The sequence below is a fragment of the Alligator mississippiensis genome, chromosome 2 (genome assembly GCF_030867095.1).
Source record: "Alligator mississippiensis isolate rAllMis1 chromosome 2, rAllMis1, whole genome shotgun sequence".
Taxonomy (NCBI): domain Eukaryota; kingdom Metazoa; phylum Chordata; order Crocodylia; family Alligatoridae; genus Alligator; species Alligator mississippiensis.
The window spans coordinates 75,085,057-75,157,145 of record NC_081825.1 but is presented as its reverse complement, the minus strand read 5'-3'; positions in this window follow the sequence as shown (position 1 = coordinate 75,157,145).

Sequence of the window (72,089 nt, the reverse complement as noted above, 5' to 3'; positions counted from 1 at the left end):
TTATTGTGTAAATGTTAGTAACTTTTCCTTGCTAAAAGGGACAGGACTTTTTTTTCCTTTTATAAATCACAGAATATTAACTTCTGACTCCAAATGTTATAAATATGTGGATAATGCCTCTGTGCAGTAGATGCTAATAAATACTGTTCCACATTTTCAAGTGTAAAACAGGGTCACCTTATGAAATGACCCATTAAAAACTCCCCATGTTTTACCTGCCCAGTTTGTTATTCTTTGTTAATTGTCCCTTTGCAGCTGCCCTGAGTTGTGGGGGATTTTTTCTGCTCCATTTTTTAAAGTGAAAAATCTATCTTACTTTTCCTTTTTTGTGTCCACTTTGCATTTTAAATTGCTTTGTTGGCTAAAACACCAGCAGTTCCTATTTCTTTTATGTCCTAATAGAAATATGACATTGCCAAATTTTTCATACCACATTAAATAACATTGTTTAGCTGTACTTAGATGCAACACCTTCAGTTTACATAGAAAAGGCCCATGAAATCTTTATTTTTCTTGGATAATTCCAAGTTACTATGGTATGGTGTCAAATTTTTTTGGAAACTCAATATTACATCTTTAAAGTTAGATCAAACATATGTGGAACACAATTTTTCTTCAAACCATGAAAATGCAGCTAGGTTATTCACACAGTACTCTACCTTCAAAGGCAGACGTAGCAAAAGAATTTTTAGTGAATAATTTATAAATCCAAAGTAAAGTCAGGGTTGCAATCCAATATATATAAATGTTATCTCAGTGTACACAGGACACAAACAACACATCAAAGCAGAAAACAAACCAACAAAGTCAATAGCTGCAGAGTAGCACAGGAAGTTGGTAAGTTCCTCATTAAGGATGCCTCCATGACATTGTTTCCAAGGGGGAAATCAACAAAAAGGTACTGATACTACATTAGTCTGTTCATTCTGTGGATGGTGAGGTTGATATGATGCCAGATCTTGGCCTGCACACCTTAACTAACTCTCTTCATAGGGTTCTGATGCTTGCTAGGTCCCAAAATAGTTACTTCTTGGACCCAATAAGCTTCCGCATCCTATGAAGAGGGTAAAAAGATCCTTTGTATTGTACTCTACTCTGAAAAAAAAATTGTAATATTGCAACAGCACATAGGATGTCTGAATTTAGTGGCATTCTTTCATAAATAGTTTGTTGTTATGTGATTTCATGCAAATATATTCAAATACAGAATTGTATCAGCGGGTAGATTGGTTTAATCTCTGTTTTCATAAGAAGTCATAAATGCTCAAATTTATTATGGGAAATTATACAATATTACGATACAAAATGAATGCTCATTTGAAGTGTAAAATTTAAAAAAAGCAATGGGTTTATACTGATCCCTTTAAAATATGGGTCTTGCTGAAGCATACCTATACAAAGAGATGGGGGAACTGCATTGACAGAAGAGTCAAGAGTCATAAAGTTAAACAGCACCTGGATTTTGAGAAAGCATAAGGGACCTATACACATAACACTTTTCTTTTATACTCCTCATATTACCCAGGGGTAAATAGTTTTCCTCCATCATGCTCACCTACAATTCTGCGGTACTCTGTGTACTCATCCACTACTGCTGTGCCCCCCAGCTACAGCCACAGCTGCTCCATGAGCAACTGGCAGCAATGGCCAGAGGGCACCTATGCACATGCACAATTCTTGCCCAATGCCCCGATTGGCTCTAGATTTAGGACCCAGAGGCCTTGATGTGGGGCGGGGGGAGGGAGCTACCTTCAGACCAACTACTACCTTTCCGTTCAATAATAGGCAAATTTATTGATACAGCGTGATAACAGAAAAGAAGCAATACAAACAATCAAAAAAACAAATCTTAGGGTTGTCATCAAAGTCAGAGTACATCTGGTCAGGACGCAGGCTCCAGTCTGAGGTGCTCTCTCTTAGGTGTCAGCAGTCTGGTGGTGGGACGCCAAGGCCCACAGTCCTCCTCCAGTGGGGTGCGTGAGATGGGCTGGCCATGTGTCTTCTGTTCACGGTGGCCTCAGGGACCCTTCCCAGGGTCAGGATAAAAGGTGGGACTGACGAGGAGAAACAGGACAAAGGGAAGGACAGAACAGAAGAGAAGGTGGGACACTTTGTTACTCTCAAATCTCTACTTTTGTATTGTTCTTCCCCCTTGATGACTCCTGATGACTCTTCATCCATGGCTATCTCTGACTGGTTGTCTCTCTGTGGTCACACTGTCCACGTAGCTTTCTTGGGCTTATCCTAATTTTTGTTCCCCCAAAACTGTAATTCAGGCCCCTCTTCTGTTCTCAGGCCTTGTCACTGGTATCACTTTATCTCATGTTATGGACAGTATGGTATATACTCCCTTGGTTCCCAGCCTTGTTGGCCTTGTTGTGTTAGACAGTATGGTATATGCCCCCTCAGTTCTCAGGCTATGTGTATATCCATTAACATTGCTGTGTTAGACAGCCTGTCTGCTTCCAGGGCTCTGAGAAACTGTGTGTGTGTGTGTGAGACCCAGGCAAGCATGGTCTGTTGTAAGGGGGCCCTGTTGGAGCAGGGCCAGGACAAGACAGACACCATGACACCCAGTGTGAAGTTGAGGTGTTAACTCCATAATGCCCCCACTGTGGTGGAGAAGAAAGGATCTTCACCAGAATGTAGGGAGACAGAGGTGTGACTACTAAGATCTATGCCCTAGGCAAAGCTGATGGGCACTCTTGCTCCTTGCCTAATGGTTTGATCTGCCTGCTCCAGTAGCTGGTGAGTCCTCCTGGTCACCCCCTCCGCAGAGTACCAGCTGTTTAGTGAGAGCTATTCTTGCTTTCCTAATCCCTGAAATGTATGCTACAAGACAACTTACAGAGCTAAATTCAGCAGTAAGAGTAAGTGAGTGACAGAGCGTTTGGGACATTGCAGGAGGGTTATGCAGATAAAGAATTAAGGGTAGTGCAGGGTTGCAGGGCAACCTGCCAAGATATAAAAGCAGGTGGAGTGAATTATTCAGGGGATGTGAAAGTGGCCACCAGGTTTTACTTATGATGAGCAGAGGGGAGGGGATGAGTGGCAGGGACCTTGAAGATGTCCCTTCTAAATCAACAGCTGAGACTCATGCTCTGTTCCCTTAACTCCTGTTATTCTGTAGGTAGATTTAAGGGATGGAGGATCTCAGTGCCTTGATGGGCTGGCTGGACCTCTCTGGTCTGCACCAGAGCCTTCTTCCTTATTCTTAAACCTCCATATAGTAGCCACCACCATGACCACCCCTTATTGTCACCATCAATTGTCATTGCTACCAACTGCCACAAGTGGCAAATTGGCAGGCAAAAGAATTAGTGGATGCAGTAAAGACACAAACCAGGGAGGGCTGGGCTAGTAGCAGGCAGCTTGGTGTAAAGGAATGCATGGAGCAGGCTGGACAAGGGGAACTCTCTGGTATAGCATCTGGGGACAGGGTGGAAGAAGTGGAGCTCAAGTCAATGTGTGTTCTCCTGCTGCTCTACCTCATCTCTCCCTGACTGCCCTAATCCCAGAACAAGAAGAATCCCAACCCCCAGCTGGAACTGTAGATGTACAGGTATTGGTGGCTGGGGAACTGGAATCCCAGGTCCAGTGGCAGCATGGGGGATATAGAGGTCTTATGGGAAAAGCATGAAGGGGTCTGGTGATGGCTGTGGGGTCAGTCACATACCAGAATTCTCTCTAGTCCCCACTGCTCCCAACTTCTTTTCTCCCCCTCTCACTGGAGTGGAGAGGTATGAGGTGACTGGGGGTTAAAGAGCCAGAATCCTGGTTCTGGGTTTGGAGCACAGGGATCTTGTGAGGGATTGAGGGCCTTGGTCAAGGAGTCAAGGTCTCCTAGCCACAGTGGGGCCCCAGAAGTGTCCCAAGTGCCAGAAACAGCCAAGGTCTCAGAAGTGCTCCTGTACTCTGGGCTCTGCCAAGACAGACACTGTGTGTGTGTGTGTGTGTGTGTGTGTGTGTGGAAGTGGGGTGGTATTAGAAGCATGGATGCAGATACCTGGTAGTTGAACAGTCTGGCAGGCTGCTACTCACCTTCTTAGACTGTCTACCCAACTCTCCCTCCATTCCCTATTACAGGGGATGGTGGAGAGAAGAATATTGTAGGATTCTGGAAGACTTATGATTCCCATGCATGGGAGTACAAAAGTTACAGAAAGTGAAACACTTCTCAATTGTACCTCATTTCAAAAGATGCTATTTTGGAGCATTTAGCTTGGTTCTGGAATGTTTTAAATGGCACATACCTATTTATGGCTGACCCTTTAAAGTGTTTAAAAGGCATTTGAAACTCTTCAAATATTACGTCTGTCCATAGCCGAAGAGAAACCATTTCAGGAGCTGTACCCTGTGAGCAACAGTAGCTGGCTAGCTTATTCCTCACTCTTCCCATTCTTTTCCCTGCACATACAGCTAAATGATGGCCATCTCCTTCACTGGTGTGTAGGAGATTCAAGTATTTAAAAAAAAAAAGCCATGTAGCACATTTATGCAACCCCAGAAATAAGTTGCTCTATAATAAAAGACTATAAATGCTTTTGCTCCTCACCTTTTAAAAATGTTTATCTTAATTAAAGAACTGAGGGGCTGAATAACTTGTCAAACAGCAACTGAAATAGAGCTGAGAATGAGGGTCCCAGTTTAAGAAAGCACTTAAATGTGTACTTATGTCCCATTGATACAGATACAAAAAAACCTAAATGTTACATGTTAAATTATTTCAATTTCTCTTCAGTACATGCTTAATATTAAATGTGTGGGAAGTGCTTTGTTGAAGTCTAAACACTGAGATCAAAAATTCAGACCCTGTTACCCTGTCCATCAGCTGTTTTTATAACCAGATAAAATAGATTGCAACAAGGCCCTTGCCTGGAAAAAATGCCCACTAAATCTATAGAACAAAATTAATAGAAATTTTGCTTGGGAGGAAAGCAGCAGGATTGAACCCCAAAGTAATAAAATGTGTTGAACTTGTGTGTAACTTTTAAAGGGATTTGTCCTGTTATAAATTTTAACTGCAGCTTATCATCAAACTGAAAGCAACTCTCTAGGTTTTCAAATACATAGTGGGAGTCTGATATTTTCCTCAGTCAAAACTTATTTTTGGATTTGTAAAAGATCTCCGTTAAATAATAACAAGGTGTCAACACTACAGGAGGAGGGAAAATGAATGATGAAATCTGAAGTGTTCTGAATGTCTGAAAATTGATCCTCCTTTGAGTTTTTCAAAAGTGATTACTTATTTTTGTATTGAGTATATGATTATAGCTCGACTCTTTTAGCAATACATTCTTCATAATACAAAAATGTACTATATGAAATTAACAATATATATTGGCATGGATAAATGGGTACCATTATATAAAAATCAATGGAATGAGTTGCTAAAATGTGAAGCCTATGTAGGCAAGCACAACTGAATAGAAGGGGAAGAATTGTTACAAGAATAAATAAACAAAATATTAAATTTGCATTTTTAAAACTATGCACATTAAATTCAGAAAATGTATACATTATTGCCAGTAAATTGTATTGATGATCTCCACTGCTTATTTATATGATAAATCTCTGAACATTCAATTATAATATGCGAAAGATACTCCACTGTACGTTCTTATTTGCTAGTGGACATTTCTTCCTCTTTATAAAATGCCACCATGGCTAATATATTACAAGGTAGGTATTCCTAAGGAACAGATCTATGAAAATATTTTTGTTCATTAATGTAATGCTTACTCACTTAATAAATAGGACTAGCCATGTATGTGCAGACTGCTTTTCTCAATAAGATATGAACTACCGGGCTCCTATACAGCATACTGCTTTGAGGACCTACCTATTTCTCTTCTGCCTTTCAAACAAATATTTGCACATAACAGAGTACCCCTGATATTACATATGATGGAGTCCTTATTCGAATAACATTTTACAAACTATATTCTGATGTTAACAGAATATTATAGGGCATGCTCAAAGATAGAGTTATGAGGTTGTAAAGGTCATAAGTTCAAAGAACAGACTAGATAAACACTTGCCAGGAATTGTTTAGACAGAAATGATCTTGCTTTGAGCAGGAAGTTGCACTAGATGACATTTTGAGGTCCCTTCCAGTCCCTATTTTTTGTGACACAAGCAAATATATTAAAGAATCATCAAGATAAAAATTAATTGCCTAATTGCCTAATTACTTTCTTCAGAAGAATATGTACGATAACACTTAAAATTAAAACAGGATGCAAACCAGCAAAAGAAAAAAAAAAAAAAGATTGGTTTGACAAGGAGTTAGTAGAGCTTGACTTATGGCACTAGCAATAAAATTTGATTATTAAGGAAAACATGCATGTGTGATAAAAATCATCTAATGTGAAAAGCAACTTAAGTCTTTCAAGATACCTACAGCAATGTTAATCATAAATGGCTCAAAATGATTTTCACAAAGCCTATAATTTTTCATTAACTGTGCAGCCGTCGTTTTTTCCCCAAGGTCAGTCCTTCTCACATTAATAATCCATTGACAACCTCTAACCATGGAAACCAGAATTAGTGCTACTTAATTATTATTTCACAAAGGCGAAAAATTTAATGGTCACTTGATTTCAGTATGAACCCAGAGTAAAAGATTATTTTTGTCCAAAAAGAAAATGAATATGCAATAGGCAATATCATGCATATAAACTATTTTTAAAAAGGAATTTAACCCTAGAAACAAGAGAAAATGGACTAAGAAGTGATAACTTTACTCTGATGAGGAATGTCATGTACTGCAGTAGGATTTTTGAGTAAGGTACTGCAAATTGACTGACATGCTTTCTTAAAAACATCCTTAACAACTATAAAGCATTATATTTATGCCTTAGGAGTTCTGGTCTTTTCTGTAGACCACTTTCAATTGTAAAGGTCTTATAGATAGAAGCAAATAAACTATAGATAGAAACAAGCATGCTAGTCTTTGCCTGCCTTCTACTACTACTTGGGCTGCTGACTGGGTTGAAGGCAATGTAGCATTGCTTAGGGAATTGAACTATATGGCTGTTTTTCAATATTTGCTAGCGAGGTCATTAATTATATTTCTGAGTATTGAACATAAGCCTTCATATGGTTGTCTGTTTTCTCACATTAAACTTGTGTAGGGCAGCAAAATGGAAGCTGTATTAACAGAAGTTACCCAACTGTAGTACACTTTTTGTGTAATTCCTAAATACCAATTTTTTTGTCTCCGGCCAAAAGCCAAGAACAACATTTTGTTTGTTTTTTGTGCTATCAATACACTTTCATCACACATTTTAAAAGGCATTTAATTATTTAATATCATAGTCATATATGCTAAACTATTTTACACAATGAAATCTTAGATTCTATTCTTGTGACCTCACAATTTGACTCTGGCACATAAGGACTATCTAAGTTCTTGTCCCTGTTAGCAAACAACTACAGAAAAAAGCAAAATCTGTTAGTTCTCTCTTTTTGAGCTGCCTATGTTATATTTTTTGTTGCTGAGTTTCATATTTTTAATCTCATAAAAGTAATTTGCCTAACGGTTCTGCATGCAATACACACTTGTAATACCTATAGAAGAGAACTGGCATGATAGGTAATTGCAACTTTGGGTGCTAAGAAGACAAACTGCTGTAATTTGTATAAGATGGAAGCCTTTTCAGTATGTGCTAATCGGGTCTGAATACCATCAATATATGGAAAATTGTAGCAGAGTGACTGAGTCAAGGATACTACCTACTAGTCACTTGCAAATGGAAAGGCTTTTCTTTCCCTTCCATTCCTTTTCCTTCCCCCTTTTTTTGTTTTGTTTTTTTGTTTTGTTTTTTTTTTCCATCGTGGCTGTCTCATGTATGCATCCAGTAGTGGTCAGGAGTCCTGAAAAAAGCCATAGCTGTACATTGACTGAACAATCTGGGAGCCAATACCTTGATTAGAGACAATTGTCCATTCCACATTCTGTTTTCATTTTCATACATCAAATGTATTCCTTTTCTTCCTCACCCTTAATCTTCCTCTTATTGCCTAAGTAGGTCTTTCCAAACCATTGTCTCAAAAACTAAATACAGTAACTCAGACTAATCAATCGATCTCAATGCATCTACTGAGCCTACTTACCTGCTACTGAGGGAACCTGCGAAGCAGATATGGCTCTGATTAAACTGGATCATGAGTTTTGGAAGTGTAAGGAAGATCTGGTAGGAACCAGAAATCGTTTTGCAGGTTTGAGGTTTCCAAGGGTGGCAGAGAGCTGTACCACCTTAATACCAGACTAACCCTGCAGATTCAGTTGAGTCCTAATGGTATAGAACTGCTTATGCAAATACAATGGATCATTACCAAATATCATTACCTTATGCTTTCATGTAATGTATAATACAGAAGATGAGAAAATTGGAGAATTTCTAAAACTGTGCTGAATCTGACTTGCCTGAGTACCAGAAGGTTATGAAAACACTTCAGAGCTAAATTTCCCACTACCTGATCTTGAGGTTCGAATACCTTTGATCAATTATAAAATAGGAGACTCTATGATCAAAGAATTCCAAACTGCAGTGAGCTAAAGGACTGTCAGCATGATAATGCTGTAGCAGAATCACTTGAAATTTGGTGTTGAAAAGGAACTGAGACTTAAAGTTTGGATGGGACAAGAAGAGATTTGAGAAAATAAGAGATATTTAGATTTAAGCAGTTTTCTTCCTGAGAATTTGTATTCAAAGAGATGGAAAAGGTTAAAAGTTTTACCTAAAAACAACCTGGCTTATCTTGGCTTAAAATAAAAAAGACCACAGGTTTTAGAAGTGGAGTCATCTTTATCTTTACTTTGTTGTAGGCTTCTAAAGGAGGAAGTATTAAAAATATCACTGAGTTTGCTCAATTACTTACTCCTTGCCTGTTCCTTGTCTTCTTGTTCTTACCTTAGGCATTGCCGCATGTTGGAAGGACTAAAAATGTCATTCCAATACCACAATTTCCTGAAAAATAAAACTTCCCAAAATGTTGATTCCTGTTAAGGGACTAAAATCTATTACCTATAAAACAAAACAACACTCATAAGAATACCTGAAAAAAAGGAACTAAAAAGAGTGAGGTATTTGTTTGTATGCCCTCTTCAGCAAATATGAATTACAAAATTTGAAATATGAGTTTTATTTTTCACATACATTATTCTCACTCAGCTCTAGTAAAGAGTCACTTATTAAGTATATAAAATCAGCTGGACCACAGTTACTCAGAAGTAATCACAAGTGCATCATGAATTAAGTGTGGTATGAAATCCAAACTGTCATTATGCAATTTATAATCCTATTTTCTACATTTGTTAATGTGACTTGCCACTGAGGTGCTGGAGTTGGTTACTCTATGGAAATCCATCTAAATTAAGAGCCAGACTTTATGTTTTTCTCTCTCTTGAATGAATTTAACTTAGTTGGATTTTTTCTTTTCTCCTATCCTTTATCTTATTAGGCATCCATCACCACAGTATCCAGGCACCTGAGAAAGAAGAATTGCATACTAACATAAAAATGAAAGATGGATATCAAATGACCCGGTTATTTTACCTACTTAGGAGACTTTTGATTTTGTTGTTTTTGGGGATGCAAGACAGAAAGGAATATTTTGGTGGGGGGGAGGGAAAGGCTGTAGTCATATCTTCCCCTGTTTTACTGCTGTTTATCATTATTGAGAAAAAAATTAAAAGGTTTTGTTTTGTTTTTGTTCTGATTTTGAACAAAAATTTTGAAACCTCATTTTTTTGTAAAACAGAATTGTCAGGTTCTGGCCCTGTAAAAATACAGTACATTTAAAATGCCTTTGGCATTTCTTTTTTTAAGATGCTGGTAAGTCTCATTCTGTCCTTGCAAATGACTAATGAAAACTGCTACATCTAATTGTCTTGCCTTTTTCAAGGCAGAAGTTCTGAATATACTACAAGGAGAAAAATATTTGTTTTACATTGTACCTGGTTCTGGCATGGCCACAATAGCAACTTATATCATGCTAGGAATTTGAAGCATTTTCTTGACTATCAAATGGATATCAAATATTCCCTGTTATTTAACCTATTTAGGAGGCTTTGGATTTTGTTCTTTTTGGGGATGGAAGGTAGGGTAGGATTTGTTTTTAGTGGGGGGGAAGGGAAAAGTTTAGGAAGCACCATATTTGGAAAAGGTTTGTAGTGAGAACAATGAAAGGGGTGTTCAACTTTGATTTCAAGAACTGCAAAATCCATTATATTTTTTTGTAAGACCTTCAGAAAGAAATCGCTAAATGGTCACAAAAGTCATCTAGTGTTGTGTGATTGTTATTAATACAAAACTTATTTTCAAAGTGTTTACAAATATGAAAATTCACGTTTGACAAATGTACTCAAATCACCCTGCTTAGCAGTTAGAGACTTGCATGAGGAGCTGATCACAAACCAACTGAATTAATACTCCAAAGCATTTTACTGTCACTAGCTGCCAGTGTAACTTGGCTAACAGCTCCGTGTTTGCTCTATTTGGTACAAGTCAGCAGTCATGACTGGGGTGCCTCAACTGAATGCTACATTATTGATTTGCCTCACCTCCTGCATTTCAGCACTGCTGCTCAGTTCATGATCTATGACAAAAAGAAAATTTCAGGCTGTATTCTGTCTCAAGTAAGTACAAGGACAGACACGGGATTCTCTGGTTAGTCATTCCCGCTGGTTTTATGAGGATAAGGATTTTGGTCTGCAAGGTAAAACAAGCAAAATCCTTTTGTGTAGTTCTACATACATCCATTCCACACTAAGGAAAAAAAGCAGCAGCCAATATTTAAACCATTGTAAAAGTTCAATAAGGAGCAGATGAGTCTTCTATAGAAAACAGTAACAGCAAGAGAGACTTTTTTCAGTTACAATTAAAGAAAAGTCAGAATAAAAAATAGGGAGAAAGTCACAGCAGAAATAGAAAGTGAAGATCCAAATTAAAATGGGAAAAGTAATATTAACATCCTCAAAGATATTTTGGCATCTATTGAAATCATGACTGGAGTTCTTTTCTAATATAGTCATTCCCATAGCTCACCCTGGGACCAACGTGGCTTATTGGTCCAGGGCAATGTTTCTTAACATTTTCAGACTCAAGGAACCCCTCAGAATATGCCTGCTCTTAGCTATCACTCATTTTTTATTATAGAAAAATAATAGAGCAATTCTTCTGTTGTAGAGACTTCAGAAAGACCACAACAGATCAGAATGTTTTTAAAGCTATGGATTCTTATTTGAAATCTCTGGGTTTATTTTGTGCAACATGTTTGCACACTTAACAGTGCTAAGAAGGTGTGGCACCCCGAGGCAGCCTTGGAAAGATTTCAAGGCACTTTTGCTGAAAATCTCTGGTCTAGGGCTATGATTCTACTTTGAGTACTAGAGGTTCTGGCTTCGGGTCTGGAATAAGAGCTGGTATGCTTAAAGGATGATTCTGCCTTGAATAGAGGGTTGGACTACATGATTTCTTGAGGCTCTTTCCAATCCTGTTTTTCTGTGAATGTATAAACTGTTTGGGGACTAGATTTGTTTAAATTATTAAAAATACACAACTTATTTAAATCAATGAGAATTAAATGACAAGAGACTTTTCAAAATCTGTTATTTTGACTATTCTTCATAGACACCCCAGTAATCACTCCAATATAGAAATGTAACAGGGAATATAACAGAATAAAGATGAGCACCAGGTTTACATCAGTGTTATTCAGAGCCCCTAACTAATCTTAAAGCTCTAGGTTTCCGGTTCATTTTGTGCTCCCTGAAAATAACTTAGTCTTCTTTTGCCCAGGTCAATCCCAGTACCCACACTCCTCTTTTCATCTCTAGATTTTCTTTTTATTCATCTCTGCTTCTCTCCTACCTTCTAGCTCCTAAAAGATCTTTCCATTATCCACTCTGTTTTTTATCCCTCTGCTTTTCAGCACAGTCCAGAGGGTTTATCAGCTGTGGTGTGCAGGAAGTGGGAGTACTGCCAGCACAGGAAGGTGAACCCTACTTTGCCCCAGCATCACAGTGAGGAGGAGCAGCTGAAGGCAAAATATTGTGTAGGCCTACGTGGATTAGACACAACACAGATAGACTTTCCAGGGAAGTCAGCAGACAAATCTCTACTTAGCCTGTAAAGACTGATTTTTTTTTCCAGAGGTTTATCGCTTGCCTAAATTTAGTGAATATTTAGAGAAACAGAAAATGGCACCTCTTTGACATCAGAGCAAATCCCCACCAAATTCGAAGTCATCACTCCAAAGTATGGAGGGGCTAGAGCTTTTCAAGGAGACTATGTTAAGATTTTTTTTAATGGGCAACATAGTTTTCCCTTTCTACCTGTACGTAGCTTGAGGTGTATAAAAACTGACTGATCTGTACTGTCTATCCTTATACTCAGAAAAAGACAGAAATTGCTCTACGGGCTTGAAGGTCAATTAAATGCAGCACCTGCATCCTGCATTTCAGGACAAGATGGTAACCCCTGCAGTAATGGGATGGGGAGCAAACCTTCCTAATACAATGTATTCCTCATCTCCTGATGTCTACTATTTAGAGAGATACACTAAACACATCTTTCATAAATGCTAATATGAATTCTGGATATTCTTTATTTCCATAGAAATGGTTGATTGCTGTTTGACTCTTTTTAAATACTTGGCCTGAAAGACCTCCTGTGGCAACTAGTTTAACAAGTTTTGTTACTTCACTTGTTATCCCATCTTTATATTTGAATTCACTGAATATTTTTTTGATTTTGTCTATGTTAAAAGATTGTACGTTATGCTATTCATTAGTTTATATGTTTTTGTCATGTAGTGTACTGTACAGGCATACAGTAATCTAGTTGAGGCTATGCCACTAATTGATATAAAAGGTATCCTCCATATATTTGCCATTCAATTTGTAAGACCTGTTCTCACTGGAAAATGGTTCCTTGTTGCCCTTTTGAAAAAGTATCCAAGTAAGTACTCAGTTCTCTGTTTTCACTCAGCTATTTCTGGGTCAGTCTTCCTATTTCCTTTTACAGGAACCAGTGATTTTCATCATTGCAAGCACCAGTCTTAATTATCTTAAATCAAGGTTTATTGGAGAAAGGAAATACAGAGAAAATCAATGTAAATAAAAGTTAAGCCGATTAAAACATGTGCCTGCTGGATACCATGCAAAGCTTTGCTAAATGGGATAAACGGTGTGGTTATTCTATGTTGACTTAAGCAGGATTTAAAATCCTGAATTCATAATATTCTGTCTTGCACTTATGCAGACAGGAACCTCCACAGACTAACAAGTCACAGGGAAAAAATGGGCATATAGAGGAACTCCACAGACTTCAGTAGCCTTTATTCATTCATTTGACATAGCATCATTGAGATAGCATCATTTCTCTTTTTTCCTAGAAATGATTCTTTTATAATAATTCTGCTTCTTTTGGTGGGGTTTTGTCCATGCTACCCATCTACTTTTCTTCTAAGAACACATAGCTCTGCATTGCACCAGATGCAAGCAGAATCATCCCTTAATTATACAAGGTTCTGGCAAAGATGAGTGACTAGATTAAGTGCAGCTGGCTAAAGCTGAATCAACAAATGACTGAGAGGAGGGTGGTGAGAAGACAGTACACCAAGGAAGTTGCCATGGATTTAACATTACCCTTCTCTGAAGGCACCAGCCCACAAATTAAGAGCTTTAGAATTCTTAGTGGTTCGTAAGTGTTTCTGGATATCCAAATGACCACAGCTGCATTTTTAAAAAATCCCCAACTTATTTGACTAAAAGGTAACAGTCAACAGTCTTCTGACAAATACTCTAAATCATTACTTTCATCTGAAAGTTCCAAAGCTATAGGGCCATGATAGAAAAGTTGAAATATCTACAAGTACTCAGTCATCTAAATTCAAGCCTCTTGAATCTAAAAACAAAATTGGTCCTTATGCTTGAGACAATGAGTGAATACTTGAAAAGCAGGAACTGAGGGGGCTCCCCACTCTCACTTCAGATCATTTAAGACTTGTGTACCAAAGAGGAAAAAGATCTACTAATTTCCTTCTAATTGCCCTCAATTGTCCAGAATTAATTTACTGATTTCTTTCCACAAACATGTACCATTAAAAAATGGTATTGAGACATCTATAACCTTATGCCATTGCCCAATTTTATTTTGATTCATATAAGCCTTCTCTTACCTAATCTCTGTATGACTTATCAAGTTTTCATCAGCATTTACCTCATTGTTGGAGTGACTATATAAAATGGTTGTGGTACCAATCCAGTGACATAGTACCAATATAAACTTGAAGCTGTTTAAAGGAAAAATATAATTTCCTGTTGTTCAGTCCTGTGTGTGTGGGGGGAGGTGAGGTAAGGAGGGGTGCTTTTTTTATTAGACTATAGAATTGGGACGCATCATTATTGAAAGATAGTTCAGGAGTTTGGTCAAGCAAAATATAGGAAGACCCTGAAAACATTAAAGTTGCATCATATTATTTTATTAACTAGTGGAAAAGAAATACACAAATCTGTAATGCAAAATTTTATGGTTTTACTAATAAACCAAGTAAGCTTTTAGCAAAATTACTTTCTGGCTTTCCTGAGCCAAAAGCCATTTCCTCTCTAATAGAAAAGGGAACTTCTTATTTACTCTAGAAAAAATTCTGGACACTTCTGGATGCTTTTATCAGAAGTTTTGTAAGTCTGAAAGGTATCTTCAGGCAGGATGCTTCCTGTTAGTTCCTCTTACTGAGGAGTGTTCTAACACTACAAATCAAGTATATAATAATAAAGTTCTCCAAGATGCACCAAAACATGAGGTTTGGTGAAATCTATGTGGAATATATCCATTATATATTCAATTCAGCTTTTAATCTGAATTTCTACTAGAATATACATGATCATGTGAACCAGAAAGCCCTCTAACAAGTTTGCTTTGGAGGTCAATTTCATTGATCAATGCCGATTTAAATATCCTAATTGAGGATATACTTATGGTTCACATATGGTGTTTCATCTTGCTCGAGGAGGGTTTATCAGCATAAACCCTCTCCGAGCAAGATGAAACACCATATGGTAACCAGTATTGGAGTCAGGAAACTTTTCCCAGATGCAATCACCTTATGCCTTCTTTTATTTTTTATCCCCCTAAAATTTGTTTTCTGAAGGTCTGAAGTGAAGCAATGAATGGAAACAACATTACAATTTATGAACATGACTTCTCTGACCAAATAAATATTTATAGAAAGAGGAACAGTTCCAACATGAGAGAGTGACTCTAATTCAGAGCAGGGACCAAAGTCTTTTCAGTACATCAACTTCAACACATCAGCTTACAACCTTAGACATTAAGTCACTTGGCTATTGGTGGTGGTAGTGATAGAAGAGGTGGAAAAACAAATGGGTAAGAGAAATATTTCTTTTTTGCCAGCAGGTACATGTTTCCATAGTACTCATGCTTGGATGAGTATACAAGCTGGGGCATATAGGTGGATAACTCTGGAAATTTGGGTGGCAAGTGGGGCATGGACAACTACCTCAGGATTGCCAGGTAGGTTCCTGAAAAGTTTGAGGTTAGGGGCAGCATGACTGATATCTTGGGTGCATCAGGTGGAATCCCCTGGAAAGATCAAAGTTGGGACAGTGACCTGGGCAGTGGAGCCACGGTCACTCCAGATAAGAGGCCATACCTAGTTGGAGTGAGAGGGAGATCCATGCACAAGGACCCTAACCCACATGCACCCATCTACATCCTTATAGCCAGAGCCTTACCCATCCAGACACCAAGACCCCACAGGTACTTCCACACACCCATTCCATTCTCCTTTGGTGTCAAACAGCGGGCGCAGAACTGGGTTGTCATGGAGATGAGGGATCTTATTGCCCTCTGTGGTGAGCAGAAGATGCAGAAGTAGCTCTATAGTGGGCATTGCAACAGGGAAGTGTTCAAACAGATTGCCAAAAAGATGTCAGCACAGGACCATGACAGGGACCAGGTGCAGTACCAGGCCAAGACAAAGGGCAGTGAACTGTAGGGCAGCAGTAGGCTTCTACAAAGATATCCACATTTTCCTCAGTGTGTGCAAGGATGGAGCAGTTCTCAGCGTATTGAAGATCAAAGATAATTGTTTTGAATACTTGAGATTTTTAGCGGAAATGTCCCATATTGAAAAGCCTGTCATCCCTTTAGTATTTAATGTCAATTTTGGAAGGAAGGTGGGATTGAGGACAGGGACAGTGGGGAGGGGAGAACCAAGGGTAGAAAGACACTTGTGCTGGTGGTGCTGTGAGGTGGATAGCATGGTTTTAAGATCCAGGTCCTTGGTCTTGATGACTGTGCTGTTAGCAGTTTTGTCTGGGTCCTCCAAAAGCGGGGTGGGGATGGACTTGGGACCCAGGAAGTGGCTGAGGGAGCTGATTGGATGGAAAGGTGAAGGGTTGAGAGCTCCATCAGCATACCACAAGTAAGCAGTCCCTGCCTAGTCCTGGAATAACTGAAATCCTGGCAAGATCCTGGACTCTCAGAGTGAGTAGAGCAAGTACCCTCTGTAGTTGCTGGGGAGAAGCCAGCTCCAGTGGGTGAAGGTGGGCAAAGGGAGTGGTACTATGGCACTTTGAGCCTAAGGGAAGAGCCATCCCAGATGTACTTTCTGGCCAGGATATACTCTGGCCAGCCTCCAAGCACTGTGCATGCTCTGTGTGCCATGCCTAATCAGCACACTGCACCTCCTCCACCTAGGTCTCATGAAATACCTCCCCCCAGTGTCATAGATGTTGCAAATAGTGGCAATGAGGCATGGCAGGTACTCCTGGAACATGCTCAGAGCTTTCCAGTGAACTTTGAGGTGTCTGAAGTGTCACTCAACAATCATATGATACTTGCTGAAGCAGTAGTTGAAGTGTCCTTTCCCATGGTCCAATTACCCTTGTAGGCCTTCATGTGCCACAGCTGGAGAAGGTAGGCTAGGCCACCAGTGATAAGCAGTGACATGAGAATGCCATCAATTCCAATGCTGGGGATTTTGGGGGGCATAGAATCTATTCTCCATCATCTGAGGGAGAGTGGAGTTTTGGAAGACCCTGGCAATATGGGCACTGCCCACCCATCCAGTGAAGACATGACTGAAGTGACCCTGGTAATCAATGATGCCCTGCAGGATGACAGAGAAGATACCCTTGCAGTTGATGAACTCCTGAGTTCCTTGGGGCAGACAGAGGATGGGGAAATGTGTGCTATCCATGGCCCCAATGTAACTAGGTAATCCCATCTGGTGGAAGCTAGTAAAAACTTACAGCACAGTTGATGAAGCAGATGAAGCTGTTGTACAGGACCCAGCACACTTCCTAGATGACCTCACCAGTCATGAACTTGCCCATGCTGAAGTGGTTGATGACAGAGCGGAACTTGTTGGGGGTGGGGAATTTCCAGATGATGATAGCCATCTGCTTCTCCAGACTAAGGGTTGGATGATTCCAATGGCCTGTTGCTTGATATGGGAAGCCAGTTGGCGTACCCAGATGCTGGCTTGTGGGCATGAAGGTGCATGCCGTTGTGATCATCTGGCAGGCCATCACCACATGCCACAGCTCCTGGGTCCTTGGGCTTGGGAGTGCATAGCAGGGCACCATGGTAGGATGCAGGCTGGAAAACTGATGGATGTTCAATTAACAAGCATGGCCATTCACTCTAGAAGTCTTCTGGAAGCTTCTGGGTGGGGCAGGATAGAGGGGATATTGTGAGGGGTAGGGGCATGGTTCCTTGTAGTGACCAACAAGCAGAGGTGGACATTTGGCAAAGCTTAGCAATCTCCAGCAACCCAGGGAGCCCACAGGACAAGGTGGGATGCATGCACAAGGTTCCCCTCCCCATTTTTGAGCATCTCCACCAGCACAAGCTTCCTGTGTGTCTCCTCTTTCCAAGGATAAATAGGTGCACACTGCTGTCCTGATTTAATGTAGGTTGCTCAAAGTGAACACCTTAACATACACCAGTTTTTCTCCATGCTTTGTAAATATTTGTACACATCCTAACCGATGCTGAAGAGTACATTATTTCATAAATGTTTCTATTCTTAATCCATCAGTCTGATTCTCCTTTATATAAATGGCTGCCCTTTCAAACCACACTGGCTAAGGAAAGGTATGTTAAAGACTTGTAAATGACATCTTCTTTCAGGTATGTTTATATTGCCAGTGGTACAAATTGGCCTCAGTTTAAATCAAAATCAGACTCAGTTGAATTGCTCATGGATTGCAGTGCTATCCAAGCTGTTTAAAAGCATCTGAATCAGTCCCTACCTTGGCAGATCAATAAGATGCAAGCCACATCTACACAAATTCTGAAGATCTGGTTCTCATATGGTACATCTGTATTGCTATTTAAGTTCATCTGTATTGCTATATAAGGATTGCTAAATAAATGACCTATCCCTCTCTATATTGCCTTCATAGCTGTGTATAAAACCCAGGAGATAAGTAGTGAGTAGACTAGTCTATAAAAGGTCTCTGCTCAATCAGTTTGTCAGCTACTTGCATCTTCTTCTATACTTGTTTCTATGGGCTTCTGTGAGGAGTAGACTAGGGGTAAAAGGCAGGTGTAAGAAGCTGCTGACAGATGTCTTACATTTATGGACTACAGCTCTTCACTGGGGTCTGAACATATTACAGGAAGGGGGAGGTTCATTGGTCCATGACATTTAGGAAAGCTTCTAGGACTGGGCAGCACTTGTTATACAGGATCCTGGCATTTAGAAAACAGCTTTAGAGTTGACCCTAACTACCAGTGTGGACACATTCAGTTTCCTCATAGTTTGGCATCAATGACTGGTTTTAACTTCTATTTCAAGGAAATTTTATACTCACAAGAATGTTGGAACAAAAGTTTGAAGATTTCAATCAAGTATCAGCCTTCAGCATAACAGAAGAATAGCCTTATTCTTCATAAAGACCACTGTCTGTATTGTATTGTCATGCTGTAGAAATATTTATTATGGGTACAGTGCTGGCAGATTCTTCCCAGCAATTTCCTAGCCCCCACCAGGAGTCTCTAGCCATCTTCTGGCCCCATGCCAGTCCTTGGGCTAGCATCTGGGGGAAGCCTATAGGTCCCCACCTGGCTGCTTCGGAGTCCCAAAGCATGGCCACATAGAGTGGGAGCAGTCTGTTGCTAGGAGAAGCAATGCATCCCTGCACATGTTGACACATGCCCGGGAGAGTTTACTCTAGAGTACTTTACTAAAGTAAACTACTCTGGGATTATTTGCATATGTAGACATGCCCATTATCTCTTTACATTTCTTGATTTGTTTAATTCTTTACAATATACCTATGAAATAGTTGAATATTATTGTAACTATGAAATCCAAGGAAATTGTATAAACAACAATATGTTTGGTTTTGTTCTAAAAAAAAAAAGTTGAAGTAAAAGCATACAAAAATATATTTCCCCCCTTTACAAAGATTAATAAGACTGTCAACAACTGGATATTATGCAAATTTTTCTGTAGCAAAAATATCTGCTATACTTTGTTACATTACCAAAACAGAAAGAAACCATGTTGTGAAAAAAAACATAGAAGCTCCCATGTATCATCTGGCTGGTGGATAAAAGTGAGAATAAACAAAAATCCATCTAATGTAAATGGAATTTATAATACTTAAAATTAAAAAATATATATTTATTCAATTGCAATCTCCTCCAAGGATTACAAAATCTAAAGGGATTTATGAAACTCTTCAAAAGGTCTGATTTTTTTTTTTTTTTTAATGGTGCTTATCTGTACAGGAGCAAACTTGTAAAATAATGGATACCAGAAACAATTTGTACTGATTCATAGAGTAAGTAGACTATCAGGAATGAGGTCTTAGAGCAATGCTATATAATAAAGCTGAATGGCTCATAAATGTCTCTTCACGTTGTTGATCTATCATTCTATTTATGCTTCATGCTTATTAGTTTTGTTCTAGTCAATTATATGCATCCATGTATTAATAATAACTTTTATCATTGTATAACTATGTTAAGCTGTAAACAAACTCCTAACATGCTTTTATATATATTAAGTTGGCATTGAGACCCTGTCTATACATTATACTTAAGGTGTGATTAACCAGTTAATCATGCCTTAAATGTCACCCAGCCACATGTTCAATCGTTTAATAGAGTGATTAAAAGAGGAATATGCTACAAAGTTATTCCACAAAATGTGTAATAATTTTGTAGCTGCTTTCCATCATGCATTGTTCGACTGTGTGGCCAGGGACCTTTGTGACTGGGAGCCCCATCAGCTGAATGGAGCCAAATGCATAGGGGTGCATGAGGCATCCCTATGGCTGGGAGATCGCATCAGCTGTGGTTTCCCTTTCACAGAGACCATTGGGGCACCTCCACAGCTGGGAGCCTGGGTCTGCTGATAGGACTCCTAGGCATGGAAGTGCATGGTACACCGCCATGGCTGAAAGCTCTGTCAGCTGAGGAGGTTCCCAGACATGTAAGCTTGCTTCCTGCCTGTGCAAGAGTCACCCAGGAGTGGCTTACCCATGTACCAGCCATAAGGAATGATAGTATCTGAATCATAACCCCACAATCATGCCTCCTGCCCTGCACATGTGGCATGGCAAGAGGCACAAGTGTGTGGAATACACATTAAATCTTATCACCTCTTTACCTGCACAAGTAGAGGAGGCCTGAGCTATACCGGTCATTGGAGTCAGGAGGAAAGCACATGAAAAAGACAATAGTAGATGGCTGACTGTTGATGTCCAGAGAGTGTATCCGCCCTACCCCATCCTGATTAAGACAGAAATTCTTTGTCTTCCTAAGTTCTTGAATGTTGTGCTCAAAATCAGACTAGGACCTATTTAAAACTAGTTGAAATTATTCTGATCAATTTTATAGAAAAAATCTTGTGAAAAACTGGTGAAACAGGTAAAAACTTGAAATATCCTATTGGTTATTTTGTTATAAACAAGAGGGCTATAAATAGGGTGACCATACATCCCAGTTTGGCCAGGAAAGTCCCAGATTTCATAGGCTGTCCCAAGTGTCCTAGCTGGTTGGCTAAAATTGAAGCAAAAGCCCTGGATTTGTGCTGCCTCCCCTCTCACACATGCTTGACCTGGCTCCTCCTGAGCAGTGGCTGGAAGCTCAGGGCACGGGTGGGGATGAGCACCACTCCTCTTGCCTGGGACAGAGATTAGCCAGGGCGGGGGTTGGCTAGGATAGGGTAGGACAGGGCCAGGGCTTGGGCACCTGCCAGGGCAAGCCAGAATAGCTGCTGCCAATGGCAGCCTCATGTTCTACTTCTGCAACTGCTGCCAAATCCTGGGTTATGCATGGTGGCACTGGGCAGCTGCTGGCAGTGGGGCAGGAAACACTGTATGCCCATGCAGAGAAGGCTGGCAGAGTCTGGATGGCACTGCACAGGGGCTGCTCCCAGCCAGGTACAGCCTCTGCACAGGGGATGAAGCCTGGCTGCAGGCCTCTGTGCTGTCCCACACTACCCCACCTCACCCTACCCTGCCATCATGGCTCCTGGGAGCTGCAGGTTGGGGTGGGGGGAGTGTGTGTGTGTGCGTGCACATGCATGCACGTACACATGGTGTCAGAGTGTGTGTGTGTGTGTATGTGCGCAGATTTGGGGTGTGTGTCAGTGTATATGCATGTGTGCATGTGTATGTGGGGGTGGGGTGCGGGGTTGTGTGTATGTTGATATGGAGTCCCCATTCCAACATTTACTTACCCTATCCTGGATTTCCTTCAAAATAATATGGTCACCCAAGCTATAATATTAGGGTACTAGATACCCAGGTTGACATTACTCCATGAATTATTTCAGCCACCAAAGCAGATCCAAGATTGAGCAAGGCATCACTTCTGTAACTGCTGTTTGATTAGGTTCTTAGACTAACAGAGATATGGCCTTTGAACCCCTTTCTTTAATGAATAGTCAAAAATATCATTTAGTAAACCATTTGAAAATATAAGGAAATAAATTCAAGCAAGAGGTTCAAGAATATATTATGTGCCTTGAAAGAAAGAGTGAGGATCAGATCCTATTCTACCTATTAGGCAAACAAATGGATGGAGGCACTTAAGCACCATTCTATTCCACCTTGTCTGAGTACCTGGAAAACTGTTAATACAAAAGGTGGGCAGGTTCTACTCCTCCTTGCTGGTTCTTGGTGACTTTGACAATCCTGCTTCCACTCCTGGAATCAGCATGTGTGGAGACATGCAGCATGTTTGAGGGTGATAATGATAGGCACAGCAAGTGTAAAGCTTAGATGTGAGCTTAATGTCTTATATTCTGATATGACAATAATTAGTCAGGACTATCTGCTTCGCTTTCTTTTTTCTGGGCATTCAAGCTGCACAAGCACTGTTGTAATTGCTTCACCATTATCTGCTTTTGTCTTTTATCTATTCCACCAAACCATGCTCATCTTTATCATTGTTTCCTTTCAACTTGTTCCTTGGGAATCATCATTATAAATAGGCCCATTCTATTTGTTCTCAAGTGTAACAAATCTTACCAATATGACAATAAATTGCTGTAGCGTTATTGAAGATAATTAATTATATTTCTCCAAAACAGATGGATAACAGGCAAAGTGAGCCAGCAACTCCATAGCAAGAATTTGGTTTCAGTCTTCTAGGAAAAAATGGTATTCTTGGTCAAAGTACAAGATTAGGACTCAGGAGTCTTAAGTTCTTTTCCAAGATCTGTCACCTTGAATAAATATCTTATGTTCACTGTGTTCCTGTATTCCCATCTGTAACATTGTTGTAATAAGTGCCTTGTAAAGATGTTATGACTCATGTTCATAAAGTGTATTTAGATCATTAGGAAGACTGAGCCATAAACGTGCCAAGCATAGAATGAAAAAGGTTCTTTGAACAGCAGTTCCCTCCTTAGGATGGGGAAACAGAAAGGGTAGTGGACTATTATGTCCAAGCTCTGCACATATGTTTCCGGGAGGATAAAGAAAATGCTGTCCAAGAAATGAAACTTTTCTTTTTCCTGAGTTCTTTTTTCTAGAAAGCTAATAAGGGAAGCCAGGTTTAGCTGTGGAGATGGGTAAATTTTTCATATGAAATAAATTTGTCTTCCTTCTGAGGTTAACTGAAGCTCAGGTAAGAGTTTTGGCAAAAAGAGGTTTTCCTCTATCCCTATATACCCATCCTTTTATGAATTGGTGATGGTCACTGGAAGCAGTCTCTTCTGAGATGATGGCAACATATTTCTAATCCTAGTTTTCAGAGGTGATTTCATTTTAACTCAAAATTTGAAAGAGATCCATTTGCAAATGTTATTCCTGGCTTGTTGTTTGTTTGCTTGTCCCATCACCCTCCCCCCCCCCCCCCACACCCTTTTGTCGGGGGGGGGGGGGAGAAAGTGGAGAAGTTGTTTATTTAAAATATCCTTAGCAGATCACATAGCATCCATACACACAGTCAAGTTTTTAAAATTAACCACTCCACATTCTTGTACCATGTTTTGTTTTGAGTATATTATAATACATTATCTCTGAAGAAAAGTACTGGGAATTTTAACTAAATTCATATCTATTGCAATTGGGTGTGTAGTACCTAGTACAATGGAGCACTAATCACCTATTTGAATTTCCAAATGTTACTGTCATTAACTGAGGCCCAGACCCTCAAAGGTATTTAGAAATTGATTTCCAAATGAAAATAACCAATGTGATATTTCCCCTATCTCATTTTTGCTTTGCAAAACATTATACTTGCCTCTTTTGAGTGATTTGCACTGTAAAACTGAATGCTTTTGTTTTACAAAAAACCATGGGTAGTTTATCCTGACAGGCTTAGTCCGTTTCTTACGAAGGTCACCTTCCCAGCGACTGTCGCCTGGTTGGACCTCATCAGCAACATGTTACTGCTTGTCCAGGCACAACCATTAAACCATCACCATATTTACTGGCTTTTCTGCCTTTGTGCTTGATAGAAATCACTGTTGCTACTGGAATCATTTTATTTACGCTTTATGCTTGGCACCTAACAATACTTTCCTGCTATACCAATGACGAACATTTTATCAAATGTCAAGCTTGATCTACGTCAATAATCCCTGTCTGTGTCTGCTGTTCCTACAATTGTCAATAGGCTGAATTTTGACAATCTCATCTTGTGAAGTGCCATAATACAGGAACACTTGTGTGTGTATTATGACTCTAAACATTTTTATGAAACAATCTATAGACTGTGACTCCAATTGCCTTACCTGTGAAAACTAGAGCTTCTCAAACACCACATTCTGATTTTGAATGTAAAATACTTATCTAGATGATCCACGGCATCTTTCAGGAAGAAAAATACATTTCTATTCTCAATGTTTCAAAAATCTCTTGGACATCTGGTTCAGCAAGCTGTAACAGGATAGAGTCCTGCTGGCTATCATTTGTCACTTCTGCTGCTTTTGTTAGGTTTAAACCACGTCTTCCTATTTTTTTCTGTATTTTCTCAGATCAAGGGCCTTTCTCATTAGCTGGAGGGACAGAAGATATCTCAGGTATTCCTTTCCCTATTTCATATTCTCATTGCTGATAGTCATATTTTGCACCTAATGTCTACAATAGCCAAGGCACACATAGCAGTTTAACAAAAGATTTTTTTTTATTACTCCTAATTAGAACAAAACTTTTCTGCAAAATTTAATGAGCACCACTTCTGTGACCTATTGTTGTCTATTAGAATTAGTTAGAATTAATTTTGCCTTTATTTTACATGTCATTATTTCAGTTCCCAGTTTCTACAACAAAACTAACCTCTGGAGCATTTTGCTTGCCTTTGTTCCCTTCCAATTATTCAATTAATAGCTGATTAACCATACATCTAAAAGTACCTCTTCTCCTCTGAAGGCTTTTCAACTTACAAACTGCTAGCAGTTTAGTTAAACTGTTTCATTTAAACCCATTTAATTAAATCAGTGTAAGTACTGTATGCAATCTTATTTTATTTTAATTTAAACCTGTTCCTACCATCTTAAGGTAAGTTAAAATAAGCCTGGCTTAGACCAAAACACTGGGTTAATACAACAAGTTTAAAATAGCCCTTCAAGTTAAATGGGTACAATTACATATTTGGAAAAACACTTAGGTACATTTAAAATAATAGCTTGTATATTAGGGGTTCATTTTGAAATTCAGGGAAAAGATGAAGCCAATAGATGGAATTCTACTTCTCCTCCTTCTCCTGGGGCATGGGATACCTGTCTGTGCTATATATCTCATGTTAAAGTTACTTCAGTCAACTCAATAGAGATGAAATGAGCAATTTGCAGTTCTTCTGTATCCCAGGATGCACTGCTCCGAACTTCCCACACGGCCTCCCCATGAGCAGGGATACAGCCCAAGTGTTTTGGGTACAAGCCATGCCCCAGCTTGCTAGCTATCTAGTAGCAAATCAAATCTGTGCAGGAAGAAATGGCATTAACCCTTAATATGCACCTGATTGCAATGGGTGCTGACAGACATGAAAAAAAAACCCTGCACTTTACCAGAAGAGGCAGCATGTTAGTTGTACCCGGCTCTGCAGCGTCTGTATAGATCAGGTGTTTCAACAGGGCGTTTGAGTGCTTTTATCTAATACCTGATTCAGTAAGTGCCAAAAAGGTCTGCTGAAGCACCCAATCTATACAGATGCTGGGTGAGCTGGTCCAACTAATGCAGTGCCTCTGCTGGGCATGCACTGCACTTGGTGTGGGGGCATGCTGAGCTTAAAGTAAAGGGCTGTCCTTTTTCCCCCATGTGTGTCAGCAGGCAAAATGTTATAACTTTAACACTGCTTAAAATTCCACAGATTTAGTATGGTCTACGTGTAACATGTAACTTCACTCTATTAGATAACAGGGCAGCTCACTTTCTGTGTAACCTGAAGTTGTGGATGGTATACAGTGGCCTCAGAGCTGAAGCTATCTCTTGCCAACTCCTACTAATGTGCACCACATCTGCACTCCTATAGATACCCATTACCATTAAGTAGAAGGGGAGTCCAAGGGAGCTAAATCAAACTTCAGTGACTCCTTTCACTGCTGCCATCAAACAACTCTCTACTTCAGAGGACAGGAACAAGCCTGCAGAATTCTATTTTAGTGCAGATCAAGAGAAAAAGCTGTCCAAATGACAACACTGAGGATGATTTTCATTAAAATAGGATAAGCATTGGTTTGGATGTCCTTAGAATCATTTACACATCATTTAACAGTATTGCCCACCATTATCTAGCTCACTAGAGACTGTATGAATTATTAGCATTCAATGGCAATGTTTATCCTTCAAAGCATATTGCAGATGTTAATGAATAAAAGACAACACTATATTTCTATTCATTCATAATAAAGTCATAATGTAAAATTACATTTCTATTTATTATCTTCCCCTAGCCTCAACTTCTTCCTTTGTCCAGCATTTGAAGACAAAATATAAATAATCTGCAGATGTCCTCCTAAAACTGCAAGCGATTTTACAATCTTTAATTTTCAAATTATTAAACACAGGTGGCTGCAAATACAAAATACATTTTTACAATGTATGCTGCAATATTTTCTCTATATCACAGGCATCTGAGTTTTCCTATCATGAGCATGTTATGTCAACCATCTATGATAAATATAACACCAATGACTACATCATTTACCTGAAACAAACAAAAAACAACAATGAAAACAATCTGTTTATTAAAAGGTTTGTAAAATAAGTGTTAAACATTCAAAGTATCTGTCCTTACATTAGTGTGTCTTTACTGAAAAATATCTTTCATAGTTAGTAGAATCTTTACATAATATTCAAGTGTATTTCTCTTTATACTCTTTATTTCACAGGACAGCAAATTAAAAAAAAAACCTATAAAACAATGATGCCAGGCTCTGGAATGAACTTCCAAGGGAGGTGGTGCTCTCTTCAACCTTGGAGGTCTTCAAGAGGAGGCTGGACAGATATTTGGCTGGGGTGTTATGACCCTGCACTCATTCCTGCCTGGGGCAGGGGGTCGGACGTGATAATCCGTTTAGGTCCCTCCTGACCCTAAGCACTATGAAACTATGTGAGACATATTAAAACTCCCCAATGCTCATGTTTAGGATAAGGACCAATGTTATGATGTCAGTCTCTGCTTTTTGTTGTGCAACATAGGAATATTTTGGATTTAAGTTTCAACAATCAGAGCCACCTGGATTTAGAGGTAAAAAAAAGATGTCAGAGAAAAGGTTCTATTTCATTCCTTTTCAAATCACTGAATGTGCTTTTGGTAAAATAGTTATCCATTTTTTTCCCCATTCCATATCTGTTTAATATAATATCTTTATTATTTTTTTAGCAGTAAAAGCATGTTTTTCTTGGTACTCAGTATTTTTAATCAAAGTTCCAAACGTAGTCATTGTTTAGTTGGAAATAATTCTTTTTAAACCTGTCTTTAATTCTGTGTTTCAGGTTCATCACTGGGATTTCAAAACATAGCTGTGTTACTACTGAAAAGTAGATTGGCAAACCACTATGTAAACAGCTGAAAAGTAGGTAAAGTTCTCATGTTGAAGGAAGCCATGTTCTTTGGAAATGTGTTATCACCTGGTAAATTGTGGAGCGGAGGAGGGCAAAGGTAGGTATTGAGGGGGAACCTGACAACATTCAATAGGAAAACGAAAGAGCAGGCGGTGTTTCTAGAATGCCACTCACTATAAATGTCAGCAAGAGACTACAGCAGTCTTATAGTTATCAGTTGGACTTCTGCAGCATTCCTATACTAGACATGCATAAAACTATCAGGACAAAAAAGACTACGAGTATTTTGGGGGAATGTTTAGTCTTGAAACATTTGAAATATGTGTCATTTTGCTTCTGATTTTTACTCAACCCTTTAAAAAAGCTTAAATAGTGAAAGCTACTGCAAAGAAGGCTATTTTCCAGTATTCAGTCTTTAAAATGTGCAGAATGAAGTATTTTCAATGTCAAAAAAAAAAAGTGAGAGAAAAATATCACCTCTCTTCTAGTTTGCATTTGCCTATTTTTCTTTAAATGTTTCTATGAGACTGGCAAATTTATTAAAGGCACATCATCATTTGAAACATCTCTTCTTTCTGAGGGAATGAAGTTGAATGGATTATATTTTTTCCTAACAGTATTTCTCTGCCATCTGACATTTGTAGGTATAGTATACATTTTGGAGTACTCAGCAAGGACTACTGCAATTTTTATTCCAAAGAGATAAAAAAAAGAGACAAAGACGAAGAGAGTGAGTAGGAAAGACCGCAGAGTCAGGCATATGGTGCTGTTTGTCACTGTGTAAACTCATCTGAGATGTGGTTTATCAAGAGTCCCACAAAAAACACCTTCACAAATAGCATCTTTGTTGGTAGCATCAGCAAAACAGGTTAAAGTTTTAATGGCTACGAGAAGCCTGCACTACCTTCCTATGCTTGAGAGGGGCATTCTGGTCTGAGGTACTGTAGCAAGGTTAAAAGTAAGAATATTATGTTGCTATTATTGTATCAAGTCTGTGGAGAGAGACAGGAATTTGGCCTCCTAGTTTTGGCAATGAAGCATATATATATTTTTACTCTTCTACTGAGGTTTACAAACAAATGGGATAAACTGTTATTGGAATGTACAACAGTAAAACTGAGGTGAAAGCTATCCCAATTTATATTGGCATTTATGATATTTTTACAATTAGAAGAGCTCTTTTTATTCCAAGAGATTACTTGCCGATACTAGGGTCCTTCAAAATACTCTGTTTTGGATTGGTTCAAAAAGCCAAACTGGCAAGTTTAGGTCAAAGCATCCAAAATTCATTTGGAACTTGATGTCACAGGTTCCTGAACACTGGAAATCTTGGGTCACCTTTGTGAAATATCTTACTTTAATTTTTTTCATCCTATTTCCAACCAACTCTACCTGGTGTATTGCATTATTATCTTCTCCACACACATGATCAATCTACCATACCTCTAGAATTTCGATTTGTCTGTGGTTTGCCAATCTACTTTGTCATCTGAAGTTTTGAAGGTTATGCTTACTAGCTACAAAACCATCAAAGAATACCCCAGCTACATATACTCCCATTCAACAGCAGAATCAATGAGATCCTCCTCCTACTTCTTTATCGTATTACAAACTTTAGATTGCCTGTGAATAAATCAATTAAGCTACATTTTTCTTAATATTATTAGCATGTAAAGCTGTTTTAAAATTGCATTTCCTTATTCAGAATTTGCAACTCTCATAATGAAAAATAATATTAGTTGTTTACCTTGTAAACACACCGCATGAAGAAAGATATGAGAAAAGGAGCATACCAATCCATATTTAAATTCACTAAAAAATTAGATCTAAACCAATTTTAAGAATAATTTGAACTAGATGAAAACTATTACAAATAGATGAAAGCTGTGATAAGCTAAAAAATATTCCCTCTTGCTGACTACAGCATAACTAAAAGAAATGTGACTGAGTACCACTTCCTAATTTTTGGTAGATATCCTTCAATTTCTACTATAAAAGTATAACACCATTTTTATCAGCAAGTTGGTGCCTGAATGATGTATTTAGGAACACAGACAAGCAAAACCTGACAAATACAAGATTAGAAAGTGTAAGAAAAAAAAGCCATACTGTGATAGGGACATAAGGAAAAGCATTTTTAGAAGCCATGAAGTTACAGATAAAATATTGTTGTAAACAATTTTAGAACATTCTGGTGAAAAATGGCTACACAAAGGTTATACAAAAGGGGTTACACAGTTTGGGGCAGTTGCAGTGGCAGTGGCAGCACTGGGTAAGGGAGGGGAGCAATGGAAGGGAAAGGGAGGGTACATGTTACTAGGCAGCAAAGAGAAGGTGGTGGTGGGGATATTTTTTACTTGCTTGAGGAACTTAAAAAGTCCTGCAGTACTCTTCCTGCAGTACTGTCTGCCTGTGCTAGTGTGTGTATGTGCACGCACGAATGTGTGTGTGTGGAAGGGGGGGGAGGGGCAGGGGAAGCAGATATAGCATGGATTGCTGTTCCCATAACTACTTTTAAGAAATCCTGGATCTTCCCATGTATATATGTGTGGGTGACCTGGGCATGCGGGGGCTGGAGGGAGGAGGGGACGGAGAAAAGGATGTTCCAGAGCTGTTCCTGCCCTGCTCCAGCCAGGCTTCATTTGGAGTCAGACTTGGCTAGAGACAGAAGCAACAGAAGACAAGTCCCCTTTCCCCACACCTGATCCCAGGCTGTTAGGTAACACCAGAGGGAATCAGGCAGGGAGAAGGAGCTCACTCGCTGGTGCCGCTAACCCTGTCTGGGCCCAGCTCCATGCAATGGCAGTCTGGAGCAGGTAAAAGTGGATCTGGAGCTGCACCCCAACCACTGGGACATCCAGAGGCAGTGGCAGGAATGAGCAAGGGAGTAGGGGGAGACTAGGGGAGGGGAAAAGCTACTAAGCACAGAGGGGATGGGAGTCAGGAATCTTTAATTGCTTCTGGGAGAAATACAATGTATTTGTTCTACAAATAGTTGTAGAATACAGTGACACCAAAGTTGTAGCAATGCATCAAATAAAGAGATAGGGATGGAGAGATAGGAACCAGGGTTGCTGTACTCCCATAAAACATAAGTACATGTTTAATGTTAATTCAACTTTAAAAAAATGGAACTACTCACATTAATGAATAAATAATTCAATATTTTTATTTTCTGTATCTTGCCATCAGTCTGGACATTTATTCATAAGCATAAATACTAGTTTCCCTCACTTTTCCCTGTGATAGGGAATTTGATAGAACTATTAGGTTATTCTGAACATGTATTTATGTTGCAGTTGAACATATATCCTAGCAGTGGGCTGTGAAAACACAGCAAAAATCTATGAAGGTCTTGTTAGTTTGAATGATTACTGGAAAAATAGGGACCTGCATCATGAAAATTCCCTTGGAGAAGAAAGTATAGGTCTGGTTCATTGTGAGAGCTACTCTCCAAACAGACCCACATCCCTATGCCTACTCACATGCCCTGGAGTGCTCTCTTCTGCATGCTGAATATAAAATTCAAGCCATTCTATGCCCTGACAAAAAAGGTGCCTGGAAGCAACATGCATTAAAAGTGTCACAAGAAAGAGCAGACCTATGCAAAGAACTATTTTCATAGTGTTGCTTTGGGGAAAATTCATTATTTCGCCTTCTCAGTTACCTTCCATGTCAGGTTTTCTAAAGATTTTGGAATCTGAGTTTTTATAATTTATTCATAGAATTGATGAGAGTCATTTTATAACTGAATGATACCTTCTTAGTGTTCTTATTTCACTTTAAGTGAGATCTATTTGGCAGTTCTGAAGATTGTAGTTGTCTGCTATTTAATATGCCCCAACTCAATGTGAATAGCTTTTCATCTTGAGTGTGGATGAATAACTATAATGTATCCAGGGTATTTTTTGAGGACTCCTGTGACAAAGCTGGTTTCACTTTTTCTTTGGATTTTTTTGGTAAAGAATGGGAACCTAAGACTGTAAATAGACACCTTGGCTAAGTACAGATGTTCAAAAAGCCTGCCTTCAGAATCTCTCTATTGCGTTTTACTTAAAGTGCTATAAGTTAGAATGCAAGTGAACCAAACAGACTTTCATTGTTTGGCTGGGGGGGGGGGAGGTGGCTTAAAGCCTGCCCACACTTGTCACAAAGAGACCTAACTTAATTAGTGAGGGATGTGGCACAGACATTTAAAATAAATGTGCACTCTAATAAAAAGCCTTAGTCTAGTACTACATCTATCAAGGATTCACTTAGAGTATGATCCACCACTTTTAAAGTGCTCTTAGAGCTGTGAACATCTGTTCAATTATGGCTTTAGCGCACTTTTTGCTTAAAGCACAATAAATGTAATGTCTGTACCTAGCCCTTATTTCAGCCAGTCCTGACTGATCTGAGCCAAAATCCAAGGCAAAATAGGAGCTGCATAACACTTACACACATAACCCTTCCAAGCTGCTGAATGGCCAGGGAGGGCACATAGCCTGACAGGCTTGTCCCTGGAATGACTGGCCATTAACTTGAATGAGTTGCTATAAACTTGCATAAGTACACAGCAGTGTTTCAGGAAAACATTTTAGCACATTTTATCTTGCATACAGCATTGGTACTTAAAGTGCGTCAAATGACTGTTACATCTCTGGGGGTTTTACTGAGAATGCTGTGCAGGAAGTATTCTGAGATACAGTGATTCCTCCAACCAAACAGAAGTTCACTGCTTGTTCCAGGGAAGAGGGGGATTTAGCTGCTGGCTGGGAGCCTGTACCTGGTTTCCCCTAGCAACAGCCCCTCCTCCCTGTGAGTCTGCAGAGTTTTCAGGAGGGGGGAAAGGGAACAGAGGGAGCTCATGTCAAGGTTTCCCAGATGGTTCTGGAGAGTGGGATGGGTGACTTGGAGCCCCCACACCAGCTCACAGGGAGGCTGGGGGGAGGGGGGCTCCAATAAACCCACCCCACCCTCCAGCAGGGGCTGAAAAGCCCCAGACTGAACTCCCTCCACTGCCTTTCCTTCCTCCCTTTCTGAAAACAGTGACAGGTTGAGAGGCAAACTGACAGAAGTTACAGAAGATGCTATGTTTTGAAACCTCTTCATGCAATGAGGGTTCAGATTTTCACCAGATCGGCCATTTTTGAAGCCACCTGCAGCCATGCATGTGTGTTTGGTCACAGCTATAGACAACTTTCTGTGGGTCAGATCAGGCAAAACACTTTACTACTGTCTGCACCCTCTGACACCTACACAAAAGGCCTTCTCCTGGGAGAAATTCAGCCTGTTTAGGCTGGATCCAGACATGAAGGCACACGTGATTTGTGGCACCACAAGCCTCTTTGCAGCACCACAAACTGCACATGTTGCATGTTAAACCATGCCATACACCACTAATTTGTAGTGTTGGGGCAAAATTTGCTACTGGGATTCCTCAAACCCAAAAACCCCCTAAAAACCCCACATAAAAAAAATGGCACAAAATATGCCAAAGTGTGATGTGCCAGGACAAAAACAGACAGGGAAGCAGATGGGCCAGGACTGCCTGCTCTCCTGCCTCTGCATCCTGCAGAGCCCCCACAATAAGCTGGGGAGCGACACGTAGAGAAGGGGGAGGGGAGGATCAGGCATCCCCAGGCAGCCCTGTCTTCATGAGCTGTGGACGCCTGTCTTGAGGCACTCTGCACCCCAGCCAGCCACACTCTGGGCTGACTGTCCACCCCCGCACCCCCATCTCTGCATGCCTCAGCACAGGGGCTCCACTGAAGCCCCTGTGCTGGGACACGTGGAGCCCCCACCCCAAGGCACACTGTGCCCCTTCCAGCAGCTGGCTAGAGCACATCGTGCCTCAAGATGGGGACTCTGCATCGGGCAGAGACAGGAGAGCAGGCAGCCCTGGGCTGTTCCCGATCTGCCTGGGGCACAGAGTGCCTCAGTGTGGGGGCTGCCTGCCAGTTAGCCCCACACTGAGGCATCCTGTGCCCCAGGCAGTCCCCCCTGCAGCACATAAAGCAGTGGGACAAGGTGTCCTGCTGCAAACCACATGAGCAGAGGAGGACCTGCAACACCAGGTAGTGGTACAAATTCGTGCCACTACTATTTGTGCTGCTACAAATGCACGCTCCTGCTTGTGTGGACATGGCTTTAGAGTACTTGCTTATTTTTCCCCTTTTACTGAAACTACATGGCTATAATTTTATGTAAAGAAAGAATAAAAATTATAAATTTGAGGGAGAGGGAAATTCTAAATTATAATTTAGGAATATTCCATAGCCTAGAAATAAGAAGTTAGAACATACTCATATCCTGATAAATAACTAAGCTTTACCTCATGTATCTATTGTGACTGAAAGTGTATAGAAACAATTCACAGACTAAATGTTGTTTGAAGGTAAATTAATGAACTTCTGCAGCTGAGTACTTGGACCACTTGAGGAATTGCCTATAAAGAATACATATGCTCCACTAAAGTTTAAATCCTAAACTCAGTAAAATGAAATTAGTTTATAGTTTTGATAAATATTTAGGTCAGGTCTTAAGCTGCTTAAATAGCTGCCTAATAAGTTCCTATTTCAATACAAGTATTTCAAACTACATGATCATGATTCTGAACTATTGACTCTAGATCTGATTAAATACAAGTGAATAAGGTTAAAAATAAGCATATGAGTTTACTCAGTAGAAAATTAGAGAAAATATTGGTTCTAATGACTGATATATCTGCAAAACCTAGATACAGCCAGGACAATTGTATTTAAAATGGTTTAATCTGTTTACGGGAAAATAATGCCACAAGTAACATTCTCAAAAGCATTTATATCTAGGCTCCAACATTATTTAGAGACATTTTTTAAAGAGTGTTACCATGCCTAATCCCCATGGTTTAAAAAAAATTCTGGGCCTGAGCCACTTGTGAAATCTCACTGTCTGTTTAAAGCAAATTGATTAATAAAAAGCAATCTAAGTCATTTTCCTCCAACGGAGGCAAAATCATTGCCAATCTATCTAGATTCTTGAAGTGCTATACTTTAAATACAGGTGTTCAGAGCTCACTCAAGAAGACCTCAACTGTTGTAGAGCAAAGAAAACCTATTCCTAAATAACTGACCTTGTATTAGAACTACTGAAAGGTAGCTACGAAGTTATTCAAAGATAGGACTTGATAATTGCATGAGTAAATAGTGGTGTGAATGGCACTGCTCACATTAGTAAGCTTTTGCAGGATTTGCCATGCATATCATGCCAACAAAGAATAATATGCTACAAAGCAGTGACAAACTGTGACAAAACCCTAGGGTGTTGGAGTGCACTCAGAGATATACCCTGGGTTTATGTAAGCCTACTGTTTCTCCCACTCCCCATGCTGAATGACTATGCTCAGGTTATTAGTTTGCCCAGAAATCATGATTTACCACAGGCACTTTTGTAAAGTTATAGAAAAACAAAAGGGTTTATTGCAAGGAAGAACAAATGGTACAAAAAAGGAAAGTGATCAAACATTTTGACAACAGAGTGTGCCAAAACCAAAGCGAAAAAATCCTTACACTACAATCAGACTACCACATAGCCCTCATAAAAATCCCTGAGACAGTCTCCCAGGGTCAACGTCTCTTTAATTACAGCTAGCTCCATTGGCTGGGAACCTCCATTCCCCCTCTCTTCATAGGGAGCCCCCTCTCCCTGCTCCCTAATGGCAAATGCTTCCAAAACTTTCCACGCAGCCTCCCTTCCCATCTACTTTCAGAACCAGAGAATCCTGTAGAACAGGGGTGTCGAACCCCAGGTGCCAGATGAGTGGCACAGGACCAGTCCACAGACCAGATGAACAGCATCTGGCCAGCCCTCTGGGCTGAATCAGGCCTATGCCTGGATCCAACATTCATGGTACCTGCTCTGACAAGTCCAGCATTGTACCACATGCAGTGCTCACTCTTGCCAGTCTAGGACACAAGCCACATATGGCACCTGCTCGAACTAATATGTGGTCAGTGCCACATGTAGAACAGGTCCTGGCACAGCTGGAGTGGGTACCATGTGTGATACAGTCCTGGACCACCCAGAGCAGGTGTTAGATCCAGAATGTGGGGGACCCATGGGCTCTTGTCCCCACATGCTGGATCCAGAGCCTGCTCTGGCTCATCTGGGATTGTACATGGCACCCACTCCAGGACCATACTGCATGCACACCACCCCCAGACTGCCCAGAGCGGGCACCCCCCCTCCCCAGCACTTGATCTGGTATGTGGAGAGGGTCCCCAGACTGGGGCTGCATGGATGCTTCATATGACGTGTGCCATATATGATGTGTCTCCTGGGCCCTGCACAGAGGGCTGAGCCAGTGTGCTCTGCATGTGGTGTGTTGCTCAACTCAGGACCCAGGGCCAGTACTGGGGGCTGAATGATATGAGATGTATCTGGCTCATGAGCCTTATCCTTGATACCTCTGCTCTAGAGTGTTTCTGTGGATCCATGACACTGACAACAGTGCATAGGTGACAAATTATAATTTCTAAGCAATGCCTTATTAAATGCTCAATGCAAGTTAATGGTTTCAAGCATTAAAAAGGTGAAATCATGAGCATGGTCTGCTTTGTTACTCAGTCATTTCTTTTGCCCTGTCTCCATCAATAGTGTGATGCACATAGCTTGTTTGTATACAATGCATACACCATAAGGTGGTAAAACATAGTAAAAGATTGTAAACACCTTTTATTGTGTCCTTACTGCTACTGCTAGTAGAACTGTAGTGGGCAGAATTTTAAGAACAAGGGTAGTAACTATGTATTCTCTCAAGGATTTCATTTTTGTTCTCTTAATACAGAGCAAAAATTATTCTGACAGAAGATATGTAGCTGCTCTCAGTGTACTTAAAAGCAGTGATGATTTACTGCTATGATTCCTGTTTTTAATGATGAATAATAGAAATAAAAGCCAAGCCTCATAACACATCAAAAAAGACTGGTAACGAAAATAGCAGAAAATTACCTATTGAATATTTGTAAGAAGGATTATCAACCAAGGACAGATTAGAAACTTAAATGAAACACTCAGATGTTGAGCATTGTTTGCCAAATGGAAAAAAAATGTAAATACAAACATATTACACAAATTTATATAAGGCTTCTATTCTTCTCAGTGGGGGTAATAACGAAAATCAATGTGAAGTGTGATGCTTTAGGCTAATTCGTTGTTAGTGTAGGCAAGTAGAAGTTGATTAAAGTCAATAAAGCTCTTTCCATTTGTACCAGTGGTGCATTTAGCCGTCTGTTATGCTGAGTACCTTCAGTCCAAAACAAAGATATAAGTGGTTGATCATGTCCTCAGCCATTAGAGATTATAAACATTGTGGCAGTAATGTACATGGGCGAGGATAAGGAGCAGTCTCAACAACAATGCCTATGATACAGTGTTAAGTAATTATCTGACAAGAGTGGTGCTCAGTACTGCTCCAGTACTGTTCAGCTACTGTGTGATTTCCTATGTTTGTACTTTATGGACAAGTTTAAAAAAACAAAACTGCTTTCACTGTAAAGTGTTTCCCCCAGCCCTCCCCACCCCAACATTTCACTCCTTAATCTTCATGTCCAAAAGCTTGCTTCACTGATAGCATTCTACCCACCCACACCACTTCTTCCCATCCCTCTGCCATTCCTGCCTCTTCCCTGGCCTTTATTCATATAAAATCCTCTTTCCTGCAGGTGGTGTATCAGTAGAATTTGTTATGGATGATCATCAAGCTAGCAGTTTCAATTTGGACTATGTGTTAAAAACTGCTTGAAAGAGTTATTTAACATTTACTTTTTCAAAGGCCTTAAGAGAAAAGGGTTTCCAAACTTGCATTCAAATTGTCTTTTGGTTGCAAACCAACAGAATTCTGGCTTCTGTCCTGTCACAGGATGAGAATTGATAGGAAATAATTTCTGGACTGGACAGAAGCATTCTGTAGTTCACTGCAATGGTAACTCATTGTATGCTTTGACTTCACATCTACTGTGTGGGCTCAACTGGGTAGTTCACAGATTTCTAATCTGCACTAAGACTGCCTATAGGTATTTTGACATAAAACGAATGACAAACATTTGTCTTAAGAAATGTATCCCAGTTTCTTGCCCTACTTTCCAGTAAGCATGCTTCCATACTGCACATCATCCCTTCTGAAAATCCAAAGATCATTTAAAAAGCTGGGCAGCCATTGTTATTTATTTTCCATTATATTTATTTTTTATATACTTTGTTGGCCTGGCATATAAAATAGCCAAAAGGAACTGCAAGGCGTAGGGATATGCCATATCCCTATCCCTCTCTGGGATTTAAGTTTCTTACTCTAGGTTTAAAGGAAGGGATTCACAGACCTGAACCATAGGTAATTAAATCAGCTTTCTCTTACAACCCACAACAAGAGTATAAGGGGTGGTACCAGTGTCTCTGGCATTTTATTCTCCTGCACAGCAGAGAATTTCCTTACATTTGGAAGATCTAACTTCAATTCCAATCTCTGACTGAGAGGACTGAACCCATCCTTCCTGCCCTCTAAGAAAATACATTAACCACTAAAATAGTCATTAGCATAAATTGGGGTACTCCTAATCCATGGTATTAACAGATTATTTGATTATTTGAATGACATGTTCATTGAAGAAACCCTACTCATGGGCATTGTGGAAGCATATTCTGAAGGCTGTATGCTGGGTAGGCAGGGACACAGGCATGCTAGGCAAAAATACAAAAATCTATACAGCTAAAAATGTATAGCAGGTGAACTAGGAAACAGAGACAAAGAGGAGCAGGACAGTTTACACAGCAAAAACCTATGCAGAGGACTGAGGAAGAGATGGCTCCCATATTTTAGCTTCAATAGCTGAATGGTTAGAGCACACACCCATGAAACAAGACTCAGGTTCCATGATGTCTCACATACATGGTTTCAATCCATGTCTCTTCATCTTGCCAGCACAATGCTCTAATGTCGTGTCAAGAATTATCCTTCTTCAGCCCTCCTTTTGAGGTTGGGGTGAATCTGGGCAGTCAAAAGAGAAATAACTGTGAGGCTGAGGGAAGGATGTGTGACACCATAAGCAGCAAGCAGATGGCTGCTGCTTTAAAATGGAAAAGGCTTTCAGTTCTAGCCTGTATAATTGTTCCACCTGGGGCAGAAATTCTTCCCCTGTTTCACATCTCTTATCTAGTGACTGTTAAGCATAAGGAACAATGTCTCCAGTTCAAGAGGGAGGTTAGAGAGGAACCCAGATAATGATTAACAGCCTGGTGGCTAGCACACTGTGCTGGGAAATCAAAGCAATTCACTAGGGCTGTGCAAAGCTTCAGTCACTGATTCCATTTGGAGGATATTCAGCCCAATTCGGCAGCTGAATCTCCGAATCCAAATCGAATCAAGAGACCCATTAATCTCTCCAAATCGAATCAGAAGCCTCCAACTCAATTTAGAGCGATTCAGATATAGACAAAGATTTATATGTTTTTTCTACATACCTCAAGGTACCAGGTGGCTTGTGAATGCTGAGATGGTGGGGCGGATGAAGCATCCCAAGGGAGCATGGACCGGGGGGGGGGGGGGGGTCCCCAGTGCACTGAGTGGCAGACCCAGAAGTGGACCAGAAGCACTTTCAGTCCACTGCAGAGCACATGGGGGACCCCCCCATGCCCCAGCAACTGGTGCCTCCTGGGACTGGGGGAGCACCTTAGGTTCCCATGTGGCTGATTGCTGATCCAGGGGAGCGTGGGGGGGGTGGTCCTCTGCATGCTGAACAACAGACCCAGAAGTTGAATGGAAGTACTTCTGGTCCACTTCCAAGTCCACTGCTAAGCACGGGGGAGGGGGGGCAGCTGTGCTCCCGTAGGAGGCTCCATCCACCCCATCATCTCAGCATTCATAAGCCATGCCTGGTACCTCAAGGTATGTAGAAAAAACATTTAAAGCTGTGTCTATGGCCGAATCAAATTGGGACAGTGATCTGAATCAGTAAATCAAATCACTGTCCCCCAAAACAGGCCAAATCTGAATCCAAATAGAATATAGCCCGCTTCACACACCCCTACAATTCACCACCAAAACCTTTCTGGGTGAGGGGGAATCTCAAACCTGATTCTCAGGCAACTTTAACTACTAACCTGATTCCTGGGCAACTTTAACTACTAGGCATTGACCCAGGACATAGGAGAGGTTCTCCTCTTTGTTTTTGCCTGGCAGAATTTCCTGACTTATGTTTATATATGCACATATGGAGCTAAGTATGTGTTCAGCCAGACCATGGTTTACTGCATTTTCTGTGGTTCTATATTCACAACGGACAGGGAACAGGATGACAAACTGTGCTTTAGTGCCAAAAATGGCATCAAACAATTTGAAAACTGCCATTTAGTTGCATAAAGTGAAATGGGATTTTGCCCTGTTACAAGACCTATATCCATTTGTAGATTTTTGTCTACTATCAGTATTTGAAGTAACTTAGCATCACTCTAGCTGCTTCTCTATATGTAACTACATTTATTCATTGCATTTTATACTTTTATATTGCTTTCCATTGTACATAGTTGACTTACTATTATTTAGCAAAGACACTATATTTCCTTAAAATAGATGCAAGCTCCTTCCTTTTATTTTATAAATCAAAAGTACTTTTCAGGAAAAACATTGTATACACTCACTGTGCTGAAGGATGACACACTATTCTTAGGCAGCACATTTGCCTTTCTCCATTTGTTGTATTTGTTCAAAACTAAATTGTCAATTTAATGAAGAAAACTGCCAGCCTAAAATATCCTTCTTTTCACAATGCTGTTTTCTAAGCCCAGTAAATCAAAGTTTTCTATATGCAATAGAAAAATAATAATAAATCTGATCACTAGGAAACAATGGAGACTTTCAGGCATTTTCAGGAAGGTTGCTAGGGGAGGGAATGGAAATAAATATATAAATTATGATTTTTTTTCCTCCTAATATAAACAAAACAATAAAAATAAAAAAGAAACCCAGAGTTTTTTAATTTTCTGGGATTTTAGAACTCCACAAATGTGTATTAAACTAAATATAAAGCACATATACTTAATAATCTTATGTATTCCTTAAATGTTAAAAAATGCATTCACATTGTCCAAATCTAAACGTTTGCCATTATGTAAGTACAACACAGTAGGAGTAGGCTCAAGCTACATACATACATATATACGTACATACATACATAGAACAACTTTTACACCCCTTTTCCTCTGACATTTTGGCTGAAATCTTTGCCAATGCACAGGCCAGTTTTATCTTTTCAGAAAGCATTATGCAGTGTAAAACTTCTGGGCTATTGTCTGTAAAACCAGAATAAAGTGGCCTTAATAGTTCCTGACAACTTTCAAAGCAGAATACAATACAGTTTCTTAGTAAAACTATATTTAATGCACATAGTAACATTTTAAGTATTATTTGGCACTATATGAATAACTTTTAAATGTAAACTATTAGGTAGGTAGTCGACTGTGTTCCTCATGCAGATTTCCTCTTTGTTGCTGATGCATATTGTTAAATGTATAGATTAAACATAATATTTACACCTTTATACTCTGGAACACAAACGTGCAAATTCTCCTCCTACTTTTATTCAGAGATGCAGTTAGAGGGGCAGATCCTGATTTATCTTAAGGAGTGCGTACAGTGTTCTTTAAGCTGCCTAAATGTAAACCAAGAGTGGCATGTGCCGCTGTTTGCTGCTCCTAGGAGCTGATGCAAGTAACTGAGGATGGGTAGAGGGCCAGGAAGTATTGGGGCAGAGAAGAGGTAATAGGTCTGCAGGGGTGGTTAGGCAGGCCCAAACCGGGGTTAGTAGGATTAGGTGAGGTCTGGCAGGTCTTTGGAATGGTGTGGGGGGGAGGGGGATGCACAGTTGGGGGCATCAGGGAGGCTAATATAACCCAGTGTGAATTGAGGGGTGGGATTAGAATAGCACAACCCCAGGGCAGGGGCATGCAGTTGTGCTTTCTCAGACCTGGGGCTGCACTGCAAATACAGGTTAACCCAATCTCAATCTAAATTAGTGCACCTCCTCAGGTGAACCAACTTAGATGAGGCACACCATTCATTGGACAATTAAAGCTCTCCAAACAATTGCATGATTGGGTATTTAGGTCAACTTTACCCTGGTTAGGTTGATCTAAATGTAATCCTTGTTATACTCTAAGATGCCTAACTAGGAATTAGGGGGATATAGGTACTTAAATCTGAAAGATCAATATAAATAAATCCTGCTTGCTTGTTTGAAAACTGCTTAGGTATGCAGATGGATTAGGCATATCTACCTCCCAGGTGCTGAGATTTGGGCCATTGTACATGTTCAAAAGGTGTCCAAATCAATCAACTAAGCCTTGCTACAATCCAAATTATTTTTTGGAGGTGCTGAAACAACTGCCTACATTTTCTATTTCTTAGAAAAGATAGAAATACAGTGCAGGCAGAAAGATGTACAATGGTATGGTGATGAGATCACTTTTGTAAAAAGCTCATCTTGAAGTCAGGCCAGATGAGTAGCACAGGATCGGTCCAATGGATGGATGAATGGTATGGGCCTGGTCCTATGGCCCAGATCAGGCACATGGACCCTCCCTATGTCAGATCCAGCACCCATAGCTCCCACTTTGGGACTCATGCTGCAAATGGTGCACTCCACAGACTGGCTGGAGTAGACACCACACACCAGCCACAGCAGGTACTGCAAGCATAGATCTGTCATGCAGGGGAGTGGAGGGTCCTGGACTGTATATGGCATGTGGGTCCACTCAAGACCCAGGTCCAGCACTAGAGGCTGAATGATATAGCTCTAAGGGGATATAACACTGTGGGTGTGCCTATAAGTGCATTAGATCTAGAAGCAGTTTACTCATGAGTAAATTACTCATAAGTAAATGCTCCTGGGCATGCATCTACACATGCAGGGAAGCAGAAGCAGGTTTGCTGCTAATGGCAGAAAACTGATTCTGCTTCCTGGGGCCCTGAAATGGTCCTATGCTTCAACCAGAAGGGGTTCTAGGCTCCACCTGGGTGCTAGCCCAAGGGCTGGCAGGGAGCACTGGGCCAGGAGATAGCTGTCTCCTGGCTAGGGCTGGGGCATTGCTCCCTGCCTTGGGGGTCTGCCTGCTGCTGGAATGAAGACAATGGGAGCTCCTGGTCTTGGCTCCAAGATCGAGACAAAGGACAATGGAAAGAGCTGCAGGGAAGGGGCAGGTCCCAGCCCCCTCCCCCCATCTTCCAGAGGAGCAGCTATTAGTGAGCCCTGCTGCTGGGCAGGGATTCCCCATCAGCCACGGACTTTCTACTAGCTGCCCCACTGGCAGATGGAGAAGGGAGCTGGGACCTGCCCCACCCCTGCATCTCTTTCCAAGTCCCATGCTTCAATCTCTATATAGGGGCATGGGGCTGGGACCTGCCTCTGACTGGGGCAGTTTCATAGATTCATAGATGTTTGGGTGGGAAGGGACCTCAGTAGATCATCATGTCCGACCCCCTGCCTTGGGCAGGAAAGAGTTCTGGGGTTAAATGACCCCAGCCAGGTTCATGTCTAGCCCCCTCTTAAAGACCCCCAATGTAGGGGAGAACCCTTGGAAGCCCATTCCAGATTCTGGCAACCCTTACCATAAAGAAGTTCTTCCTGATGTCTAACCTAAATCTGCTTTCCATCAGTTTGTGGCCATTGTTCCTAGTGACTCCAAAGAGTGCCCTGGTAGCAAAGCATCTCCTATTCCTTGCTGCCTCTTCCCCCCCAACACCCCACCCCAGTGAATTTGTAGGCAGCCACAAGGTCACCTTTCAGCCTTCTCTTGTGGAGGCTGAAGAGATCCAGGTCGCTTAATCTCTCCTCCAAGGGCTTTGCCTGCAGGCCCCTAACCATATGAGTGGCCCTCCTCTGAACCCTCTCAAGGTTGTCCACATCCCTTTTGAAGTACGGTGCCCAAAACTGGACTTAGAACTCAGGTCTCTGATTTTCTGAACAAGGGTTCAAGGTGTGTATAACATGTAAACACACCATTACCATAACTAATGTTTAGATGAGAGATGCTGGCTTGTTACTGACCTGAATGCTATTGTCAGTTAGTATGCCTAGCTTTAGCTCCTTCTCAGGAAAAGTTGCCTACATTTTATGCTTTGTAATGCCAAAGTGGAGATACCCTCAAGGTCCATTAGGATCTGGCCCTCTTGATCTGACTTCTATTGTGACCAAAATATGCAATGTATCATCTAAACTTCTGAAGCATGAGATGAATCTAAGCATCTCAGTGCTTTTGAAAACACTTCAGAATCATGTAAGCAAACATACATCATGGGATTTTTAAATGTAATTCCATGAATAGTAGACTGGTTCTTGGTAAAATAGAAATTTACAGCCTATAAACAAAGTAGTCCAGCTCTTGGAATCATAGTATAAAATATCCATTTCTAGGATGTATCTATTGTTTAGCGCTCAATAGGGCACTGTCTTCACCCTATAATGCTAGTAACACCAACTAACAGAGTACAAACATACCTTTCTCAGTCCTGTCTTGTTCTCTCTTTGGCAGAGAAAAAACCAATTTCATGGAGTTAGCTACTAGCTTACCTTTAGTTCCAGGCTTGTGTAGCTTCTATAGGAAGCCATTTGTCCCTTGCAGCACTTCTATTAGACTTGAAAAACACACTGCAGAAGTCTAAACTTGAGTATAATGGAGGATTAGTAATTCTGGCATAGCACTAGCCTGTGGTTGAGGTACTGAGACCAGCCCCCACAGCACATGTGCCTGTTGGTCCTACATGGATCAGCTGCACAAGCTACAAAGGGTGGATTTAACTTACATGTTTATAACCTTCCCCTTTACCTCTACTCTGACTGGCTCAACTCCCAAACACTAATTGGGGTTGACCTGCCAGAGCATTTGTTTCTATTATAAACTTCTCATTTACCTTAAGAAACAGCTTCTAAGCTATTCTGTTTCTGGATGTTTACATGCCCTTTTGGCTGCATTGCTCAACCATGAACCCTGTCGCTGAGCATTGCCACAGAGTTCTGCAGCTAAAATTTATGCCTCTTCTCTACAGCTTCTACATTTCTATAGGTCAAACAAAGTCAAATGCTGCAACATTAAACATGTGGCTTACACAAGTAAAACACCATATGGAATAAATGAGTCACAAGTTTGCAAACTAAGTATACCTATCTGCCTTTATATACTTTTACACTTGTACCAATGCAATTGATCTTTCAGACTGATTGATAGTGAGCTGGTTGAACAAGAAAGTAGGCAGATGCTTTAAAACTGAAAAAAAAAATTAATTTATTTGATACATATACCCTATCACCACACCCAGTCTACATTCACACAGCTGTAAACTGTGTAAACGAAGACCAGGAGGGGTATATACAGCCATTTGTTGCTTCTGAAATCTCTCCTGGAAGACTGGTGTAAATAACTGGGGGAGAAGAGTAGACAAGACTGAGGGGCTAGCAGGTCCATGGGGAGAAGAGGGGTGATGAGTCTGCAGAAGGGTTGGTGGGTCTGCCCACTTGCGGGGGAGAGAGTGTTCAGGGACCTAAATTAGGCCATTCAGGGCGGTGGGGGTAGAAATAGCACAGTCCTGCAGCTGGGGCAAGCAGCCGGGCTTTTCAAGCCCTGGGGCTGTACTTCAAAGGTGAGCAGATATTCGAAAGATTAAGTTAACTCTTTCCTAGATCGTGTTAACCCAATCTCAATCCAAGTTAGTAAACCTCAGTTAGTGAAATAACTTACACTGGGTATATCATTTTTTGGGCAATTTAACCCCGTGAATGCCTGCATAATTGGGCATTTAGATCAACCTAACCCTGGTTAAGTCTATCTAGATATAACACCTGTACCAACCATTAGTGACTTTTGCTTCTCCTTTTTTTTTTAAACCATTTTAACTATAACTCAACCTCATTCAAAAATGTGTTTAAGTACAGGCATAGAGCCTTAATTAAAAAAAAAAGAAAAGAAACAATGTAAACGGTAAACAAGTTGTTCAAGATTGATAGGACTCAGATAAATTTTTACATTGATGGTTGGTAATTACTAAACAACAATCCTGTTTTTGCAGTACAAATGAATAACTGTCATGGTTTTACATTACAAAAGGAAACCTTCTAGCGATTTCAATATATAAGACTTTAAAAAAGAAGGAAGAACAAACTTTGCATGAAGCTATTAACTTATCAGATGACCATTTCACAATCCAGAATATTCTAGATTCTAGTAAAAGAAGCACTTGCTGGCCATTTACAGCTCCTATCTTTTTCCTCTTTCAAACTCCCCCTGATATTGAATTTGACATGAGATATCTCCCCCATTCATCAGTCATCAATGGTTCTGCCTACTCCATTCCCTTCTAGACTTCAAACAGTTTTATAATTTTCATTTTAGTACTTCCTAAAGTACTAAAGCACGGTGCACTTACTGCCTGTACTGTACAATTGGAGTGAAGTCTGGTTAGTTTTAGCCATTACTTCACCACAGCAGCATGCTAAAACAGGGGAGTGTACCACTACAGTGAAGTAGCTGCTGGTCACCTGTAGACTCATGTAATCTCTATGTCACCATAATGCACTGTATGGTGACATAGCATGTCATTATGATGATGTAAGGTGACATGTAGACATGCCCTAAGAAACATGTTTCTTTTTAAACTTTCTTTTTGCCTTTTTAAAATAACATTTATATTTACAATATCTTAAAATAGTATCTATTTCCCCTAGTGTTCCCCAAACACTTCACATTTATTCATAAAGTGTCTATCTATTTATTTGTCAATAAAATATTTATTTATATTTTATTTCTAAAAATATTAATTAAAACATAAATGTCACAGAATGGAAAATGGGGGTTATTTCTGCTTTTCTGGAAATCACCGAAACTGTCCTCAGTCTGAAAATGTGGTATTTTAAATTACAGGTTCGTCAAACCTACTATATGAAAAAGAATCCTAGAAAAAATTTGTCAGCTATCTGAAGAGTAGAAGCCAAATTCCCCAGTGGTGTACATGTGTGAATCCGCAGATGTTCATTTTAGCAAGGAATTTCAACTCAGGGGGTTTTTTATGTACATTTTTTTAACAAAGCACAGGAACTATCACAACACACGAAAGAGGAATTATTAGGATGAGGTTCATAAGAGATCACAGCTATAAAATGAGGAACTGGATCAATAAAGAAGCATCTAAAAAACAAAACAAAGAGAAAAAACAGGAAAATATGTAAAATGATAATGAAAGGGGTAGAACTGTTAACATATCAGGCTATGATTTAGCTTTGTGGTTCCCATTAACATTAATCAGAAATGCAATGCTAATTATTTCCCTGAGTGTTACAATGAAAGTTCATTTCAATATTTAATATCAGTCTGTACAATGTAAGTGGGAATGTTTAAATAATATTAATTATGAAAAGCCTAGACTTCAAAGTAAGAGAATTTTGCAAATGTAAGAAGTGTATGGCTCTCAAACTCAGAAAAGAACTTGGGAAAAGGCGTGTTTTCATGTACTTTAAATTATGAACAAAAGGTGGTATAATTTAATTTTGAATACCCAAGGTTTTGAGATAAGGCAGTTCTAGTTTACATATATCCTTAATAGAAATTTTAAAAGCCAGTGATTCAGTATTTCTTACTTATGCAATCCAGTAAAAGCCTAAAAAGGTAAGAATTTCTGAATAAAAATGTCAAACCCATTTACTCTTTCATAAACTCTGAGACTCTGTGGTGTTTTTTTCTGCATAGAGAGCAGGAGTGAAGAAGAATACCAGGTGCCCATTCACTGCACATGCAACATGCATCCCTTTGGCGCTGTGACTTGCTGCAGATGCACATACAAGCTCTGAGTTGTGAGAGGATCTGCTGCTAAGAAGATCCTTTTAATCTCACATATGCTGGAAAGTGGGGTACAAGGTCTTGGTACAAAATTCTTCAAAACTCCAGTGCTACTACAGCTTGCTACATCCCTTATTTCTGGAGTTTCCCAGTATCCAACTGAGTTGCGCAGGCTTAGAAATAGGGAGAGATTTTTAAAGTGTAGTGACATGTTTTATCAATGGATCCTGTTGCACTGAAATGAAAACAAGTTCTCACCATCATGCTGTGGTGATCAACCCTCAGTAGACTTCCATCAGAACAGCAAAAATGGTCTTTTTTGGCTCAGATCCACATCATCCTCATTATGATATGGTTCTCTCTTTGCTTTATAGAAAGAGACTTTCAGTTCTGATATCAAGAACCTTATTTTGTTCCCATTTTTCAGTTAAGATTGTCTCTGAGCCACTAATTGCCTTCCAAATAGTTGGGAGTTAAATTAGATTTTGCTCTTAACTATTTCTGTGAATGAGGCTGAAAACAGGATGGATGAGGGAGAGAGTAAAAAAGTAAAGGGTAATATGATTAATTCATACTTCTTAGAAGACTGTGTAAAATCATAAACATTTTTAGTAAAAATGCTCAGTTTGGTTTTGTGCATTTCTGCACATGCACACTTTTCCATCCTCTCTTTCCTGTCTTTTCAGTTGATATTTAGCGTTATTCCTTTGAGATTCCTATTACTGTACCTTTTTCATGGTGATCATTTTCATTGATCTCCAGGGAGTGTTGTTTCCTTGTATTGTACATTTATTACAAATCAAGCAAGTGTAAAGATGGCTTGTTTTCAAAATAGGAAAGATGATGAAAGGGCAGAAAAGCTGCTTTCAAAACATATCCACTTCTACTTTAAATTAGAACAGTAAAAGGGTATTGCTGAAGTCTCAGTCAACAGTTGAAATGAATGACTAGTTATTTGATTACTTGTCTTGTCTGAGTTGTTTTAACGTGTTTAAATTGTCCTTATCTTCCAAAACATGTTATTTTAAAAATACCCCTTTTTTCATTGCTGTCTGGTATCTCACTCTCTAAATTAACTGTGAGCTCATTCTATCTTAATATTATTTATGTCCAAAAGTGAAAATAAATATGCAGAGTTTTATAAATTTAAATGAAGGATTTTTTTTATATTGAGCCAGCTGTCTTATAAAAATAATAATTTCATACTGTAATAACTAATATAATAATTCAAGCAGTGAAGCAATTTATTGATATTTGTATTATATATATCTAGTAATGACAACATATAGTTTGTTTATGCACACGCATGCACGTACACACACACATTATTTTGGAACTCTTAGTTCCAATTTCACTATCTCAAAAATGTCATTGTCAACCCAAGAATTCAGAATCATTATTCAGGCTTCTCCAGACCACAAAATTTTCCACCAAAGCATGAGACTATTTCTTGACACCACTGGTTATATTCAGGTCATGTTTTCATTACATTTCTCCCCCCAGATATGAATATTATCTTTTAAAAAGAGAACAAAATAGACTTTCACATAATTATTTGCTTCCTGGAGCTGGGGATTAAAGATATATAAAGTAAGACTCATGAGAAACATTGCAAAATTTGGAACCAATGCTCCAGATTTAGCATTTCATCTATGGATATGATGTCATTGTTGCTTTTGCTATCAAATGGATAGCTTTTTGAATGCTACCTGACACTGGCCCATAGCACACACTAACTCAGAAGAAATGTAGGACCCAATCCTGCAGTGATCTTTAAATTGCCACATTTATTTCACGTTAATGCAGCCAATTAAGTTTGAAGCATCAGTTCCTTAAAGTAATGTTCACATTACCTTTTCTTATATCAGTGTCACATGCAGGCAGGAAAAATACTTGAAACATACCTTTTTACCCTCAATGCTATTTCAAATTTATTTAACAGGTAACTAAACATAAACACATTAAGTCATTTTGGAATTAGGCATATCTTGTTTCATTATGCAGTTACACAAGAAACAAAACAAGGTATTTATCTTGTAAAGACTTAAGCAATTACTTATCATTACTGCTATGATTAAAACCATTGACTTTAATTGTCTGTGTAAAAGCCAGTAAGAATTTGGCATCTAACTACTATTTCCACCTTTGAAAACATGCTTCGGTGTCTTGAGATCATCAGCATTTTTGGTCACATCATTTAAAGGTAAACTATTACTATGTAGTCTATCAAAACTGACATTTACTTTGGCACTCCCACATTACTACAGTATATAAATGTCATTACCAGAGCAAGAACATTAAAACTTCAATCATTTCAAAATTCTTGCCATTCTTATTATAAATGTTAGGCCTTCTAAATGGAAGCCTTGTTTGGAGTACCATCAGGATGATGTCATATTGACCTAGCCTTTCTCTCCCCCACATTTTTTGGTCATGAGATCCCAGTTTCAATCATCTATGTGTTGCTCATGAGGGTAGTCATCACAAAAGCTTACTGTATGACTGACCAGAATTCTGAGGCCTTATTTTGAAACATTTCTAATCTGCAAAGGTGCAATGACCTAAGGCAAAAATACCTTCATTGTCAGGTAACAGAATACATACTGCTCTTCCAGATATTCTGGGCAGCAGAAATACACAAAACCTTCCATAAGGTTCAAGTATACACATTATATTTGAGTCCTTGCACCATCTTTAAAAGGGAGAAATAATGTATCCTGCCCATATAGTTATATTAGGAGGATAATGGGATAAAAAATGAAGTGGCTTAGCATGAATGGGAATAAGGGTCATATTGGCCTCATATAGGCTTATTGACATTTTATATTCGGTAATCATTGCTTTACTGAGTTTTGTTCTGATAGATGGATTTTTCTTTTTCTTATATATAAGTGTATTAAAAATGCAAAGAAGTATTTAAAAGACAAGTTATTTTGTTTTTTTTAAGCTGTACTTTCTTCCCACAATGTTTACTAGATCTTTTATTTATTATACTCTCAAACTTTTGGGAGAATGGTTCTATAGATCTTACAGTTTCAACAAATGTCAAATATGTTGTCTCTTTGGAATGAAGGATGTCCTTCTCTTCGGGTTTATAGAAGATTGTTTTGTTCTTTACAGTCTTTGATGCCATAAAAACCGTGCCCAGATAATGGACAACTGCATCCTTCACAAGTCACCGCTGCCTTTCCTTTCCTTAGCTTTCTTGAATCAATAACTTCCTTATAAGCCAAGTGTATAAAAATACATTTTGGAAACTGTTTTATTGGTGTGCAAAATTAAATTCCTTTACAGTTCTGAAATTTCAGGAGAAAACAGATTGTGTGTGTGAAACAAATCTTGCTTGTGTTTAGAAGTGTTGACTCATCAGCTGCCTAGGTGTTTTTCTGAGGCACCCACAAGGTGCATGAGTACCCATAATATTCAGAGATATAATTAGCATCACACCCTCCCTGATTGCAACTCCAATTCACTTGTGGCACATGTGCTGCAGGTTGGCTGCTCCTGGTTTGGAGGATTTGGTAAGATACTGGTACAACATTTTGAACCTAAATGTATGAAACATACTGATTAATCCCAAGTATTCTTAATTTTAATGAGAGGGTTACTAAATCACTCATTAAAGAGGATTGAAATATATGGTTACATGAGACAATAGTTATTGTAACTTTGAAGAAAGTAATAAATGTGCTATTATATTAGAGCTAAGACTAATATTATATCATTAGAAAAACTTCAGCCAAGGTAACTTTTCTAAATTAATTCAATCAGATTGTCTTATGTAAGAAGATCATAGTGGAAAAATACACTGAATATATATATTCTATGATGTTTTATTACTAATCACAGAACATGTGGACTTCAGCCAATATTCATAAATATTATCATATTAGTGTTATATGTGACTATATAGAAATGATCAATATCATATGATTCTTCCTTTAATTGACTCATTTGCATACTATTGTTTTTCTTAATGCATGCACAAAGTAATGTTTGATAATTAAAGCAGATATTTAAAATTAAAGCAGAGATATTGGTGCTTCAAGAGGCCCTTTACATGCCAGGATCCTGTACTTCCAAAAAAAAATAGTTCAGAATTACACAATGCTCAAATGAATGAAGAGAACAAATCTGTGTAAAATATGGCAGTATCATTCTGAAGGATTTCTTCAAATAGAGGGCCAATACACTTATATGCTCCAGTAGCTTTTCACCATTCCACTGAAGCAAAGCAATACTGAATCTTATTTATTTGGCCAGACTGTACCAGGCAGTCATGCCCATTTTCTTCCAGTTAGAGACTCATGGGTCTTTTTATCCCTGGATTTTCTTTGACTCCGGATTCAGATGAACTGAAATAAAAAGTCATCTGAAAAAGCCAACTTTTGCTGGGCTTAATGCAGTGTACACTTTGCATGATTTAAGGACCAAAATAAAAATGAGTAGAAATACACTAAAATGGGTAAAGACTGCTGTGGACCATAGCAAAATTATAAGGATTGCACAGAAGGCCTTTTTTGTGGCTTAAGCATATACAGGCTCTACTGAGATGGTCATGCGCTGACTGTTTGCTGACCAGGCAGCCATAAGGTGAAAATGCCTATTCTAAACCGCTAAAATACATGTCTGAAGAGCTAAAAAGAAAACCACTTGTCTAATACAGGTAGCATTTATGCTTAGGTCAGAGGCCCTTGGCACATGTGACATAGAATGGCTAATGTGTTAACTGTGCCATAACTAGCAACATGCCATATACATTCATCAAATTTATGGTGCCATAAAATAGCAAATCAGCCACAATGATATTCCACAAAATATATGGAACACTTTAGTGGCTATTTTTTTATGGTGCCATACATTGAATGTGTTGCATGTCCAAACATCCCAGTGCCCACAGTCCTAGGACCTTAGTCCTAGTTACCCTAGAAGCCTCATGGGTAGGGAAAGTATATGTTGCAGAGTTGGTCATTGCATGTGGGAAGACCTGAATGTCCATCCAGCAGTATACCACACAACTGGAAAATGCCCGCGTGCAGAAGGAATGGGTGCTGACTAGGCTTTAAGTCTCTCATTTCTCCATGAAGTCTCAGGTGTACAAAGAGATGTTAAAGGTGTGTTAGCTGTATTTTTACAAAAGACTACTATAAGGGGGTCCAAAACCAAAGTTAATCTTGCTTGTTCTCATGAACTGCCACAATGAGAAGTGATTTGACAACAGGTTTTTAGCCACTCCATTGTCATTATGAACAGTTAGTAAGGAAGGATGCCCAGACTTCTGATAACTCCCTATTGGCTTCTAATATGAACAAAGGAGGCATACTGCATATGTCTGTTAACTCCCAGTGTACCTTTGATTTGTCAGCTAAAATGTATCTCCCTGTGATCCTGTAAACAGCTATGTGGTTCACATGCCAAACAAGCAATTTATTGGGTGCCCTGAGAGAACATTAGACATGGTATTCCCAGGGGCCCCATAATATGCTGTTAAAAGCAGCATGACTTCCTGACATCTGTAGAGATTTCTAATAGGCAGGTGGCCTCACCTATTGCTCACAGGATTCTTGGCCCACTGAGATAAACAACTACATTACCTGGGTGCAAGCATTACTGGATGACCAATGTAACAGCTGGATGCAGTTCTGGCTAGGTTGCAACACTTGTAGTAAATTTTCACTCATCTTTGGTGTCACTGGGGTGGGGGATTTCACCTGTTTGAGTTGTGGCTGGCAGTATTTCAGATGACCAGACCTCACTGATGTCTGTATGAGAAGAACTGTATTTACCTTCCTGCTCGTACATCTCCTTCCCCTTGTGCCAGCAAAGCACCATGATTTTTCCAATAGTGTCTGAACCCTCAATCTGGGTCTGTTCCTGTATCCAAATCACGTTTTTCATACCACTCTGGATTTACCATGGAGTTGGTAATGACCACAGCTCAAAAGAATAATTTGTTGCCCAGGATGTGGGACAGTTATTCAAAGTAAAAATAGATGGTCTTCTTGGCACCTGAAACCTAGTTAGTATCCCATGCTTTCTTGTACCAGGGCTTCAAAATTTTGCTTTAGTCTGGCATTGCTGCCAGCCATGGCCATGAAGCGTACTATGATCCACCTTGTACCTGAAAGATTTGATGGTTCTACTGCAAGGCGTGGGGCAAGGCAAGATGCAGAGCAGACCAAGGATCTCCATATACTTTCAGTTATTGGATCATTGTGTTGAACCCTACCCAATAGAAAATGGGTAACTGATTGAACAGGTCATCATTATCATTATGTAAGGTCAAATGTGAGATATAGCTGTCCTGCATAAAATGACATCAGTTTGGCATTCCAAAAAACATATAAAAAGGCAGGTTATATGCTGTGTCCCTAACCCCAAAGCACTTGAAGTGACAGAGGAGGCAAAAGCAGCTGTTTCATGGGGAGATGACATTAAGCAGTAGTGCAACTATGGGTAAACAGGAAAGCTTCCCTGGGCACTAACTAGGGGCAGGAGCAGAAAAATCCACTACCACTACAGCTGTACAACCACACAGGAGCATGGCAGCAGTCAGAAGTCACCACTGCCCCAGGTTCCTGACTGTGTTGTTATGACTCTGATACTAAGTACTGTGAGATACTATTGGGCTAACATCCCGTGATACAGACTGGTGATCTGGACAGATAAATCTATCCTGGTATAGTCCACTCTGATATAGATTTAGCTCCCATCCTTGCAGGATTCTTTTTATTATATAGTGGCCAAGTTACATCAGTTGGTGGCAATGTTTTCCAGCATGGAGTTTGAAATGACCCAAGTCTGAGATAAGCAGGCAGTACCTGACTGCCTTTGCTGCTTCTCCTTGCTGTCTGGCTTCAGTGTGGCACAGGGAAACTGTTGGAGCCTTTGCCATCTGACCAAGCAGAGGGAAAGCTTCCCCGTCCAATGAAGCCCTAAGTACCTAACTATAGCACAGCATGGGCAGAGCCCCCACAGCACCCAATGCCATGGCTCTACAGGCCAGATCCAAAGGCTCCACGGACCAGATCTGGCTCATACACTATTGATGGCCAAACCCTGGGTTTTACCATTTTAGTGCCATGCATGGTCTATTTGCAGCATTTTTAGACTATATCAGGGCTTCTTAAAATAGTATAAATCTTATGGCTGCCCACACCATTACTTAAATATTATTTCTTCTTCAGCCTGATACTAGGTTAAAAGCTGGAGTTTGAGTAAAATATGAAACATTTTGAAAAGGAAAGAAAGGACTGCACTAAGGACCACTGTAGTGAAATATGATGTGCCAACTCTAGTGCTATCTATTCTTCCCCATATATGTAAGCCACCATAAGATATCCAGTACTGTACTGTTGTAAGATGGCTACATTACATCTGTTTCAGAGGACAGTGTGCACAGAGCTGTGTTTCACTGCAGGACTCCCTACTACAGCCCTAAGCCCATATAGATGTGCCTTTATGTAGTCTTCTAATTTTTTTTTTTTTTATCTTTAAAACATCCTATGGTCATCAGACTGTGCAAACATGCCCCATATGATTCTTAGAACACAGTACTTTGACAGTGTTAATGACCCCTATGACCATGCAGTTTGACTGTTTTACAATTTCTTCTTGTATTTTTCCTCACAACCTACCTATCCCTATTTTGCAGGTAGACAGAGAGGACACAGAGAGGTTAAGGGATTTGTCCATATTCACAAGAACTCTTGAACAGACTAGGGAACTGAACCTCAGTTGCTTGCATTTCATACCAATGGACCAATGTTCCCTCTAAGGAGTAGCAGTCTGTGAGCACGCCGCTTTGGTCCATGAGCACACCACTTTGGAGCCCGCGGAGCAGTTCCCCCAATGCTTGCCCATGCATGCAGCAGTGGGAGCCACCCTCCACTCATCCCTGCGCCCCCCAAATGAGTCGCTTATGGCTCCATTCCATGCCCCACACTGGCTGGGCAGCACCTGTTAGCTCCCCTTCGCTTCAGCACCCAGGGCAGTCGTCCTACTTGCCCGCACCTTGCTATGGCACTGTGTCTTCCCTCTCCCCTCCTCCCCCTATAATGGGGTAAAGTGCCAAAGAGAATCTATGATGTGAGGAACAGACAATGATTTTGAAGAGAAATATTTTTTGTCAAGACTGACTTTTATCTGTTCTATTTAGTGGTGTGTTAGGGCTTCTGTTTCCCTAACAGCTTGCTGCAGAGCTCAATATTTTTCCATTAGTAGCTAGTGAGCAGTGCTCCGCAGGCTCCACCAGCTCCGGGGAATTGTTCAGCCCTCCAGCCCTGATGCCACGTGCCTCCTCCCTCCCTGAGGCGATGTGGGGGTGCGGAGCAGTTCCCTGGAGCTGGCAGAGCCCGTGCCAGCCCCCAGCCTCAGCCCTAGCCCCCAACCCCATCCCCACCTCGGGGAAGAGCTGCTGCCTGCCCTGCACTGAGGAGCTTACCTAAGTCTCCCATGCCAGTCCCAGTGCCTCCACTGCGCTCCACACCCAGCTCCTCTCTGGGCAGGTGCGCAGCAGGAAAAAGTTCGTGTGTGGCAAGATTTTTAATTGTGCATAGCCACGCATGCACACACCTTAGAGGGAACACTGCAGTGGACAAATGTATTTTATTTAAATTCTACAGAATAGGAATACAAAAGGTAGGCCACAAAGTCTGACCAAACGGCTTTGTATACTAACCTGATATGTTCGTGGCTGTGCGGTTGATTTAATACACTATAGGATTGGCTATAAGTTTAAATCAATTTACTCTGAAGTGGAAAGCTGTTCCACTGTCATTGATTTTCTTCAAAATCCTTCTTCAAACAAGCACCAGGGTACAATACAACTAGACAACCTTAATACTAGGAAAGGTATTATAGGCAATGTTGGCTTTAAATTAAAAAAAAAAATCACCTACATAACACATGAAAGTTGGTAGTGTTGAAATGATGCTATAGCTGTGGTGGTCCTAGAAATGTGAGAGATGATTTTTGTAAGTGATAACTTTTATCAGCCAAATTGCATGGTTAGGATAGATTTTAAAAAGCTTGATTTTAAGAAGAATGCATTGCATTTGAAAGGTTTTCTAAGCACAGCTATAGGACAAGGCCAAAAACCTGCCAGGTCCTGGCAAGCCCTCTTCCTGACATTAAGAACCAGCCATAGTCAGCATTGGGACCAGGGTAGCTCCTGCCCAGGTTCCAGACCTGCAGCCAGGTCCTGATGCTGGCAATCAGATGATTGTGGGTACTGGCATGTTTGGACATGCCACACATTCAGTTTATGGTATCACATATTTTGTGGAATCCCTTTGTGGCTGGTTTGTGATTTTATGGCACCATAAATTTGAAGTATGTGTGGCATGTTGCTAGTTATGGCATGATTAATACATTAATCACTCCATATATGTCGTATGTGCTAGGAGCCTCTGACATAAACATAACTTCCAGCCCTAAATTTTTCATTGGTGGATACTCACTCAAGGTCTAGCTCCTGCCAAAATGCTACCTGTGGTTGACAAATGGTTTTCTTTTTAGCTCTTCAGGTCACTATTTAAGCAGTTTAGAATAAGCATTTTCAGCAGAAGGTGCCTTAGAGCATGACCTTCCCAACACAAAAATGGGGAGAGCTATATAACCTGTTTATGTTTATGTTTAAGCCACATAAAAAGACTCTTTGTGCCATCCTTAAACATTTGCTATGGTCCACAGCAATCTATGGACATTTTGAGTGTGTTTATACTAATTTTTGTTTTGGTATTTAAAGCACGCAAAGTATTAAACCTAATGAAATTTGGCTTCTTCAAATTACTAGATTTCAGTTCATCTGAATACAGTCAAATAAAATCCAGGGATAAAAAGACCCATGAGTCTCTAATTGAAGGAAAATGGGCAAGACTCCCTGGTACACTCTGGCCAGGAAGAAGGAAACAGTCAACTAAAAATATTTTAATAGAGTGGCATCAAATTTCAGGAGACAGAATAAATCTTTAGCAATCAGAAGATCCTTCTCCTTCTAATCCCACACTATCCCCAGACCTAGTGACCAGAAAAAACAAATTATCATTTGGAATTTACTATAAAGGTTACATATTACTTCACATAGGGCATGTCCACATATCGCCATATGATGATATTGCTACAGCACTGTACTTTAGTCAGTACTTCCTTTTGGAAGTACTAAAGCACAACTCAGCACAGGTGGTTACTGCACTGTGCACACAGACATGAACAGCATGTGCCCCAGTGGCTGGAGGGGCATGATGGTGGTGGGAGTGCAGTGGCAGTAAGTGGGGGGAGCTCCTGCAGATGCTGCTGGCACTGTTGGTGGGCGGGGAGACGGTGAGCACCAACCAGGGGTCAACAACCACCCACAGATGCTGCCAGGATGCCTTTTTGTAGAGGGTGCACTGCCACACTCAGGGAGTGCACGTGCACCCGTGTGCACCCCTTACGCATTGCCCCTGCACATAGTGCATTGCTAGATTTTGCTGCTATGTCACCATAGCTGCACGCTATACTGGGGAAGCATGGCACTACAGAGACATAACTGCCAATTACATGATCGCTACATCACTGTAGTGCACTGTACAGTGATAGCGCATCACTACATCACCATAGGACGTGTAGACGCACACATAGAAAGTCATCCCTTGACTGGTTTGCTAGTGAGAACAATCTTCAAACTTACTTAGTCCTTTCATCCCCTACAACAAGAGCAGCCATTTTCCAGGAATTTAATTAATATTTGTACATTTTTACAAGTGCTTCTCACCACACATGCCTCCTTTCAGGGTACATATGTGGCAAGGTACCAATGGATACTAGAATTCTCCATCCTTTCCCTCCGTGTTGTTTGAAACAACCCACATGCAAACAGGACAGTGAAGTTTTGATAGTTGATTCTTTCCATGCCTCTCCCTGCCACATACAGAATGAATGCATCTATTGTTCAAAAACCTGAAAACAGATATTATATCTAAACATGCTCCTGCTGTTTTTAACTCCACCTGGTTCAGGTGATTGTATTCTGAGGCCCAAGGTGCCTCAGAAACAAATACATAGGGTAAAGTTTCATCAAACACATATGAGAATCATGTCATCAAAGTAATGCTACACTTAAACTCACTTGCTGTGCCTGGTTGCTGGGGGAGGAGGGGCAAGGAAGGGGCTAGGGGAGAGGACAGGACTCATGCTCCCCCTCCCACCACTATACAGCAACTAGTGAAAGAATTTGCTTGATCTGAGTATTGTTAGATCAAACTTTGTTCTCTTTCCTCTGGTGGCTGGTAACTGCAACCCATTCTCTTATCCCCTGATAGAACACTATATGAAGTACCAAATAGAGAGGGAAAAAAATCCAATTTTTTATACATTATTAGGAAATGAACACTTTCTCTCAATCATACACAACCCCTTCCAACCCCCCCCCCCCCCCAATCCCGTTATGCCCATAGAACTGGCATGTGGCCTGTTTCCTTCTGTCATCAGAGAAGAAGAGTGACCCCTACCTGAATCTTGTCTGCCCAGGTTAGGTAACCCCACTTATACAGGTCCTGCAGCAGCTTCACTTTTAAACTGAAAGACAGTGAAGGCTCTTCCTCCATGTCCCTGTATATGTCATCTTTGTTAGCAGCATTACAGTGTATCTGGCAGGTTTGCCCTCACTGTGACAAACATGTACCTCTGCTGTGCCTCTGTCATATTGATGAGTGTCACATCCTCCAAGGACAGCCTGCAATATGAAGGAAACAGTTGGGAGCATCAAAGACAAATGGCAGAAACAGCAACCCCCCTCCCTTCTTTCCAGGGATCATGCATCTATAAGAACCACAGTGATTAGGTGTACTGCAAAGGGATGTTTTCCCTGAGTGATGGCCTCCCCACCCCACATAGGCTCAGATCTTTCCCCAACTTCTGTCCCCTTCCATCCCCAGCCTTCTTCCTTTAGAGTCCAGTGTTGACTTGATCACTGTGTATCCACTGGCATTTCACCCCCCAGAGTCTTACCATTTAATATCATGTCACCCTGTAGCATCCTCCCTGGTAGAAGGAAACTTCAGAATCAATCCTTACCCAATGACCCAGGTATCTGGATCTAGTACAGTGCCCAGTACTTCTCAGTACCTCTTAGGGCTTTGCTACATGTTACACTGTGAGCTGTTCAAATGTTGATTGTGTTAGACCCCGACTCCATGTGGCACCCAATGACTAGCAAGACTATGGCTATGACTATGCAATTGCTCATGGGTCCTGTTACTCATTAGCCAGAGCAAGCAGGAAGCAAACACCAGCACACATTGCTCACAATAGCTTTATTCAGAATGGAGACAGCTTCAGGCCAGGTCCCAAAACACAACAAACTGGGGACCTGCAGTGAACAATAGTTTTTTCCCACATTTTTACACTTTGGTTTATACTCATTAACATTCAGTCCACCTCCATCCCTCCTTCTGTTCCACCCATTTCTCCTCCCATCTCAAGCTCTGCCTCTGTTTACAGCTTGCTTCATTAGCATGGAATTGCCTATGCATTTTACTCATTTACATGTCTTTTTGCTATGACCGCATGCCTAAGACCTTGACTTTTCTTTGGGCAATGGGCAGACTTTGACCAAAACCTGGAAGCTTCTGGAGGCTTCTTCGCCAGTCACCATTCACCTTTTCTCATATGCTCATCTCTGATTCTATTACCAATTGCGTGTTGTTTTTCACATTCCAGTCTGGTTTTTAGTCTCATGTTGTACCATCTTCCACATTCCTAAAGCTTCGCCTCATGCAGACTCGCACAAACTTACTTGCAGCTTTTTCAGAAAAATGGTTAACACAGTTAACATGGTTACTTAGCATAAGCAAATGGCTGGCTTAGCTATAATTCTGCCTTGTGGATAGCAGCTTTTGCCAGGCCACAGGTAAAGCCTTTATTCAGCTGCAAATCCAGTGCTCCCTAAAACCCAAATATTATCACCCTAACAAATTGGGGCTATTGATAGCTTGAATTTGGAGCAGTCACAAGTCCAGGTTGGTAGGGGCCTGGAGGGCTGAAAGGTGAGAGCTCCCTTGCTTCCATTCCAGGCTTGGCCCCTACCCTCCAGTTCCTCCCCATTCCTAGGGCTCCTCCTCATCCCCTCTGGGGTCCCCCTGCCCCTCCCACATTTACTTGTGGCTGTCCACACTGTCTGTCCAGGGTGAGCAGGCAGGGAAGGTTTTATCTGCCTGCCCAGCCTCCACTCCCAGGCTGCTGCTGTTCTCTGGGCTGAGCCTGGCCCAGAGAACAGCAGCAGCAACATCCAGGCAGGCAGGTTAACCCTTCTCCGCCTGATCCTCCAGAACAGACAGCATGGGCAGCCACAAGGGGCAAAGGGTCAGTCAGCAGGGAATCTTGGATGCTGGGGTAGAGGAAGGGAAACAAACCAGACCACTGCAGGAAAGAAGACAGATGGGACGTTTACATTAACATGCCTAGAGTGGCCACACATTAGTGTAACATGAGCAGGGTGACATGGATCAGAATTAAACATAACTAATATGCCTAAAGAGTGCTTAAACTAGTTTTAGGTGTTAATGTGTGGACAATCCGGGGGTTAAGAGTTCCAGGAGTCACGTACAATTAACATGCAACAAGGCCTTTACAGTATTACCTTCCCATAAGCAGGGGCAGCCATGGCAATCCCTGGTGGTTACACTACATCCATTCTCCTACTCCAGCTCCTCAATTTGGCCTTATTCTCTCACCTGCAACACCTTGATGTTTGAGTTTATGTATTATTTTAGGAGTCTGCCTTCAGAAAACCAGAGTTCAGTTTTTGATGACTTACTGTACCCTGCTCAATATTAGGCTACCAGTCTGCTCAGTCCTCACACCCTAGCCTGAGCAGGTTTTTTCTCTGTCTCTTACTACCTATCTCACTCCACCCAGGGACACCTAGCCTTGCCTGAGTTTCATCCCCTCCTTGGCATCCACCTTTCTCACTCTTTTTGGAACCCTGGCCCTACCTGGGCTTCAGCCCTTAGTGCCAGCCGTTATCCCCTTACAGCCCACCAGATCCCATACCCTTGCAGGGGTCAGTCTGGGCTTTAACCCCTCATAACTTGGAGCTACACTTCCCAGGCACCTCACTCATGGCCTCCTCCTACCCCTTAACCTCCGCAAGCCTCACAGTTAACATAAATTCAATCCAGACAAAAACATTTCACATATCTTTTGTTTTCCTTTTAGAGCTCCTGCACTTGTAAAGCTCTGAGTCAGACTTCCCTCCTAGTCCTGTTCTTGAGTTTATATGGACTTAACTCCTCTCCCTCCCATCCCCTGACCTGGCTGTATGGAAAAACAGGGCCCAGGTGCAGCCAATACCAACTCCATCAGGAGGGTTCTCAATCCCCTCATTAGCTGCTCAGCCTTGGGACTCCAGTCCTTTTGTGCCCTTCAGCCACCACACTGGTAATATACCTTGCAATCAGTGTCTAAAAGCATTGCTACCTGGTGGAAGGCTGTTGTTCACACTTACCAGTTTCACACTTACCACCCTTGTTAGAAATACTTGGCTAAAGTTTCCTTCATGCAAATTGCTTGGTGGTTATGATTCTCAAGAAGCATAATTGTTAAGGTCTGATATCATGTTAATAGACACACTGAAAGATCATGAAGAAGCTAATTATGTTATAATTAAATACCTTTTTCTGTTTTATTTAAGGTTAAAGTTATAGTGAGTTACTTCCCTTATACCACTATAGATGCATGTATATGTAACAGGTACATCTTAATGGTTGATACACTGTCCTGAGTGGCAACTTACCTTCCTCTCTTAGAATAGCTGGGTTTGGTCTATAGTTGGAATGCAGGTATTATAGGTGTCAATATAAACCAGCTTCCGGCTCTTTTTTAGCAAAATATTTTATGACAATAATGTGCTTCCCTGTGTGAGCATGGTTCCCTAGAGCACCTGGGGCAGTTACTTCAAGAGGCATAGATATCCCCACTATTGGGCTATGGTAGAGATTGTGCATGGAGCTGAATCTTCTCCTCTTTCTTTTCTTCTTCTTTTATTATAAAATAATGTTATCAGTAGGCAAAGCAATTTGTATACATACATATAAGATGACTTACAATGGATATAATATGCTGAATTTAGAAGCCCATCTCATTTGTTATGGCAGGGCTATCCAGCTGGTGGCCTGTAGGCCACATGCAACCCATGAAAAATGAAATTGCAGTCCCCCAGTCTCCCACTCAACCATCACTGGTTTAGCAGCAGCAGCTGGGGCTCTGGTCTCTCTGCCTCTCACTCTGGTTTTTGTTGCCTGCCCACACCCCAGGGAACAAGGTGGCACAGCCACGACACCAGGGAAGCTTGTGGCATGGTGAAGTGGGAGAAGACCTCATCTGAAAATTGGGGGGGAGGCTGCTCACATATTCAGTGCAGTGGGAAAGGGGCTACTCAGGAGGTTGTGGCTTGCACAAGTACAGACCCCAGTGTGTGCAGGTCCTGCTGATGTGCCCTACATGGCATATGGCCCCCAGCTGCTGAAACATGGAACAACCCTGTGTTATGGATAAATGTTACTCTACTATATTGTCATGTGATAATTCATGTGACCAGAAAGTGCCTGGAGGAGATTAGTAATTTAAATAGATGAGTAACAGAGCTGAACTCAGGAGGGTGTATATGCTTCCATAAAAGGAAGTAGAAGTGTTCAATCTATTCATCCAGAACTTTATTTTGTATCATTTGGTAACAGTCTCAAAGGGAATTGCCAGAACACAGCAGTGCCCCATTCTCTCTTTGATATGATAAACTGCTAATGTTAGAGGTAAAGGACAGGAACTGGCTGGGAGCATCTACACATGCACCCGCCTGCTCAGTTGTTACTAAAGCAAGTACTAAATGACTGCACACTAACTCCCAGTACTAAGCAATCCCAGTGCCTCCTGGGTTGTTTCCAACTCTACTACACAGTAACAATGAACAGGTAGCAATTGCTACTGATGCAGCATCATGGTTCATGCCCTCCCCCACCCCAACGCTATATCATCATAGTGATGAGCTATGTCGCCATAGCTTGTTGCTACAGCAACATGTAGATATGCCCACTAAGTAGATTTTTTAACCCTTTTTCAGAGCTGGAATTTGGAAACAAGCAGAAGTAGGGACTGGGATAGTGCATTGCCTAAGTGTCTGAATCATACAACTGTTCAGATAATGCAGGATGTTGGGTATATTCAACTGGTCTTGTATCCATAAGAATAAGTAAGTTTATAACAGAAAACAAGATCAGTTTGAGGTATAGCTTACAAAAAAAATGAAGAAAATGAGTACAATAATACTGAAAATATTTTATTATTACATAAAATACACCAAAATAATAACAAATGCTGTGCTTCACACTGCAACACTGTCAGAGAGCCCAGAACCTGCTTATATTTCAGGTTAAAAGATCAGTGACCAATTAAAAAAATATTGTCCACAAAAGAACATACAAATACCATCATCTCTGAACTGCTAATGACATTTAGCTACAGCTCCAATTTAAGTCAATAAGAGATAAATGTGACTGGTACCTTTGAAAAATCAAGCCTTTTAATATATGAGGTGCACATTTTTAACAACTGCACACAGACTGGGGAAAGGTGACCTACCTGCCTAACAGTATATACTGCCTGCTTTGTGAACAGCTGGGCTCACCTATCTATAGCAATATGATCCAAATTCAATGCTTCAGTGGGGAGATTTAGAGGAAGGAGTGTATCCACATTGAAAAAAAGGAAGGGAGACCAGGGGACAAACTGACATGACTTATTATAGTAAAAACACACTTAAAATATTAACAGACAGCTGAAAGGAGTCTAATAAAAAGGAGAGTAATTAATCTTTATTTCTTTTCACTGGGAATGTTGTCATAGCATCTGAATGGAGCATGGAATGCTAACAGTTATAGACTTTGTGCCTACAAAGCTTTATCCACACACATTCTCTTCTGTAATATGAGTTCTCTCTGTCTCATACCAAAAGAACAGAGACATTCAATAAAACAAAGTAAGAACTTGTAAATTCAGCACTTGTAAAAGGAGGCTTTTTTCACATAATTTGTAATCAGTCTCTGGAACTCATTGCCACAGGAAGTCATTGAGACCAAGAATTATCAAGTCTCTTTGCAGGGATTTTTGTTTGTTTGTTCGTTTTTATATGTACTTGGAACACAGGTACTGTTGCTCTGCTGGGCTGGGGACAGACAGTACACATAAACCAGTTTAAGTGATCATAAAGGGGTTTAAACTTGTAAAAGTACATAAGTTCAGTGCACATAAACCAGTTTCAGAATGGCTGAAACTGGTTTAAGATAAATCTGGTTGACTTAACTGATTTGGGTCAAACCAGTTTATGCAATATCTGTCCAAGACCCCTTCCTAGTTAAGTTAAACCAGACTCTGCCAGCACCCCAGAATGCTCACTGGGCAGGGTGGGACTCTCTGTTCCAGACAGCAGAGCTAGCCCCATCCCTTTGCTCCCTGGCTAGAGCTCCGGCACAGACTGCAGACACCGCAGGGACTGATTGGCTTCTCCCTGCCCCCCTACCCCGCTCAAGAAGGGACTCCCCCCTCCCATCTCCCAAAGCACAGACCCCAGCCCCACAGACCCTAGGCATGTGATATGTTAGCTAATGCTGGGAGGTGTCTGTGTGTGTTTCTCCAATTTCACTGGGACAGGCAGACAGGACCATGTCTGCTTAATCAACAGGTCAGCTGGTAAGGTCCCTCCCTCCTTCCTTGGAAAAAGTTGTTTAAGAAGAGTTTGAACTAATGGAGAGAGGATATTGTTTTGCTAATGGGGTGATAAACACTGTTATCAGCCCCCTGCTGACTTGCTCACCTGCCAGTTTGCTGCAGACAGTATAAAGAAGCAAAGAGAGAGATTGAAAAGCTCAGTATTATCAGTAGATGCATGCACTGCATATCTGTCCCCTTCCATCCTTGCCTCAGTGTGCAAGTCTGGGGCTAGGGTCTGACAACACTCCCGCCGCTTGAGCAGTGAGATGGAAAAAGCCTGGGATGGTTCAGGAAGACCTCCTGAATCAGAGCGTCCTGTGGGGACAGGGCTATGCCCCCAACAGCTCAGCATTGTGGAAAGGAAGGGAGGGTTGCTCTAGCTCCCTCTGTCTTCTAGCCAGAGCCACTGCAGAAATGTGCCTGCATTTTTTTCAGTCCAGAGGGGTTGTCTGCGCAGTTACAAACCAATTCAGCCTAGGCAGGTTAGACTAACCTGCAAAGATAGAATCAGCTCAGGCTCAGGCTTTTTGAATGTCTGTCTCTAGCCTTGGTGTCAGTGTAAACCAGCTTCAAGCACAAAATACAATTAGTCATGGACCATTAGATAGATATTGAGACTATCCAGCATTATTATAATGGCAAGAACATTTTGAAAGGAAAGGAAAGGAAAGGAAAGGAAAGGAAAGGAAAGGAAAGGAAAGGAAAGGCTAGACAAGGGAATGACATTTTGGGACCTTTTGATGTGGGGCTTAACCTTTCTTTATTAGAGTCAAGATGAGAACTGTGTGGCACAAAGATTATTCCACATATGTCTATTTAAGCCTGTGTGTTCCACATGTTCTATCTACTGGTTCTAGCTTCTGCTAGAGATGGGATTCTGGGCTAAATGGACTGCTGGTCTGATTCAACATGGCAACCCCTATGTTTTTATGTCCCATTGACTTTACTGATACTGTATGACATTGAATTCAATAGGACTACCTGAATGAATTTTAACTACTTACCAAAGTGTGCCCAGTGCTAGTCTTTGATATTAATCTGAAAAAAGACATAATTTTATATTACATCTTAAAAGCTCATGTCTGCTTTTTCATTTTCATTCTTTCTTTCTGACTTTTTTTTTAATCCTTGCCCTCATTGAGGGCTTTCTTCTGTTAAAAGACATATGATGGGAAGTTCTGTCAATATATCAAACAGAAGAAGTCAATGCAGAAAAATGTGTTTGAGTGTTAGTTCTCTCTGGTCTACATTGTTTATAAGGAAAGACAGTTCATATATTGCTTGTTATTAATATCCAAGAGTGCTGAATAGCAAAGAAGGAAACTTTTCTCTCACAGAAACCTTTTATCTTGACTCAGCTGAAAGTTAATATACTATAGTCTCAGTTAATAGATGATCAAAGCCATAACCCAGTGTGAGGATTAAAGGGAGTTCTGCTGTGACCATCCTCATATATTCCTCACAGCAAGGTATTAATGAAAGCAAAGATAAATCCAAAAACCCAATATTGATTTTAAAAATGAAACTACCTTTTAATCTAAAGCAGGTGAATATAACAAAATGTCACCATTCACTTGAAAAACAACAATGAAAAGATAACAGTAGAAAGTTAATTAGGTAACATAAAAAGTGAGAATTTTTAGACTATTAGGTCCTGATTCAGGAATCCATCCCTATTGAACAAGATACTTTAGAACATGTTTAACTTTATGCATTTGCATAAATCTCTGGAACTTTGATGGAACTATCTTATATTTCAAGTTTAAAGTTAAAGGTAAAGCAGCAGTAAGGCCTATTCTTTCTATAGTCAATGCAAGTTTTGCCAAATACTTCAAAGGGAGAAGCATTAGGCTGTTGGTCCCCTGCTTATAAATTTCTCTTCTTGGTTAGTTTTATTCCATTGTTCACTTTTGAGTTGTTTGAACATGAAAATAAAACATTTTAAAAACCATGTCTCATCTGCTGTATGTCTTTGTATTTGGATAACAGTGTTGGGTTGCCATACATCAGGCTGGCATACATGTAATCTTGAGTGTAGAAGGAATGCTTTGCCTTGTTTCATAGTTAGCAGATTTAACAAAATTATGAATCTTCTGCACTGCAAATTCCTAGCATGTTATTCTCCTGACTGATTTAAAGGTAGAAGAACCTGATTGTCTTCTACAAAAGCAGGCCTATCAGGTCAATGGAATACATTATGGATAAGGTTCTCACCCTAAGGTACATATATAGGAATATACAAAACTATAGCCACCTAAGATGAATGGTAATATCCAAAAAAAAAGATTCTGTTTATGGAATGCAGTGAAATTAGATCTAGAAAGCTAACTATCACATAACAAAGTTTTATATTCAGCACAGAATTCATATCTAGCAGTCATACTAATTATTGCTTAAAAACAATTTACAGGAATGGATACAGCTTCTTAACTTTTTAATTTTTATATCATACAACAGTTTATGCTAATTTTAAGATGTAGAATAATAACAAGCTCAGACAATGACATAGCAGATATAGAAGAAATTCTGTGCATGAATGCATACATTGTCATACTTCCAGCATTTATGTACTACAGTGATGGCGTATCCGTATATCATACCTAAATTAAGCAGATGTATAGTAAATTGCTACTGACTAAATTCTTGTAAGACAACAGTCATACAGATGACCAGGTGTACTTCTGCTTTCTTCCATTTGCAAAAGGAAAAGAGGACTGAGATTTGGTAGTAAAGTATAACTCTTTAAGTTAACTATTCTTCTTGCCTTCAAAACTAGTTTTGTCTGTGTGTGTGTGTGTGTGTGTGTGTGTGTGTGTGTGTGGTGCTGGATTCATTTTTCTACAAGGCAGTTCATATGCTATAGACTGCCAAGGAAAAGCAGTCTATGGAACATGCTTATCTTTTGTATACCAGACTTGCTTACAGGCCTGACACAGGACACCTACTGACAGGAAAAGCAGAATCTCTTTTAGCTCAATACGTATCCCTACTGCTTTTGAATACAAAGGTTCCTGGTTCATGTTTTTGCAAGGATTGATTCCTAACAAATAAGGCTAATCTTTTATTTAATGTACTCTCAGTTGGTTACTTCTCTGTATTCTCCAATGCCTATATCTAGCTTTGCAATTTTATTTATCTTCTTTCTTTATTCTTTCTTCTCCTCTTTCTTTCACAAATATTACATTGCTCAAGTACTAAGATACATCTTTTTTTTAGTTTCCTAGGTATGAAAACAAATCATTAAAAATGTTCCATCTGTTTTATTTATATTTAAATGAGTCAGGGCTGGAATATATGAGTCTGGAGTGCAGAATGCATGCTTTGGCTTATTTGGAGACATATGAATTCATAATAACTAAGTTATAACTATTATATACTGGTAAAATACAGTAAATTGACATGTGATTATTATGTGGATACCCTGAATCTATTTATATTATGCTATGCATTTATACTATGCTAATAGTTGTAATGTTACACTATACCGAAAAACTTACATTATACTTAGATGGTAAAATATTGCAAATAATATGTTATGTTATCATCATTCTCTTTCATTTCTAATACAGTAATATCTGTGGTATACCAGCCATTCTTCATATGCACAGAGAAACACTCCCTACTCTAAATAATATACAAGCTAAGAAAATAATCAAAACAGAAAGAAATAGGAAAGTATGTACAATTTCTCTAGACATTATTTTGGAAGGACACCTCACCACTCACTGTCCTTTTCATGCACATGGTCTTTAAAGTTTCCAAGGACAATACATCAATCAAACATCCCCAATTCCAGCATCTTAATTAGTCATGGAGCTTTCCTCAGCTCCCTTTTGTCAAAAAGCCATTTTGTCAGTTCTTCCAGAGAGTCCCTTCTGCTCTTCCTAACACAAACTCCCCAGGCAGTTCACCTGGAAGTTGTTATTTCTATGCTCTGCATTGTTCAGTAGGCAAGCTCCTCAAGGTATGTTTATACACTACAAGACAGTGCCATGTTGAATCACTCTGAGCCAAATTCTATTTCATCTTTACATCCTTAAGTGCTCCTTATGTAGCCAGGTTAATGCCATTTTTTACTTTCTCTCTATAGTTTTGCACACCTTATACTTAATGTTAATTGGATAAACAGCAATGGGATAACTTCACCCCCATTGGACCAGAGCCCCTTCCTTCCAGTGTCTCTCTTGGCAAGCCACACTTCCTCTGGCATCTTCTCCTTTTGGTTGCTGTCTGGCTAGCTTCAAGAGAAAAGCTGGAGGGGGCTGTTGGCAATGCCCCACTACATCTTGGTGATAAGATCACTTTTCTCAGAAGTGCAAGATGCAACTTCAAACCTCCTCTAGTTGAGGGGGCATCCTAGAAACGTGGTCTCCCAATCCCTGGGCAAGTGTCCTAACCAGTAAACTATTGAGTTAAATGGTGGGAGGGTCCTATTGCTTAATCTCTTCAGACCATTCTGGGAATGAATGTAGAGGCAGCAGGTGTAAAAGTGGAGAGAAGTAATCTGTGTAAGTCTGAAGTCGGGCAGAAGGCAGGGCAAGGTGTCACCTTATAGATTAACTGAATCAGAGATACATGATCTTTTGTGAACAGCTCACTTTATCCGATGCTGTGCCCCTTCCATCTGATGAAGTGAGTTCACAAAAGCTTATGCATCTATGATTCAGTTAGTCTATACAGTGTAACTCTACCCTGCTTTCTTTAAGATGAAAGTAGGTAGAAACAATTTAAAAGGTATATCAGTGCCATTGTTGGCACTTACACAGCTATGGAACTCACACTTAGGCGCATAAAGGCAAAATAGGATTTGGTCTCCTCCTCCAGCTCCAAGATTATAGCTTGATTAAGGCAGCACTACATGAAAGCCAGTTAGCTCTCCAGTTGATTAACTTGCTAGCTTGAATGCAGAGCCACAAACAAAGCTTCACTGTTTCCAGTAGCACTGGCAAACCTAGCACAGCCTGTGTAAGCAGGTATTTGGTCCATATTGAAATGGACTTAGGGCACTCTCTTCTTCCTCCAGGTCTCTCATTTACAGAAGTTAAGAGGTTAACTCTTGGTTCTCAGCCCTCTCTTACTCTGTAGCATGGGGAAAACCAACTGGTAGACCCTTCTGTCACCTTCCTGCCCATATGCTTCTATCTCTAGCTTCCTAAAATGGGGAAAATCAGCAAGTCAGCCCTTTGGAGGTGTACTCCAGCCCTGGCTGTTTGTCTTAAGTGAATCTGTAAGCATATCCCTCAGCTGCTCTCCCAACTGAAAGCCTTTTCCAGGGAAACTTGATGCCCTTGGAGGGGCAAAATGGGTCTCAGAGAGGAGGTTGGAAGTACCAAGGGAAGCATCCAGGGTTTGCCATGGGATTTAGCTGTGCAAATAAAAAAAAAATTCTGATTCATGGGGGAAAGCATCATGAAGGAATATATGGCAAAATTTTAACACTGTCTGGTTCTGCAAATTAAGGGATAAAAGAAGAGATAAAAGTGATTCCCAGGTTATGGGTGTGATTGTCAATAATGAGATAATGTGGAGGTTGTGAAGGTTTGCATAGGAAACAGGTGCACGGCTCAGCTTAAGTTTGGGGTATTTTAAATTCACAGATTGTAAATGCATGCGATAAAGCAACGTATAGGGCTGAAGGAAGCCAGGCAGGTCAAGAGTGAACAAATAACCTTGCAAGGTATTCACATAAAAATGGTTGAGTAGCTGAAGTGGGTAGAGGGGATAAGGAAATAATTAGGTTTAATGTGAGAAGAAATAAATTAAAGACGGAGCCCTGTGGGACCTCTATAGACAAATTAAGTGAGAAGGACAACCCATGAGAAGATAAACCGAAGGATAGACCAGGAAAATAATGGAGAGAGGAAATGAGCATAAAAAGAAAATATCTTAGATTAAGAGACTCTGGTGTACCTATTCCACATTTTATGGACAAAAACCTGAAACTTTTTGCAAGTTTAAATGTGGAATATTTTATTAGAATTAGACTTGCACTACACTTTGTATCACTAGTTACTAAAGGGTCTTCTACTGATTGTTAATTTCGGTGTTGCTAAAACAGTTATTGTCACTTAATAAGTTTTAATGGGATTGCAGATAAACTGCCCTTAAAAGTTTAAAATTATACAAGAAAATCCAAAACCCAGAATTAAATAAGCTAGAAAGGGATGGATCCAGAAGGCATGCCTACACCCCACTTTTCTAACCATGTCCCCAGAGTGGCAGCCAGGGATTTAAGTCTCAGTGAAGGTAAGCATTTTCCTGCTCCCTTCCAGTCCATGGCATGGGGGGAGCTAGGCTACATGGGGGCCTATGCTCAACCCAAGATTGTGAAAGCAGTTGCAGTGGGCAGATGCCCTCCAGTTGTTCCCTGCCAGTCCAGGATCAGGCACAGGGAGAGGAAATATGCCCACTGGCCATTACTGCCACAGTCCCTGGTAAGTGCAGCCACCATGAAGCCCAGCTGGAGTGGGCAGGAGCTCATCTTGCTCCCAAGACAGCACCTGACAACAGCAGACAGGAGAGCAGCAAGGGAATGGGAGGACAGAGGACAATGAAAGAAGGGAAGCGGATGTGTCTCTGAGTATGGAGGGGGAGGCAAAGGGGGAATGCTTATCTTCCTTATGACTTAAATGAGGCTGCTGGAGCAGCAGCTGAGAGCTTGCCTGCCCTGGGGGAGCAGAGGGTTAGGCTGAGAGCGGGGAGTGCAGACACCCATGCAGCCTCACCCCCCTTTCCCAAATCCTGGATCCACCCCTGAAGCTTGCTGTGGAATTTATCTTTTATTTTCAGTTTTTATCACTTTCACATGCCATTAGGATTAATAAAATCACCATTTCTTGTAGCTGGAGAATGAAGCCTTTTTTAAAGTTATTAACCAGTCACCAAGTCATTAACATTGTAATACTGAAAGCTTCCCTCCTCTGCAAGACACCTGCCTCTCTTAGTATCTGGCCCCACTTCCTACCCTGAGGCACTAACTAGAATCCTTGTTATC